This window comes from Mixophyes fleayi, chromosome 9, assembly GCF_038048845.1.
Source record: "Mixophyes fleayi isolate aMixFle1 chromosome 9, aMixFle1.hap1, whole genome shotgun sequence".
NCBI classification, from domain to species: domain Eukaryota; kingdom Metazoa; phylum Chordata; class Amphibia; order Anura; family Limnodynastidae; genus Mixophyes; species Mixophyes fleayi.
In genome coordinates, this window is record NC_134410.1 from 1370543 (window position 1) to 1442631 (window position 72089).

The 72089-nt window shown below is 45.8% G+C and overlaps 2 protein-coding genes and 1 long non-coding RNA gene across 3 annotated transcripts in view; 1 reads left to right on the forward strand and 2 right to left on the reverse strand.

The window, feature by feature from the left end:
- Positions 1–18742: 18742 nt before the first annotated feature.
- CHMP1B (charged multivesicular body protein 1B) lies at positions 18743–29093 on the reverse strand. The gene is made up of 9 exons (XM_075186203.1): positions 28985–29093; positions 23112–23209; positions 22666–22812; positions 22147–22215; positions 21964–22071; positions 21411–21454; positions 20946–21018; positions 19734–20193; positions 18743–19375 (listed from the first exon to the last, which is right to left on the reverse strand). Exons 1-8 carry the CDS (start codon positions 28998–29000, stop codon positions 20149–20151), a joined length of 600 nt encoding a protein of 199 aa, XP_075042304.1. The 5' UTR covers positions 29001–29093; the 3' UTR covers positions 18743–19375; positions 19734–20148.
- Positions 29094–36739: 7646 nt separating this feature from the next.
- Positions 36740–48882, reverse strand: LOC142101390 (uncharacterized). Its single transcript, XR_012678998.1, has 3 exons — positions 48792–48882; positions 41782–41926; positions 36740–37459 (listed from the first exon to the last, which is right to left on the reverse strand). It is a non-coding gene; the product is annotated as an uncharacterized LOC142101390 (long non-coding RNA).
- A 17306-nt stretch (positions 48883–66188) lies between these two features.
- The window catches only part of TENT5D (terminal nucleotidyltransferase 5D), a 16823-nt gene continuing 10922 nt past the window's right edge, over positions 66189–72089 (forward strand). Inside the window, exon 1 of the mRNA XM_075186204.1 lies at positions 66189–66506. The gene's annotated coding sequence lies outside the window, so the exon portion shown is untranslated. The remainder of the gene's footprint in view (positions 66507–72089) is intronic.

Consider the following 72089-nt stretch of genomic DNA (forward strand, 5'->3'; position numbering starts at 1 on the left):
CTTGAGAAAGACCCTTTTATGAGCCGAAACGCGTTGGTGCCTTAATTGGGAAAACCAACTGTTTATATTCTCCAGAAGTGCTACAAATTATTCCTGAAGCTCCATCTATCAGCACTTATTCCGGATGGGAGCTGTATGTATTTTGGATGCTTTATACCATTTTATATCTGGTACGAATATCTACATGTCTTTGTATGGAGTTGCTAAGGAAGTATATATGTTTTTATATATACCAGTTTTTAAATGTGAGTGGAGTAAATATCCATTCATTTTTTTTCATCAAATCAACAGTATTACACTATGTGTGTTTTTTCCTTTTATCTCTTATGTTTTGGATTTTTTACCCCTTTCACTCCCGTGGTGACAACTCACACATGAAGGATCAGCGTCAGTGAACTATATACCTACAAGAGAGATAAGAAACTGGTGATATTCTTGTAAGAATCTTCGTGTCCGGAACTGGCGAGAATAAGTTATATCCATAACACTGTGGACTATTTGTCCTAATCTCCCCTCCTGTCCCGGATTGGATATAGTGACAGATACCATAGATTGTAAGCCTGCGTGCAGCCTTCTCACCTCTTTGTCTGTTTTACCCAGTTTGTTTATTAGTTTACTATGTTTGTCTCCAATTGTAAAGCGCTACGGAATATGTTGGCGCTATATAAATAAATGATGATGATACCTTAGAGACATAAACTGGGCCTGATTCATTAAGGGAAGTTAAGTAAAACAATTGAGTAAGTTTTCTCTTGGTCAAAAACATGTTACAATACAAGGGGTGCAAATTAGTTTTCTATTTTGCACATAAGTTAAATACTGGCTGTTTTTTTCATGTAGCACAAATACATGATATCTTATTTGTACAGTGAAATGTAAAGTTAATCTAGGACATGTCCTACCCCAACTATACATCTGTCCTCACATTTTATATTTACCTCCCCTCCAATGTAACATGGTTTTACCTTACTTACTTTTGCTTAACTTTTCTTAATGAATCAGGGACAAGGGTCTAATTTGGTGTTGGCTAACCCAGTGGATCCCAAACTTTTTCAAGGCACCCTAAGGGTCTCCATAATTTTTTCAAGGCACCACTAAGCCAAAATTATTACCAAGTAGTCCTGCTTACCCCTGGTTCTGGCCGAGGCACCCCTGTGAGATCGCCGAGGCACCCCTGGTTCTGGCCGAGGCACCCCTGTGAGATCGCCGAGGCACCCCAGGGAGCCTAGGCGCACAGTTTGGGAACCACTAGGCTAAACTGTGACACTCCAGGTGTTGTGAAACTACAAGTCCCAGCATACCCATCCAGAAATAAGCTGCTATATATTGGCAAAGCATGCTGGGACTTGTAGTTTCACAAACACCTGGAGTGTCACAGGTTAGCCAACACTGGTCTAATTCATCAGTGCACGTATCTGCCAATTTTGAGCATATCATAAGCAAAATCACTCTGCACAGCAGTAACACAGCCCTGTCTGCTCCATCTGCAGATGCAAAGAACACTGACTACAGTCTGCAATAACAAGGAGTGAATGCGACAGGGAAAGGGGCGTTTGTCCATATTCAATGTACAGTGGGGACGTGCCCAGCTGGGGGCGCACCCAGCAATATCCGATTCAAGCTTTGGGCATCTCTCAGGTACGTGTTATTGTGTCGGATCACTTGTACCAGCTACAGGTCAGGTGTAAGTGCTGATTACTAGAGATGACGGCTGTGTATACAGCTATAACATGTGTTTGTATCAGGAGCAGCTGTAACAATGTATTTTATGTACAGTAGACATTAATAACATCCTAATAAATGTATTTCATGGGAAACAAATAATTAAAAAAGAACACTTTTTTGTTTTACTGTTATCACTAATCCCTATATTATTAACAGGTGATATTAATTAAAAAAATTCTGTACATTCTTTTGCGAATTAATATTCCACATATGTATTGGACGTATCCGGCCGTGTATTGTCTGTTAGAGAGGAGCTGATCTTCCCTCGGTTTAATCAGCGCACGTGTGTTCAGATCCACTCCTTGCACATTACGCTCAGAATACGATGCCTCTGTGAATCAGGATCGTATTAGTCACTATGCAGCTATAAGTTAGATTTGGGCTTTGAGTTTCACTAAAAAAAATTATGAAATAAATAAATAATAATAAAAAAAACAATAGATAAAAAGATTTTTTTTAAAAAAAGTTTTTAAAAACCTTTCAACATTGGAAAATGATTTATTCAAATAATAAAACCTGATTGTCTTCTGTCTCCACCATCATCATTTATGTGTAGAGCGATAAAAATCCGTAGCACCAGATATATAACACCCACCCAAACATACAATAAATTCAATTTATAGTAAGAGGACAATATATATTTTGGAGTGTTGGAGGAAACCCCAGCAAACACGGGAAGACTTACAAAATCCAGATAGGGCTCAGGCTGGGGTTGAACCCATGACCCCAGCGCTGTGAAGTAGCAATGCTAACCACCATGCCGCTCTATATGCATAATGCTGACCACAGTGCCGCTGTGCTACACATAGACATCTGTAATACATATAACACATACAATAAATACATTTGGTCGTTGTTCCTTTCATCGAACGTTTACCCTCTTCACCCCGAGTGCTTTAATTTTTAAATGACCTGGAGCCATCCGAGCAGAGGACTCGGCCGAGACAGAGCTCAGACTGAGCTGAGGAATAGACGTAACTCTAGAACCAGGAATGTAAATATTTTTTACATTATTTACAAATCATAAAGTATTTTTTAACTCTGAAATAAAAAAGTTGAAATAAGGAATGTGTACAGGGGTCTGTGCCCTGGTTTTGCCAGAGGAAACATTTAACCCACATCTACCTGAAAACCCAGCTTTCGGGTGCATCCTGGTGACATTCGCTGCAAAACTTGTTCCCCACAATAAGGCGATAGGGGACATCTAATGAAATAATCTTCCATGTCACACGGGTGTCCCTGTTCTTCGGGTGACCCCGATTGGCGATCTGCATTACGCTGATTAGTAATAACGTTTTATTTTTATTCTGCTTTATCAGTTGATATGTTATGGGGAATACTCCGAGGTGACCGCCTTATCCACAACTGGATGCAAATAGCACATTAACAATAACAACCCAGCAAACATTCTCTTTCATTTGTCTATTTTCTGTACTTGCCTCGGAGAGGAGGCTTAAAGGTCAAGTACAGGGGGGCGGAGGGGGGGTGGTAACATTGTGAATCGCATCATTAATGTCCTGCCCCACTGTGCGATCAGTGTGACGTCATGACATGATCCGGTAAGGTGGGCTACTCTCCCAGGAGTCCGGAAGAACTCCCCAAAATTCGGGAGTCTCCCAGATATTAAGGTGTACCTCTCTCCTATTCACATTTTGTGGGCTGAGTCAATGTTCAACTTACCCATTTACTAGAAACTAGTGACCTCATTGAGGCATAAGGCACCATATGCCTCACACCTCTGTAACATTGCTAGTTCCTAATGATTTGACAGGCTGAATATTGGCAGAGCTCCCACAAAACGCCTCTACTGCATGCAGATGGCAGGTAATCATTAACTAAGACTGATGACAAGTTTAGCTGGATAAGAGGGTCACAGAGAGTAAGAATGAGCCGATGGAAGCTGCGTGTTCTAGGAACCAGTAACATGTATGTTTAATGAAAATTCCTAGGGGTATTTGCACATGTGCAGGGTGCGGGATCCCTGTGCCCTGTGCGGGCATACGTGTAATGTTGATTCCCTGCCCTGTGGTTCCACATTTCCGTACATCTGTTTGTGCAATGTTAATATTTCTCTTCCATTAATAATATTTTCCCATACACTCTGTTACACACAGGGAAACTATTCTCAGGGAGCTGTCTGTGCTCTGTTATGGGGTTAATGAGCATCTTAACTTCTGTCAGCGTCTTGCAGCGATCTGACAAAGACTAGAAAACAACCATCAACATTCCCCCATTGGCTGTCAATCATCAGGCACTGAGCAGACTCCTCCCAGCTGTCAATCATCAGGCACTGAGCAGACTCCTCCCGGCTGTCAATCATCAATCACTGAGCAGACTCCTCCCGGCTGTCAATCATCAGGCACTGAGCAGACTCCTCCCAGCTGTCAATCATCAATCACTGAGCAGATTCCTCCCGGCTGTCAATCATCAATCACTGAGCAGACTCCTCCCGGCTGTCAATCATCAGGCACTGAGCAGACTCCTCCCGGCTGTCAATCATCAGGCACTGAGCAGACTCCTCCCGGCTGTCAATCATCAGGCATTGAGCAGACTCCTCCCAGCTGTCAATCATTAGGCACTGAGCAGACTCCTCCCAGCTGTCAATCATCAGGCACTGAGCAGATTCCTCCTGACTGTCAATCATCAGGCACTGAGCAGACTCCTCCCGGCTGTCAATCATCAGGCACTGAGCAGACTTCTCCCGGCTGTCAATCATCAGGCACTGAGTGCACTCCTCCCGGCTGTCAATCATCAGGCACTGAGTGCACTCCTCCCGGCTGTCAATCATCAGGCACTGAGTGCACTCCTCCCAGCTGTTAATCACCAGGCACTGAGTGCACTCCTCCCGGCTGTCAATCATCAGGCACTGAGTGCACTCCTCCCGGCTGTCAATCATCAGGCACTGAGTGCACTCCTCCCGGCTGTCAATCATCAGGCCCTGAGTGCACTACTCCCGGCTGTCAATCATCAGGCACTGAGTGCACTCCTCCCCGCTGTCAATCATCAGGCACTGAGTGCACTCCTCCCGGCTGTCAATCATCAGGCACTGAGTGCACTCCTCCCCGCTGTCAATCATCAGGCACTGAGTGCACTCCTCCCGGCTGTCAATCATCAGGCACTGAGTGCACTCCTCCCGGCTGTCAATCATCAGGCACTGAGTGCACTCCTCCCCGCTGTCAATCATCAGGCACTGAGTGCACTCCTCCCGGCTGTCAATCATCAGGCACTGAGTGCACTCCTCCCCGCTGTCAATCATCAGGCACTGAGTGCACTCCTCCCCGCTGTCAATCATCAGGCACTGAGTGCACTCCTCCCGGCTGTCAATCATCAGGCACTGAGTGCACTCCTCCCACCATCTGTGTCTGGCTGTAGTTTGTGTAAGCTGTCAGTGCTCATTACATTGTGCATTAATACATGCTGACATATGACCAGATAGAGGGAATAACTCACCAATCAGGATATCCCAGTGGGAACAGAAATACATCCCTTAGTGTTGGATCAAAATATTTATTATTTTGTTTCAGTGGGATAAAGATAAACACTCAAAAATAAACGATCCTAATGTCCAAAGTGAGAAGTTATTTATTCCCAAGAATTTATACTCAGTATATTTATTTTAAGAAAAGTATTTTTGTTGTTATAAAATTACACAATTATATTGTTCTTAGGAGCATTCGACTTAAACATTTATTTAGACAACACTTGACCATCACAATTGTCTTATCCTCAACAAAACCTTCCGTTGACCGTCCCATTCTAACTACAACACAATTTCTCTCTCCCTATTCACCTCTAAACTACTGAAGCTGCTTATTTTTATAAGCCACCAACTGTTCTCTCTTATTCCTAAATCGGTTTCCGTTCCTTTCACTCCTCCGAGACTCACTAATGTCACCAGTGATTCTCTCTCTGCTAAGTCTATAGGTAACTTCTTTACGCTCATCCTCCTGGACCTTTCTTCTAAGATTGAGAAGATCATTTTGTAAGCAGCTTCCAAATAAACTTGGACTTAGGGGTTCTTTAGCCGCTCCTCAAGGGAGGATACTGTTACAAGCTCTGAGTCTTCCGCTCCAGCTGGTTACTTGTCAAACCTGCTGCCGCTCCTGCGGTCATGTGATCCTCTTATCCTATCCCTGCACAGGGGCTTGTACCTGGTGGAGCCCTGTGATTGGCCACCAGTCATATAAATGGCAGGGAGGGCTGAGCATCTGTTCCTGCTATTTAACTGTTGTTTCAATATTAATCTTTTAAATAATATTATATACATCAATATATCATACATTAAAATATTATTAGGACGATGGCAATGGACTCACAAATTTAATAATATAAATTAAGAATAAGGAATATCAGTTTCCTTAGGAACTAGAATTTCCAGATATTTAGAGTGGTGAGTGCGTGTAAGAGTGCGCCCACGTGCAATGGGCCAGACAAAATGTGCGACCTTACAGCATGTTTCCCCACTATAATTACCCCCCCATACATATTTTAGGGTAGATTTAGGAAACGTGGAGGTGTTGCCCGTAGCAACCAGTCAGATTGTAGCTATCACTTATCTAGAATCTTATTGGTTGCTATGGGCAACACCTCCATGTTTCCTTTTTAGAATGTTTGATAAATCTACTCCCGATGTTCTAAAGTTTAAGTATATTTCAAAGTTTCCCTTTAACCCCTTAACATCAGATGACTTAAGGTAATTTTGTTGTGCCAATAAATTGAACAATATAATTAATGTGTAAATCTGGTACAAAGACGTCTGTTATCTGTGCACATAAATCTCTTTTCTGGAGTAATCGGAGCGAACGTCTCAATCACACGAATAACTCGGCACTAAATCATAACAGTTGTTTTAACTTATGTCAAATGTGTCACCCTAGAAAACAGGGAAATCTGGATCAGGCCGAGTTATTTCTTTTTGATTCCCGGAAAAGCCAAATGTTAGTGAAAAAAAAAATCCCCTCTTAGCTATAGTCAATTATAAAATCATGTGCCCAATTAAAATTGCAATGCAAATCATCCCGGCTATAATGTAATCCTCTGTAGTGGTTTTGGCCAGAGATCACAAAGTATTTCATAGTGTTTACACACGGGAAGGGGGGGGGGCTCGGGGCTTTGTTACGTCGATCAAAGTCATAAACTCTCATGAAATTGTGAAGCCTACAGGCTGCTCCTCAGGTGTCTATTTATACAACCGCTGCATAGGTGACAGCTACAGATATATTCATTGTACAGCGCTGCGGAATATGCTGGTGCTATATAAATACATGTTAATAAACGATGTTTATTGTGAAATGTAATGTACATTCTGATAATCCATTTTAGTGTTATAACCCCAATGTGTAATAAATATATTTCTAAATCACTGTAAATATGATCTGCGTGAAAGGCTCTTGTATGGTCATCAATTAGATTTTCATTAGGGATAATGACGGATGTCCCACGTCCTCATGTAAAGTTGTCACCTCTCTATTAAAGTCTCAGGACCCCTCTGGGACATTATTCCACAGTCAGTCAGTGGGCTGTGATGTCATCGGTTATAACTGAGGATTAGTGATGTCATAAGATATAGTAAGTTATAACTTTTGCATTACAGAGTATTTGGCGGATCCAATGGTCACAAAAATGTAAACTTTAGATTGCAGGGAACGTATTCGTACAGATATTGTGACTTTGTCTGCAGTGCGCCAATGATTGGATATCCCTTCATATGACCTGCAGACGTCACTGTAAAACGCAGCGACATCCGATACGGGGCATCGTTATCTATTTATTACATGTGTCACTTTATTGTGTTTTAAAATATAGGTGCACAAGGTGGATGTGAGTGTCACGTTTTGCACATTTGAAAATTAGACTTATTTGAGAAAATCAATATAATCAATTATCTGTCTATGTGTGTGTGTGTTAGGGAATTTAGACTGTAAACCCCAATGGGGCAATAACTGATGTGAGTTCTCTGTACAGCGCTGTGGAATTAGTGGTGCTATATAAATAAATGATGATGATGATGATGATGATGATCTGAGATTTCAGTCTTTGTGTAAAGCGCCCTCTGGTGGCCATTTACAAAGCTGCATGCTCCAGGATGCAATGATCCCTTATTTCTAAGTTATTTTCCAATTACAGTAACCTGGACTGTATTAAATAACTGAAGTTAAAGGTTTTTTATTCCCAGATTAATAAAACTGAGAAATCACTGGGCAGAATAAGAGCAGAGATTTCCCATGTGAAATAGATCTAGACATCGACGAATATTTAAATAGTTATTTTCTTTATTCAACAAATAATAATAATAATTCCAGAATTAGAGTTGACCCATTATTGTTTCTGGGGAGGGCTGGGGTTGTATTCCGAATCTTCCCTGGTTGATGGAGAAAAGGAGACGGGTTAAGCGCATCTGTTGTTCAGAAGGACAGCGTTATTGCAGCGTTCGGGCTGTCCTGCGGCTTCTACCGCTGTTCATCTGATCAATGGTCCAGAAACCTGCACTTTGCTCATGTCGTGTTCTGTCAAATACTTACTACTCGCGTATTAATCACCCATATAAATGAGCCCCAAGACATTGAGGCATATATTTACTAAACTGCGGGTTTGAAAAAGCTGGAGATGTTGCCTATAGCAACCAATCAGATTCTAGCTATCATTTTGTAGACCTTACTAAATAAATGATAACTAGAATCTGATTGGTTGCTGTTGGCAACATCTCCAACTTTTTCAAACCCGCAGTCTAGTAAATATACGTAAAGTATATATATGTAATTCATCTTTGTATTTTCTAGTAATTTCTTATAAGCGGGGGAGGAGGTGTATTATTGTACTAGCTCTGCCTAATATATATCATACTAGACTCCAGGAGAGTAGCGCCCCCAAGTGGACAACATTTATTGTTAGTAAAGTACAAAGTAAAAAGACAAATTATTTTTACTTTTCCAAGTGATAATTTATCAAGATGGAGCCTCTCAGACATGTGACCTGTGCTAGTTGTCAGTGAGATAGTTTTATAGACATCCAAAGAAAAAAAAGAAAAAGTCTGGTTATATATATATATATATATATATATAATATGCAGTATATAATATACATAGAATAGACAGTATATAATATACATATCACCCTCCATCATCATCAGCTATTTATATAGCGCCACTAATTCCGCAGCGCTGTACAGAGAACTCGCTCACATCCCAGCTCTGGTGATTTACAACCTGCGGCTCCCCGCCATCCCTTTCATGTCCCCAGCCTGGGTCAGGATCAGTGGGGGATGAAGGCTTTATTTGCTGCAGGTTGCTGCTGTCATTTATCTCCCCCCCACCCCCCACCAGATACCAGGACAGCGCAGACCCCAACAACTGTAATTGATTTTAAGGCAACTGTCGCTGTCGGGCAGTTTATCACCCTCCACGATTCTGCTGCTGACACGGGGAATTCAATTACACGACACCAGCAAATGTCTTCCCCAGATGCCCAACTACAGCCTCTGCAATTACTGCCAAACCCTCAGCCAACCGTGACCTCTGTTACCCTGTATCCCGGGGTACTGACTGCTGCAGAGACGCACTGTGGGCCTCATTCATGTACAGACGCAACTTATGTTTTAAAAACGAGCGCGGAGCTTGTGCGTAGTTATTATAATTATTATTATTTATTTCTATGGCGCCACAGATTCCGTAGCACCGGATACAGAAGCAAGTAACACATAGATGAGGTTATACACGTAAAACACAGATGAGTGTGAGTGAAGCTACATGGACTCGCAGAGTGCAGCAAATGACGCAGCAGGACGTACGAGGGACAGGAGACAGATGTGGGACAATAGGTAGAGAGGACCCTGCCCCCAAGAGCTTACATTCTAGTTCTGACCATATTCAAATTCAAGCCGATCTCAAGATACGTTTCCATTTGAATCTGCCTATACGTTGCGTGCCGTATGTAGACAGAACACACTGCAGGATACATACGTGTGTATGTACAATATAAAGTCCCATCAGAACACATTAAACATTTTTTAATTTTGAAATAAATGAACAACTCTTAACAATATAATATACTCATGAATAAAAATATGGATTTAAAAAAAAGTTTTTTATTCTTTTACATCAAATACATAAATTAGGATGTTCTTAATGCGTACTGTACATACAATGAGTTTATATAGTATATCTTAGATGCATACAAGTGTTCTGTGCTATCTAGCGGCACACATACGTGTAGCGTTTAATACAAAGACTATGCCGTGTCCGTCATCACTATCAGGCACTGACACCTGTCCTGCTGATGCAAGTGATACGGCTATAAGAACCGTACTTTAGAGAACCTGAATGGGCCACATCTGCGTCACCTTACTGTACGCGGCCTACGGCCATTCTGCCCCTACCCTCCCCCGTTCTGCCCTTCAACTCCTGAACATGAATTGTAATTGCGCTCATTGGTGTCAGGTCTGTTTCTGAGCACTTGTGAAGCTATTTCACGCAAATATGGCACACATTGGTGTTCCCAGTGGGATTAGGTTGTTTGGCTACAAAGTGTTAATTAGACGTTCAAAATAAGTCACAGAAAACCATATCATTGGTTAATGCATTTATTGAGATACAAATATTATGCAATATACTTATCTTCGTGGAATGTTTCAAGCATAAATTAAATCAGTCTGGTCGCCCCCCCGAGCCAGAATCACGTAGAAGGGAAACTCTCTAGACACTGCTGTAGGTTATGGTCCCGGAAGAGGCTTAAAATCTTTAATTCCCTTCCCGCCTAGGTGGTTATATAGTTATTATTACTGGGGCTGTAATACTACACATTCATTGGTGCTACAAACACATAAACAAGTTTGATAGAAAATTTCAGTGGCCTGACATCCTTCAGATATACGTGGCCTGTTCTACGTGGTCAGCAGAAAGCTTATTCTGTGCTACAATTAGTAGGACTTGAGAAACAATGATTGTAACCCTTCATTATAAACGGGACTAACGCCGCAACATGAATCAGGCCCTATATATATATATATATATATATATATATATATATATATATATTGCTATCTTATACCCAGAGTCTGTCTGGAGGCCGCTGGGTCAGTTCTGGAATCAGTATAAGAATATTGGAGAATCCGGCAACATGTAACCTTGAGATATTTGCATATCTCCGCCCACATCCCTATAGAAGCTACGATGGATTCAGTATAGTGATGCTGGAGGCTGCTCTGTCTATACAGCTTCATTGTAGCAGCATTCGGACATACAGAGTGTATAGAATACGTCACAAGAAATATAACCCACAATACAAGTCATTCTGCTATTTATTACTGGGAGCAGATTTACATAACATGTCACATCCAAAATTATTTAAATTAAAACCAGAGATTTTCCAGTGCAGTGAAAAGAATTAATTTTCTGCAACCACTTACCTGGAGGCCGATCAGAGAGAACCAGGGACCGCGAGCGACCGGAGTGTTTAATGCGCTATTTACATTCTTACATCGACCCCTTGAAACTGAGCCACAAATTTAGACTTTAATTTGGCCAATTACTCTAATTGCAACAATACGTCTCCACGAGCCCAGTTATGTCGGTCAGACGGGATTTACTGCTGGACAATATGGAGAGACGGGGTCAGATGAGGTTCCTTGTTGGAAGAATTGGAGAGGAACCAAGTGACAGAACTCGTTCACCTCACAGCAGATTATAACGTGTTACATTGTTATTATTCATGACTCTGTTCAGCAGAACAATCATAGGTGATTACAATACCTGTAATCTTATTTATAAATATTAAACATAGCGACCAATCAGAGCTCAGTGTAATTAGTTGTTGCTGAAGGAAGATTTCTGTTAGTTTGTACTAACTTCATGGATTAAAGGGGAGCCCCACGCAGACAGACAGTTGTATAATCTGATCTGCTAAGCACCTATATAAATACTACGCTAATATAGTTTTTTCACTCTTCAGGGTTGAAAAAAATATGCAGGTTCATAGAGTTTAACCTTTATCAATTCTAAATGCATTGATCCAGAAGAAAACACAACCCCCCCCCCCCCCCCCCACTGTAAAAAAAAAATTCCTGACCCACAAATGGCAGATACATTCTCTGATCAATTCCCACCAAAATGCCCTCTATTAAGTATAGCTAAGAAATGTCCTGTTAGCAAATTTTGCCATCTCCATCCCATGAATTCCACAGCATTACTGCCCTTACAGTAAAGAATCCTTCCTATGGTCATTGTGAACCATCTTTCTTCTATTCACAACTGATGGCCCCTTGCCCACTGTATGGTCCTTCACATGAAGAGTTAATTACAGATCTGTTTACATTGATATCTCAGAACGAATCTAATCACCCAGAGCTGTGCGAAAACCCAGTGTTGGAGGTTTGGGACTTAAAGGGAAAGAACCGGGTTCCTCGCCATCCGCCAGAGCCATAAGGCCCCTTAGGGGGCAACGGTCTTCAGACCCACCTTGGTCACAATGCTATGGTGGGTCCCGTTCTTCTTCCCAGAAACTAGATCTTGAGTTCCCACTTGGAAGGATTGAGCCTTCCATGACTAGGGGAGAGGGTCGCACACAAGGGCTTAAACCCAAACCCCCAAAAATTGCCACAAGCAAAGGAAAAAACATGAACAACGTATATAGTGTGGTGCGAATGTCAAATAAATAATTAAATAGTGCTAATTACGGGTTCAGCCTCTCGGCCGGGCAAATAAGAAATTGCCCTTGCCTGCCCAAAGGCTAGGGCAGAGGAAAAACTGAGCTACCTGGTACTCTACGATAATATGCCCCTTGTCAGGCGCTGCTCGGCGGTCGCCTGAACTTCCGCAAATAGCGTGTATGGTTGCCTAGCAACCAGACGCATCACTTCCGCCCCCGCTCGGCCGACAGCTACAAGTATCTAGGCTATTCATGGTGGCGCTAACATATGACAGTGCAGGTGGCACTGAATCATCATTGGCCAGCAGTAGTATTTAAACCCCTCCTGGTCCCATCATCAGTGCCAGAGTTTCCTGTCCTCCTGTCCTCCAGCGTTTCCTGTGTATTCCTGTGATATTCTATCTCCTGACCCTTTCCTGCCTCCTGATTATTGCTGTTTGCCTGTGACCCTCGTGACCCGGATTGCCTTGACCACCCCTTTGGATCTCCCTTTTGTACCTCGCTGTCAGAACGTTATCGACCCGGCTAGACTCACCACCCCTTCGGATTCTCCTTGTGTACCTGCATTGCCCGCACCATTGCTGAACCTGCCTGTCTGACATTCCTCTCGTGCTTCGCTATCTGACTCGTGGAAGGACCGCGACCTGCGTGTCCCTGCAGCGGAGTCCATACCTCCTTGCGGGGGTCCCTGGTGAACCAGGGGCACGTTAGACTCCGCACCTTCCTCCGAGTAGCGCCAACGATAGCAGGTACGTTATACTCAGTCGTGACACCCCCGTCACCATGTGGATTTTCAGGCACCCCGGGCTTGGGCTGTACCGGGGGCACCTCACACCTCAAGCTTCAGGCAGAGGACCAGGTGAGGGGCCCTACACCAAGCCCCTCTGCGTCCTTCTATACCTGACCTTAGTCAAACAGCCGAGAAGCGATAACTGAGCTGGATTTTTAGCCTTTATAATGTAACCATCTTTTCCCTTTATTAATGAGGCCTCTCCGGTTCTCCTATGTCCGTCTTACAGTGAGGTGCCCAGAACTGGCCCTATATTCAGGGCGCGGACTAAGTAGATCATTATAGATGGTAATACTTTGTTTGCATCACGTGCATTTAATCCCTCTTTTTATTTGTCCCTATATTGTATTCCCCTTTACAGCTGCTGCCTGGCTCTGTGCTGCTATTCAGCTCTGTGCTGCTATTCAGCTCTGTCACCCTGTTGTATCCAATGTGATGTGTAAGTAGCAGAGTTATTTCCCCGGTCTATGGGCATAACCTACGTCTATATAATATTATATCCTCCCGGTCACGGCCCAGATTACCCTCTGTCTCCGTCTGTCTGTAATGAGTTACTATCCCGCTGTGTAATAACCTGACTCAGCGTTTTGTTATTATCAGATACGGACGCAGCACTTTCTGGCCATCTACAAGGTCATTAATATAAAGAGAGGGACAGAGCCCAAAGCTGATCCCTGTGAGACACCACTAATATCATTATCCCAGTCTGTATAAGTTCCATGTATATCCATCCTTTGTCTCCAGTCACCCAGCGCTCTCCCCATGTATACCCCCCCCCCCCCCAGACTGAGTACGATCACCTTACTACCAGCCCGTTATATGGAACAGTATCAGTAAAATCCAAACATGACACCAATTGTACTACCAGGGCCCAGCTACCTCCTCAGGAAAACAAACATTTCTTAGGTACGACGGGTCATTCATGAAACTATGCAGACACTGCGTCATCAGATTATCTTCTATACTATATTACAGTAGCACTTCCCTGAGAATCCCCCTATACACAAGTCAAACTCACCGCTCTGTAATTTTATGGTTTAAATGTTGTCCCCTTTTTATAGATTTGTACCAAATCTGTTTTCCTCCACTCTTGTGGGAGTCCTAAAATCTAAGAAATAGGGGTCAATGAATTACTGAACTTAGTTCCTTTAGCACACATGGGTGTAAGCAATGTCTTACCCTTGTTCAGGCGTAAAGGTGCCTCCTCCTGTCTTAGATACATAATGTATTATGGAGTCTATAGACTCATTTTACACAGTTGATTTCTTGTTAGTTTTACCACCTTTGTGAATACAGATGAAAATATATTGAAACCTCATCTTTCTTTTATTTTTCCTACTTTATTGTTTAGTTGCCCAATATTATAAGTCTTATTTTCCATGAGCTCAGGAAATCATTCTTCAGATATTAGTGAACTCTGCAAGAAAAGCTGAGTACACACTGATCAATTATTGTGCCGATCACGCGATAAATGACTGTTTGGTCAGATATTATAACAGTGTGTACACTCCCCCCATTATGTTTTATCATCCAAAACACATTGCATCTGTTGATTTGGTTGTATAAACTTTCTAAAGATCAAGATCAATGATGGAACAATGTCGGGTAAATGTGGCAGTGTGCACGCACTAACGACCAGCAGTGTACGCAGATATCTGTACAGTGTACAGAGTCAGGATCTTCTCAGCAGACGGTTATGAGAGATGAAGATTACAGATCTGATGGTAAATCATGTAGGTGTGTACACATGGATCTGCTGATCATCGGGACTTTCAGCTGTTGGTGAAATCGTTACAGAAATCACATTTGAAGTAATTTTCTATAGTGTGTCCCCATCTTAACTATTACTGTAGAGTTGTCCAACACGGTCAGGATTCTTTCAGAGTTTGATGATTCAATCAGCTGCTTCAGCCCACAGGAAACTGGGTGCATCCTGAAATCCTGGCCTGTCTTTGGCTCTCAAGAAAAGAAGCTTTACTGACATATCAGCATAAGGACACTAGGGGGCAGCACAGGAGCTTAGGAGAACAAAGCTTTCTTACATCACAAGAATGATCTTCCTTGTATATTAGGTCTGTTATCCCCAAACTATCACCAGTTTCCCTCCTGATTTGTGTGGACACTCACTGCCCCAACTGTGAAACAAAGCTGTACTGAAGCAAACAGGGGCAGCAGGTGCTGCAAACAACTTGATTAGGGGCAACTTTCCCCCATAACGATAGATTTATTAATAGAATACTGTGTAAAACTGTAATCTCCCATCAGAGGCATTTTAGGAAAATGTTCCGATTCCTCTACTTCTATAGACAGCCCACAACGTGTTTGACGTGTCTGTCATTTGCCCACTGGGTGGCGCCGTTCTCCTGCATTTACTGGATACATTTTAAGTGGTGAAGTAATAAGACTGATCCTACCCAATAATATACAGAATATATTTATACAGAGACATGTGCCGCATAATGTGATAGTGTATAGAGACAGCATTAACCCCTCACAGGTATAAATCCTGTGGTATTGGGCCTTAGTGTAATATAGCGTAGAGCTTAGCCCCATAGTGGAACTGATTGATCACAGTCCAGGAGAGACGATCAGTAAAACGCAGACTGTGATGTGGATTATCTGCAATGGGGAGAATCTGGTTGAACAGCACCGGGTGATTCCTCCATAAAGGGGTGACCCAATTTAGGTCACTCACAGCACTGATCTAATGAATAACTGGTGTGCAGAGGCAGGTTGGGGGGCAAGGGGCACCCGCCCCCCCCGGGCCGGTCCTATAGTGGGCTACCTTGTGCTGGGTCACCTGCATTTTTTCCTTTAAAATGTTCCTAATAACCTTCTAACACCTGAGTTGTGTCTTGTCCCCTGGGCTAAATTTGCCAGCCCTCCACTGCTGCTGTACCAGGTGACATTACAATGCTGACCAGCAGGGGGCCCTATTGCACTCAGGGTTATAACTTATGCCCCAGTACCATGTGACCACGGGGCAACTGCCAAAATGAGAGCTGCACAATTATATATATATATATATATATATATATATATATATATATATATATATCTCCTCCACACAACCCAACTGTTCTCCAGCCACCTCTGGATCAGTCTCTCCCATTATTTGTACACAAAACATGCAGAGGAAACACCCAGAGGAGCAGTGAATGGAAGCAACGTAATGTGTCACCGAGGAAATAAAAGTGGGGCAGACAGTACAGGGCTCCGAGAGAGGGATCTACTGGGAGGAAAACCTACATCTCTCTACCAGCCCTGTTAGAGCAATATAGAGTGCTAGCAGTACGTCCACTGCACTAATATATAGGAGTGTCATACCCGAGACAGACAGCCACATTAATAGAGGGGATGACAGACAATAGGAGGGGGAGACGATCACTTTATGTCACATATTATAAATAATAATAGGTCATCACTTAGCGGAGGGTGGATAGAGGGACACACGTCTCCTTGTCTATTCCCCACCTACAATGACAAAGTTTAAAGATAAATAAAAAGTAATCAGAACAATGACCTAAACCTGCAGGTAGATATAACCAAGGAACAGGAGACGGTGCCAGTAACTACAATATATAGAATTGGATACAACCAAAATACATAAATAATCATCACGTTATCTGCTATACATGGTGTAAACCACGATCTTCCTACTGGTAAATTACATTATCCAACCAATCACCTAATATCTCAAGTCAATGATAACGTTATATACGGATATATACTGCTGCTGTCTGTGGTGCAGCCTTAGTGGATCGGGCTCCTGCTTATAGGACAATCTCTAACGATAAATTATAATACAAACATTTCATCCTCACACCGCACCCAAGAGCCCTTTGTGTTGTTGTGATGTTTGCGGGGTCCTTCTGGAGGTAAGCTGGGTACACACTTATGCAATTAATGACAGTTTTGTGTACACTCACACAATTATGTTTTATCGCACCAAAACACTTCGTATCGTTTGATTTCATTTTATAAACTTCCTACAAATCACAATCATTGATGGAACGATGGACAAATGTGGCAGTGTGTACGCACTAACCACCAGCAGTGTAGGCAGATATCTGTACAGTGTAGAGTCAGGATCTTCTCAGCAGATGGTTATCAGAGTTGAAGATCACAGATCTGACGGTAAATCGTGTAGGTGTGTACACATGGATCTACAATGATCATCGGGACTATCAGTCGTTGGTGAAATCGTTACAGAAATCCAATTTGCAAGATTACATAGGTGTGTACCCAGCATTAGAGTAGGGATTGATCCCTCATCTTCCAGCGTCTACCGACAACCCCGAGTCGGTCTGAAGGTAACGGATCCCTATTACAGACTATCTCTTCCAGAGTTGGCTGTGGTTGTAAATATAGAACTACAAATGGAGACCATTTATTTTAGCCATTCGGAATATTCTAATGACCCATTGCCGGATTACCTCACGAGGGGAGTGGCCTACGAGAAAGGGCACAACCGACATGGTGTGCGACCGGCACCTATCTTCAAACCTGCTAGCCAGATCATGGCTAATTAGGACTTGCACCTGTCAGGCTACTTGTACTAAGGCATTAGACTGGTGTGAAATGAATAGACTTCTGCATAAGACGTGCTGCTGTTTACCCCAGGAGACTATATGACAGCTGGGGTTGGATATATTAAGCAGCAAGTGAACAGTCCTTGAAGTTGATGGGCAAATTGTGATGTCTGGACACCTGGGTCAGAGCATCTCCAATACAGCCGATCTTGTGGGGTGCTCCCGCTATGCAGTGGTTAGTACCGACCAAAAGTGGTCCAAGGAAGGACAAGCGGACAATCGGAGACAGGGTCATGTACGCCCAAGGCCATTCCCGTTCTCTTGTCCTTACGTGCTCTTTATATACATGATCTGAATCTGTCACCATAATTACAGAACTGTTACAACATTTATCTCATTCCGACTACAGCAAAACAATCTATAAAACATCCCGGCAGCTCCGGGCTGAGATCATCAGTAACAACGTAACAGACACTAATCCCCAAAACTCTACATCATTGTCAGACATCTGAAAGGAAACTAAATGAGAAACCAGCGTATAATGTTCTCCTGAAATGTATTTTCCTCTTTACTTGTAAGATGGGGTCCAAGGACAGCTGCAGAATACAAGGACCCCGATACATGGACGGAGAGGGGAGATTTACTAACACGTGGTTTCTGCAAAATGCCAGTTTTCTGGCCCTATGATAAGCGGTCTGTAAACGTGGGGATCTGACTGGGATACAAACTGTCCCATTTATCGAGCAGCAGCCAAAAACTTGTGGTTTTAAGACAAGATAGCTCACTGTGCCTGTCAGAAAGGGTTAAATCAGTAACACGTCCCCCTTACAATAAAGTAAACAGATAGAGCTATGGATCCTGTCCTGTTTGCCCCCCAGGTTAGCCAGAAAGTGCCGGCACCCTCCCCGATCCGTTAACCACAACAAATCAGCTGCAGTCTGAGATTTTAGCCTCAAACCTGCAGGATAATAAGTGAGTTCTGGGACCTGAAATCCCCGGTTTGCAAAGCGCTGATTAATACATTCCCCCCATCGTCTATACACAGACACACACAGAGAGCAAATACAGTTTATTAAAAGCATCACAGACATCATTAGAAAAGTGGGAGCAGATGTATGAATGATTCTGTACAAGACACGGATCACACACTGGGGACGAATAAACATAAATACAGAATAAAGTATTATTCATCTCAGTAACACTCCAAACAGTTGAAGAAAAACGCACCCGGCAGAGAAGGCGAAGAGTGAGGACGGCAGAACCACAGAGAGATGGGCGACGACCAGCGACGCGTTCGGTCGATGTTATTGGAGCAAAAACAAAATAAACGTCCAGAAAATAAAATATCAGAAATGATAAAGATTTCTGCATCAATTCTAGAACCTCACTGAAGAGGTGACGGAACCGGGATAATACTATAACACTGTGATAAATAACCTGGAGAATAGGAGACACAGAGCTGTACAGTTATTATGTATCCCCAGTGTCCTCGTCGTTCACAGAATTCATCGGAGTGTTTTACTCATCTCCTGTCGTCGGCCTTTGAAAGACAAATTAGCTATAACCCCTCGTGTCTGTTACCTGTTGGTACCGAGAACAGTTTCTAAAGCAGCCCACAGACCATAACAGACACTGTACACACAGATACACACAGACACCCTCTGTGTACACACACACACAACATACACTGTACACACAGATACACACAGACACCCTCTGTGTACACACACACACACACACACACACAACATACACTGTACACACAGATACACACAGACACCCTCTGTGTACACACACACACACACACACACAACATACACTGTACACACAGATACACACAGACACCCTCTGTGTACACACACACACACACACAACATACACTGTACACACAGATACACACAGACACCCTCTGTGTACACACACACACACACAACATACACTGTACACACAGATACACACAGACACCCTCTGTACACACACACACACAACATACACTGTACACACAGATACACACAGACACCCTCTGTGTACACACACACACACACACACACACACACTTACCCCGATGAGGAGTGAACATTCTATATAACGATTATAATATCACCGCAGATTCAGGATCACAACATTGGGGACTCGTTTGCATAGACTTTAAATCTGGGACAAAACTATTTGAATATTACTAAAATAATTGCACATATAGAAACAAACGAATCCCTCACAATGCAGGAAAGGCTTTTGGTTGGATTCATGTTTTTAGGGAACGCCGTCCCACACAGAACATGACAAATCCTCTATAGCGATGGGGATCCCAGGATGACCCGGATCTAGGACCAGACAAGCAGTCAGCGAGCGTCTTGTATGTAGAATAATATTTATGCATGGAAACATATACAGGAGAAACAGGTCCAGGTATATAGCACATATATACAGGAAAATGCACTTATAGAAGGGTCGCTGCTCCTACACTTGATCACGTAAACGTGCGAGTCTCTGCGACAGCTCGTCCTGGAAGAGAAATGGTTTCGTTATTACCGAGCATTATATATAGTGATACAGCGATACCGGCACAGCGGTAACTATCAGATATCTCCGTTATCCCAGTATTATTTGGGGGTCGGTCACTAAGGCACATAAATACATATATGCAGGTCTACAAAAAGGGGGTTACAAGATAATGCTGGGTAGGGGCCTGAAGGAATAAATCTAAGTGATACTAGGACCCCTGTCCACCACCGATGGGGCCCTCTCTGCCGCTTTCGCCTTATGTGCGCTGGAGACCAGCAGGACCTGTAACATCCAGCGGACCGCTCCCAACTCCCCGATCCACTGACCGTGTCAGACAGGAAACTATAAATGGTTTAAACAATGGAAAAGTCGGCTACAGATGACCTGGGAGGAGTTAGCGTTGTCCTGTTATACTCTATGACTGTGCCCCCCTATAAATCCACCAATCTGGAGCCAATCATTCAGACCTATCAATCTTTAGGCTTCGGTGCGCTGGCCTCCCTCCCTCTTCCCAGTACTAAACCTGTCTGCTGTCAGCAAGTGTATGGGACAGAGAGGATGGAAACACAATCTCTGACCATTCATCTAACAGTAAATTTCACATCACCGACTCAGCACTAAGTAGATGAAAATAACCCCCCAAAATACACATTGTTACCCTGGTAACAGAGACTCGTTAGTGCCCATAGATCCAATGGAACGGAGTATTTCATCCATAATGTAACATCAGACACCGGTACATGGAGTTTTACCTGTTCTGTAGATGCTACACTGGTACCAACAGAGCCGGTCTGGCCTTGAGGTAGCTCCATATTCAAATCAAGGCTGAAATATACACAAAACACAGACATTAAAGGATATCGAGCTCAGGGAAGGGTGCGTTGAACAGACGTAAAGAAGTTACAGATGGGGAAGATAGAGCTTTAGACTCGGATGTAAATACCAAATACGCGAGTGACAACGCCTCTAAGCGGACAATCACTTTAGCGGATAAGGGCGTCTTACAGACCGGGTGTAACGATACCAGCGATCTCCCCAACGCCCTCAGACACCCCGTAAACCTACTGGTCGGTAACTGTAATGAATTATACAGATATAGGAGGGATGGTGGACGGTCACCGCTTCTATCAGCTTCATCCAGACTAAACAGTGACTGTGAGGATCACGGAGAGTTCTAGGGAACGGATAGGAGTCAGATCGTGTCCTGCGTAACTCACCCGGCTTCATCCGCCATCTCCAGTAACAGGTTGTCCACTTGGTTCTTAAATAAAAACAAAAATCAAAATATGATCCGGATATCCTATTACATATACAATATCCACCAATACTCAGATGTAGCCCCCCAGTGCCCAACGATAGGTCCCCCCATTTACTAGACAACGGGACAGCTTGCACCCGGAATTAGTCTACACCATTCCCAGCCGGATCAGGGAACGCCAGACCCCAGTAATAAGGAATATTCTGTGATTATATTATTATATATATATATTAACAGAATTCAGCTGAGTGTGGTCTATAACAGCAAGAATCTAGGAGACAGGGGGGTCCGTTCATCACAAGAGCTCACAATCTAAACAATTTAAGGTAGACGACATAGTGAAATCTTTGCTGTAGGTAGATTTAGAGTTGGGAGGGGCGTGTCCTAGCTGAACTCTAAATCACAGAGTAATAACAAAGCTGCCGGTAATTTTGCGCTACATGCGATTCGGCATCGCAGCATGGTCCATCCAGGTGTAGATCTGCTTCTAGCGCTGTCACTGCGGCACTGACCTGGGGGGTAGTTAGCGTCGTCGTGTTACTCATCGAATCTTCCATCTGTTGCGTCTGGACATCGAGGGTCTCGAACTGATGCTCAAACTTGTCCATCAGAGCCGAGATCTACAGAAAGTAACAGTGAGCGAATGAGAAATAACCCGGAGACAGAAGAGAGAGAAGCTCCGTGGTACCACCCACCTTCTCCAGGTTCATACTCTTCAACGTGGCGTCCATAGACTTCACCACGCCCGCCATCGACTTCGTCACCTGAAATGTTCAAAACAAAACTCAGATGTTGGGTTCAGGCCTTTTATTTATTAATCTAATAGAGATAAAACCTTCCACGTGGAAGGGGTAGAATAAGACACGTATCTGGAAAGAGGAACGGGCGGTGCGCCCACCGACATAGCAGGAGCCCCCTCATACAAGTGCCCTCTCCACCTCTGTAAATAAATATATTGGGTCATAGCTCCATAACGGGCAGTGTTACAGCTAAGGGACCCCGAGACTTGTTCACAGGTTAATTCCACCATTACTTGTCCCATCGTCCCGGAGCTTCCAGTCATCATAGTTATTGCCCTGGATCTATGAACATTGGCAGCATCCTGACGGTGAAAGTGGCCGGCAAAACCAATCTCACTTATTAATATCGGGTAAAGGGACCAAGGCTGGGGGATCATTTATATCAGGTGCCGGCTGAAAGGAGAAACAACCAACCTTGCCCATAGTAACTGCGGTCTGCACTCGCGCCGCCACCGCGTCCACCCTGGCGCTCATCCGCAGGAAGTTTATTCCCTGGTTCTTTTGCCGGATGGCATTCTCTGCGTGTATCCGGGCGATCTCTGTGTTCCCCTTCTGTACTGCCTGGAGAAAAGATCAATAATATTACTGATAAATACACAAACTGTATGAAGGGGTTAAAGGGAGATTCCAGCAGAACGGATGAGGTCCCCTCCAGTGAGATCACAGCCCATCATCGCTGCCTGGAGAACTGGCGATTGAGCGCTGCGATCATCCAGTCTGTTATACGGCGACATCGTCCCGTCTCCTGAATTCTCCAGACAGTGAAGCATTCTGGGAAAGGGGGAGGCTCGGTAACACAATATCCTGGGGTGGAGGCCCCCTTTATAATACAGCATGTGGTAATTGTGTCACTTTCTCACCTTCTTGATTTTGGTTTTCTCGGTTTTTTCCTCTTTCTCACATTTTTTGGCATTTCTGTTGAGCTCCTTAGCTGCAAATTTCAAGTTGAAGAGATGCTCTGATAGGCGAGTTAAGGTAGAAAGAGAACGGACTGAGCTGTTCTATTCCTCAGTCTCTAGGAATTAAATATTAAATGCCGCAGTCAGAGAGGAACAGACACACGGTGAACTCTCAGGGGCTCATTCACAGACATGGGCTGGGAAGAGGGGGCAAAACCAACGTCAATATGGCTTCCATTCTCCTTTGATGCGTTGCGCTTCTCCTAATAACATCTACTGGGCTAGCAGCGCTCGCTAACCATGAGAAATAGTTTATTAAACAAGCATTTTACATTCATCCCATTTTTTATGTGATTTTCAGTTGTTAGCAGCTAAAAACCTAGTTTAGACCCATCCAGTTGTAACGAACCTTCAACGTATTCTGGGAATGAGAAATGATTCAATGTTCCGGCATAAAATAAAACAACGGGAAAAAGGTAAATGTGTCTCCAAACACATGCTGTAATCAGCCAGAATACCACACGGTTCGTGAAATCGGAACATCTACTTTTTACCTTCAATACAGAGGTATAGGATGTATTATCAGAAATGCTCACCACTGGGGGAACCATATACCTAAAAAGCGGAATATGTGGCCCCTGAAATATGTAAATCACCCACAAATGGAGAGACAGAGGACTCTGCACGGTGGTACTCCCAGCTACAGTAATATGATTTAGCATTTAGATGTAGCTGCAATTCCCAGATCATGTTATCAGGAAGAACCTAAAGATAAATAAATGTGGCAGATTAGGGGTTACTAAAACACGACCTGAGAGAACAGAACAAGACTGTGGCCCTGCAGGGCCCCTTAGAGCCGGCTGCACTATCATTGAGATCACCCTGTCCCCATTCACAGAACGATGTGCATCACTCGCTCACCCTGTTCTGCCAGTTTCTGGCCCCCAGCCCCCCCTCCCTCCAGGTGCAGCGGTTACGTCTGACTCACGTGCTCACTGAGCCTGACTCACATGATGTAATGAGGATGGGTGCAGCCAGGAACCTCTGAGCCTGTGCTGACCAGTTACAAACCTGAATTACTGACACTGAACAAAACGGAGCCGCAGGCTGCCCCAGATTTACACCCCCAGCACCAACCCAACTCCCCCCCCAGGGGGCAACATTATTTAATGGAGTCCATCTTTGTATTTCTCTGGTCAACATGTCAGGTCCACAATCATTATATAATCCATTAAAATCAGTTATTTTATGATCATTATGAGGAAAAACAAACATTACCATAGATAAAGATATTATCAGTCACTGTGAAACCTTATTACATATCTTACAATAACTCATCACATGGATTTTATACAGAATCTGACCCTGGCACATTATTAAACCTTCACTTCCCGGTATTTATTAACTGGTTCCCGACGACAGCAACGCGGTTTTCAAATATTGTAAAGTGAATAAATGGATGAACACGTCGTATTAAAAAGAAATCCAGATGTTACCTGGACGTAATTCTTCTCTGGCAGCAGTTGAACGACGCTTTGTGCTCTCTGTAACGTAACAGTCATCTGCGGGTGGAGGACCGAAAGCACACAGGTCAGTAGCGGGGCCCCTACCCCATACTGTGTTAGCACACAGGTCAGTAGCGGGGGCCCTACCCCATACTGTGTTAGCACACAGGTCAGTAGCGGGGGCCCTACCCCATACTGTGTTAGCACACAGGTCAGTAGCGGGGGCCCTACCCCATACTGTGTTAGCACACAGGTCAGTAGCGGGGGCCCTACCCCATACTGTGTTAGCACACAGGTCAGTAGCGGGGGCCCTACCCCATACTGTGTTAGCACACAGGTCAGTAGCGGGGGCCCTACCCCATACTGTGTTAGCACACAGGTCAGTAGCGGGGGCCCTACCCCATACTGTGTTAGCACACAGGTCAGTAGCGGGGGCCCTACCCCATACTGTGTTAGCACACAGGTCAGTAGCGGGGGCCCTACCCCATACTGTGTTAGCACACAGGTCAGTAGCGGGGGCCCTACCCCATACTGTGTTAGCACACAGGTCAGTAGCAGGGGCCCTACCCCATACTGTGTTAGCACACAGGTCAGTAGCGGGGGCCCTACCCCATACTGTGTTAGCACACAGGTCAGTAGCGGGGGCCCTACCCCATACTGTGTTAGCACACAGGTCAGTAGCGGGGGCCCTACCCCATACTGTGTTAGCACACAGGTCAGTAGCGGGGGCCCTACCCCATACTGTGTTAGCACACAGGTCAGTAGCGGGGGCCCTACCCCATACTGTGTTAGCACACAGGTCAGTAGCGGGGGCCCTACCCCATACTGTGTTAGCACACAGGTCAGTAGCGGGGGCCCTACCCCATACTGTGTTAGCACACAGGTCAGTAGCGGGGGCCCTACCCCATACTGTGTTAGCACACAGGTCAGTAGCGGGGGCCCTACCCCATACTGTGTTAGCACACAGGTCAGTAGCGGGGGCCCTACCCCATACTGTGTTAGCACACAGGTCAGTAGCGGGGGCCCTACCCCATACTGTGTTAGCACACAGGTCAGTAGCGGGGGCCCTACCCCATACTGTGTTAGCACACAGGTCAGTAGCGGGGGCCCTACCCCATACTGTGTTAGCACACAGGTCAGTAGCGGGGGCCCTACCCCATACTGTGTTAGCACACAGGTCAGTAGCGGGGGCCCTACCCCATACTGTGTTAGCACACAGGTCAGTAGCGGGGCCCTATACATTTCCATCAGGCTGTTATCAGATACCACATTCCTGTTCAGGTATCACATGTGGTGATACAAGATAAAATCTAACTACCCCCCCCCCCCTCCCCCTCCTCATCTTTAGGCTGAAGCTGTGGTCAGTAATTTGCACCATCCCAAATGTGAAACTATCGCACTGATCCAGTTCACTCTACTAATTTAGGCTTCTACAGGTTGGCGAGTGGTGACCAGAGGACAAGACACTGCAGTCACGGGGATAGGGGCTGTAAGAGAGAGAGGAGGGGGGGTGGCAGTCAGAGAGGAGGGGGGGTGGCAGTCAGAGAGGAGGGGGGGGGGGCAGTCAGAGAGAAGGGGGGGGCAGTCAGAGAGAAGGGGGGGGGCAGTCAGAGAGAAGGGGGGGGCAGTCAGAGAGAGGGGGGGGCAGTCAGAGAGAGGGGGGGGCAGTCAGAGAGGAGGGGGAGGCAGTCAGAGAGGGGGGGAGGCAGTCAGAGAGAGGGGGGGCAGGGGCAGTCAGAGAGAGGGGGGGGCAGTCAGAGAGAGGGGGGGGGGCAGGGGCAGTCAGAGAGAGGGGGGGCAGTCAGAGAGAGGGGGGGGCAGTCAGAGAGAGGGGGGGGGGCAGGGGCAGTCAGAGAGAGGGGGGGGGGCAGGGGCAGTCAGAGAGAGGGGGGGGGGCAGGGGCAGTCAGAGAGAGGGGGGGGCAGGGGCAGTCAGAGAGAGGGGGGGCAGGGGCAGTCAGAGAGAGGGGGGGCAGGGGCAGTCAGAGAGAGGGGGGGGGCAGTCAGAGAGAGGGGGGGGGCAGTCAGAGAGAGGGGGGGGGCAGTCAGAGAGAGGGGGGGGGCAGGGGCAGTCAGAGAGAGGGGGGGGCAGGGGCAGTCAGAGAGAGGGGGGGGCAGGGGCAGTCAGAGAGAGGGGGGGGGCAGGGGCAGTCAGAGAGAGGGGGGGGGGCAGGGGCAGTCAGAGAGAGGGGGGGGGCAGTCAGAGAGAGGGGGGGGCAGTCAGAGAGTAGAGGGGGGGCAATCAGAGAGGAGGGGGAGGGGGGTCAGTCAGAGAGGGGGGGCAGTCAGAGAGGAGGGGGGGGGCAGTCAGAGAGGAGGGGGGGGCAGTCAGAGAGGAGGGGGGGGGGCAGTCAGAGAGCAGGGGGGGGCAGTCAGAGAGGGGGGGGCAGGGGCAGTCAGAGAGAGGAGGGGGGGGCAGTCAGAGAGAGGAGGGGGGGGCAGGGGCAGTCAGAGAGAGGAGGGGGGGGCAGGGGCAGTCAGAGAGAGGGGGGGCAGGGGCAGTCAGAGAGGAGGGGGGGGGCAGGGGCAGTCAGAGAGGAGGGGGGGGGCAGGGGCAGTCAGAGAGGAGGGGGGGGCAGTCAGAGAGGAGGGTGGGGGGGCAGTCAGAGAGGAGGGTGGGGGGGGCAGTCAGAGAGGAGGGTGGGGGGGGCAGTCAGAGAGGAGGGGGGGGGGAGTCAGAGAGGAGGGGGGGGGGAGTCAGAGAGGAGGGGGGGGCAGTCAGAGAGGAGGGTGGGGGGGGCAGTCAGAGAGGAGGGGGGGGGCAGTCAGAGAGGAGGGGGGGGGCAGTCAGAGAGGAGGGGGGGGGGCAGTCAGAGAGGAGGGGGGGGGCAGTCAGAGAGGAGGGGGGGGGCAGTCAGAGAGGAGGGGGGGGGCAGTCAGAGAGGAGGGGGGGGGGCAGTCAGAGAGGAGGGGGGGGGCAGTCAGAGAGGAGGGGGGGGCAGTCAGAGAGGAGGGGGGGGGCAGTCAGAGAGGAGGGGGGGGGCAGTCAGAGAGGAGGGGGGGGGCAGTCAGAGAGGAGGGGGGGGGCAGTCAGAGAGAGGGGGGGGCAGTCAGAGAGAGGGGGCAGGGGCAGTCAGAGAGAGGGGGGGCAGGGGCAGTCAGAGAGAGGGGGGGCAGGGGCAGTCAGAGAGAGGGGGGGCAGGGGCAGTCAGAGAGAGGGGGGGCAGGGGCAGTCAGAGAGAGGGGGGGGGCAGGGGCAGTCAGAGAGAGGGGGGGGGCAGGGGCAGTCAGAGAGAGGGGGGGGGCAGGGGCAGTCAGAGAGAGGGGGGGGGCAGGGGCAGTCAGAGAGAGGGGGGGGGCAGGGGCAGTCAGAGAGAGGGGGGGGGCAGGGGCAGTCAGAGAGAGGGGGGGGGCAGGGGCAGTCAGAGAGAGGGGGGGGGCAGGGGCAGTCAGAGAGGAGGGGGGGGGGCAGTCAGAGAGGAGAGGGGGGGGGCAGTCAGAGAGGAGAGGGGGGGCAGTCAGAGAGGAGAGGGGGGCAGTCAGAGAGGAGGGAGGGGGGGCAGTCAGAGAGGAGGGAGGGGGGGCAGTCAGAGAGGAGGGAGGGGGGGCAGTCAGAGAGGAGGGAGGGGGGGCAGTCAGAGAGGAGGGAGGGGGGGCAGTCAGAGAGGAGGGAGGGGGGGCAGTCAGAGAGGAGGGGGGGGGGCAGTCAGAGAGGAGGGGGGGCAGTCAGAGAGGAGGGGGGGGGCAGTCAGAGAGGAGGGGGGGGGGCAGTCAGAGAGGAGGGGGGGGGCAGTCAGAGAGGAAGGGGGGGGGCAGTCAGAGAGGAGGGGGGGCAGTCAGAGAGCAGGGGGCAGGGGCAGTCAGAGAGAGGGGGGGCAGGGGCAGTCAGAGAGGAGGGGGGGGCAGTCAGAAAGGAGGGGGGGCAGTCAGAGAGGAGGGGGGGGCAGTCAGAGAGGAGGGGGGGGGCAGTCAGAGAGGAGGGGGGGGCAGTCAGAGAGGAGGAGGGGGGGGGCAGTCAGAGAGGAGGAGGGGGGGGGCAGTCAGAGAGGAGGGGGGGGCAGTCAGAGAGGAGGGGGGGGCAGTCAGAGAGGAGGGGGGGGCAGTCAGAGAGGAGGGGGGGCAGTCAGAGAGGAGGGGGGGGCAGTCAGAGAGGAGGGGGGGGCAGTCAGAGAGGAGGGGGGGGGCAGTCAGAGAGGAGGGGGGGGGCAGTCAGAGAGGAGGGGGGGGGCAGTCAGAGAGGAGGGGGGGCCAGTCAGAGAGGAGGGGGGGGGCAGTCAGAGAGGAGGGGGGGGGGCAGTCAGAGAGGAGGGGGAGGGAGGCAGTGACACATCCGGGTATCACACAGACACACATCACCCGTCAGGTCTCCCCCGGGCACAGTGAAGGATACTCTCCATGTTGGACATGATTCCCGGCTCGCTCAGCTCCCCGGTGTCTCCGGTCTGTGTCACTACCTCAGAGCTCTTCCGGTTTATCGGGATCTTCCTGTTGTGTGACGTCAGCGCGCTGTCAGCCAGTAGGATTCCGCTCTGGGTATCGGGGGCGTGGTTATGACACGGTGGGAGGGGCAGATGAGGTCACTGTCTTGTGATAGGAATGGTCACGCTGGGCTAGAGGGCGGGGACTAGTGTGACACGCCCAGCACAGCGAGGCTCGGCCTGTCAGTCAGCAGCAAAAGGCGGGGAATGGGCGGGGCTGCTGGAGGTATCAGACTGAGTAACAGATACAATGTATCTGTAGGGGGAATGTATATATATATATATAGTGAGTGTATAGAGGGAGGATATATATATATATATATATATATATATATATATATATATATATATAGTGAGTGTATAGAGGGAGGATATATATATATATATATATATATATAGTGAGTGTATAGAGGGAGGATATATATATATATATATATATATATATAGTGAGTGTATAGAGGGAGGATATATATATATATGTTCAGCAATGTCAAAGAGTTCAAGGTGTCTTTGTCATGTTCCTCAGATCATTTCTGAACAATTTATGCAGGACACATTATCCTGCTAGAAGAGGCCTCTGCCATCAGGGAATATTGTTACCATGAAGGGGTGTACTTGGTCTGTAGCAATATTTAGGTAGGTGTATAAGTAACATCCACATGAATGCCAGGACCCAGCATACAATAAACTGGGCATCAAACTTTCAGTGGTGGACAGGGGTCAGTATGGGCACTCTGACAGGTCTGCAGTTACACAGCCCCATACGCAGCAAGCTGCAAGGCTCTGTGTGTTCTGACACCTTTCTATCATACCCAGAATTACATTTTTCCAGCAACTTGGCTACAGTAGCTCTTCTGTGGGATCAGACCAGACGGACTAGTCTTTAATCCCCACACGCACCAATGAGCCTTGGGCTCCCATAACACTGGTTCACTGGTTGTCTTTCCTTGGACCACTTTTGGTAGGTACTAACCACTGCATTCCGGGAACACCCTACAAGAATGGCTGTATTGGAGATGCTCTGACCCAGGAGCCCAGCTATCACAATTTGCCCATCAATTTCAAGAACTGACTCTTCACTTGCTTCCACCCCAGGCATCATTGTAATGAGATAATCAATGTTATTCACTTCACTTGTCAGTGGTTTTAATTTTGCTGCTGACCGGCCTATCTATCTATCTATCTATCTATCTATCTATCTATCTATCATCATCATCATTTATTTATATAGCGCCAACAGCTTACACTGACTTACTGAAGCCGGGCCGCTCTTTGGAAACCTTTTCAAATACACAGACTCTGCCTGGGAAATTAAAACACCTACAATAGAAACCTGGGGCATATGTATCTCCCATCAACAACTTCTCCATCGCTTCGGTGACATATCTCCTCTTCTTGTTCAGACCAGTGGGCAGAACACTTGTACAAAACATGGGACAACATATCAGCATCGGTCAGTTGGCTTCCTGGCCTATGCTCTACCAAAAACTTCAAATTGTGCCAAGCCAAGAACCACCTGATTATTCTTCTAATGGTCTCTTTATTCTCAGCCATTCAATGGAGCATGATCCCTGATCAACCTAGATTTTGCCCCAATAGGTAATACCATAGTGATTCCGATGCCCATTTAATTGCCAATGCTTCTTTTTCAACAGTGGCTTAATATCTCTCGTGTACATTCAGGTTCCTACTTAAATAAGAGGACGCTCATCACATTTAGTTTGAGACAACACTGCACCTATCCCCACATCTGACACTTATGTCTGCACAAGAAATTCAGTTTTAAAATCAGGTGTTGGGTGCACAATGCTACCTTCAAGGCCTGACAATCTCTTTTTGCCCCAGGATTCCACTTCACCATAACTGACTGTTAACCCTTGGTAAGGTCAGTCAAAGGGACAGAAACAGTGCAAAATTGGGTATAAACCTTCTCTAATACCCTGTGATCCCCAGGAAAGCTCTCACCTGTTTCATGTTTAGGGGTCGTGCCCATTTTCATATTGCCTCATTTATATTAAGATGGGGCTTTATCAAACCTCTGCCTGTGGTGTCCCCAGATACTTCACCTCCTCCATCCCTAAGTAACACTTTTTTGGGTTGCCCGTTAATCCTGCCTCACAGATGGAGACCTACACTGCTTGTACCCTGGGTAAGTGAGACTGCCAATCAAGACTATGAATGACTACATATATACATATACATTATTTAGATAGCCAGCAGCATACTATCTATGGGGCCTTAGAATTTTGTCCATCATTCTCTGAAAGGTGGCCGGTGCCCCATGAAAACCTATTGGAAACCTCTTGTATAGGAACAGACCCTCCGGTGCTCTCTTTTCTTTTACTTTGTCCGTTATCGGCACCTGCCAGTACCCATTGGTTAAGTCTAGAGCGGTTAAGTAAACTTTAATACGCTGTTCAGTTTATGGAAATCATTACAGAAGCGTAAACTCCCGTCAGGTTTGGGAACGAGTACAATGGGACTCTACCACTCACTATGTGACTCTTCAATTGTATCTCACTCCAACATTGTGGTAATTTCTGTAGACACTGATTCCCAGTGGGCTTCTGGTATTTTATAGGGCTTTAGTGGAACCCTAACCCCCAGTTCAGTGATTATGTCATGTTTTACCTGCTATATCCAAAAACAAATCTCTATTTCTTACAAGAAACTCTTTAGCCTCACACTGATGAGCAGTTGAGAGGGATTTAGCTTCTGTTACTTCTGGAACCAGAGATATAGTGGTTACCAGAGGGACCGGGGTGTCTGACAAAGCTGCTCTGTCTTTCCATGGTTTTATTAGGTAATAAATAGTCCCAATCTTTCCCATCTTTATCCACCACTTTACTTAGCAAATGGTTGAACTTCTCCACAACCCGTCAGTCTGCGGGTAATACATGGAGGTCCTCACCTTATACAGGCGGCACAGTGCTGTCATCATTCTGGACATAAATGGGGTACCCTGGTCAGTGAGGATCACCTTAGGTATCTCCACTCGGCTAAAGACATGTACTAGCTCCCCAGCGATTGTCTTTGTTGATGTATTGGTATTGGTAGTGTGATCCATATCACCAAAATATACTGATGATCCTGGACGGATGGTTCCCCCTCACCTCTCACTTGGTAAAAAAGGCTGCCCCAGCAACAAAGGGGTTAATACCAGATGCTGCTGTACCGAATGGGTTAAATCCCAGCACTAGGGGATGTAAAGATGTACTAAAGGGAATGTTTATTAAATGTATATATTTAATGTATGGGCAACGTGGCGTCAGTTAGTAACTGTCGCGCATCGATGAAAGGGTTCAGTCCTGCGCTGGGCGCTGGGAGTGTAAATGTGTTTATTTTCATATTGTTCGCATATTGATTTGTTATGAGATGATAGAGGACAATTGTTTCTGTAACTCTTCTGAGGGAAGGAAATCCTATGCTAAATAAGTCTTTTCATCTGAGAGTGACCAACACACTGTTTTAGCCTGAATACACAGCAGGGGGTCAGTTTCTTTTTATCCTGTGTATCCTGTCCTGTTAACAAGATAGGAGAACTATCTGAATAAAGCAACAGCAGGTAATTTGGGAAATCACAGATTGATGTCAATTCTGTTAAGTTTAAATTGCGTTAAATCCTGATACTAAACATTGAATGTAATATCTCAGATGTTGTGGTGCTAGATGTGGGAAGGGGGCTGGATTACCCCCCACCAACATGCGAGTCAGAAATAGTATATAAAGAGCTGTATTTTGTATTTCAAATTTTATATACCATCTGTACTTCTGGAAGATCACTAGTGTCCTTATAAACATCACTGCTTCAGGATCCTGCTTCAATGACTACTTACCTGCTGTAATTTCTGTGACCTACAGATTAGACCAATCTAATCCGTTATCCGGCTGTTCTGCGGTTTGGACCCAGCATTCAGTACCACCGCTCTGCCCGCTACCTGCAGCTCTGGCCAGTGTGATAGGCCAGAGGGAACCATCCACAGCAACCCTGATCTGAAGGAAGAGGTCAGTGGTACCATCCCAGGTGCCCAGCAAGGGGATACACTAGCAGCGGAAGTTACCCAGAAGGAATCGGTCCTAGGTGCCTGTGAAAGAGCCTAGTGATGGCAGCAGGTCCTTCCTACTGCGGTTAAAGGGGTGCAATTGGGATAAAGAAAGGGGACAGTGGTAGGGCAACACAACAGACAGGGTGGCATAGGAGGTCCATCCTGTCACAGAGGACCAATCAAATTCATAGCTATTCTTTCAAACGGCACCTTAATAAAGGGTAGTGGGACATGCAAACTTCTATAATGTGGCACTGACATATAGTGTAGTGCAGCACTTCTGTTATGGATAAAGCTGCCAGAGGAAAGTAGGGAACCCCTTATCCCTATAGTGGGTAGATATAATTGTAAAGATTCCTCGGCGCTAGGAGAGTATAATGTATAAATAGTGTCGTTTAATTAGCGTACAGCTGTACGCTAATTAAACTACACTATTTATACATTATACTCTCCTAGCGCCGAGGAATCTTTACAATTATTATCCTGCGCTCCACTGCTGCCCCCGTACATTATCCTGTGCTCCACTGCTGCCCCCGTACATTATCCTGCACTCCACTGCTGCCCCCGTACATTATCCTGCGCTCCACTGCTGCCCCCGTACATTATCCTGCACTCCACTGCTGCCCCCGTACATTATCCTGTGCTCCACTGCTGCCCCCGTACATTATCCTGCGCTCCACTGCTGCCCCCGTACATTATCCTGTGCTCCACTGCTGCCCCCGTACATTATCCTGCGCTCCACTGCTGCCCCCGTACATTATCCTGCGCTCCACTGCTGCCCCCGTACATTATCCTGTGCTCCACTGCTGCCCCCGTACATTATCCTGCGCTCCACTGCTGCCCCCGTACATTATCCTGCGCTCCACTGCTGCCCCCGTACATTATCCTGCACTCCACTGCTGCCCCCGTACATTATCCTGCGCTCCACTGCTGCCCCCGTACATTATCCTGCGCTCCACTGCTGCCCCCGTACATTATCCTGCACTCCACTGCTGCCCCCGTACATTATCCTGCGCTCCACTGCTGCCCCCGTACATTATCCTGCACTCCACTGCTGCCCCCGTACATTATCCTGCGCTCCACTGCTGCTCCCATACATTATCCTGCGCTCCACTGCTGCTCCCATACATTATCCTGCGCTCCACTGCTGCCCCCGTACATTATCCTGCACTCCACTGCTGCCCCCGTACATTATCCTGCGCTCCACTGCTGCCCCCGTACATTATCCTGCGCTCCACTGCTGCCCCCATACATTATCCTGTGCTCCACTGCTGCCCCCGTACATTATCCTGCGCTCCACTGCTGCTCCCATACATTATCCTGCGCTCCACTGCTGCCCCCGTACATTATCCTGTGCTCCACTGCTGCTCCCATACATTATCCTGCGCTCCACTGCTGCCCCCGTACATTATCCTGTGCTCCACTGCTGCCCCCATACATTATCCTGCGCTCCACTGCTGCCCCCATACATTATCCTGTGCTCCACTGCTGCTCCCATACATTATCCTGCGCTCCACTGCTGCCCCCATACATTATCCTGTGCTCCACTGCTGCCCCCATACATTATCCTGAGCTCCACTGCTGCCCCCATACATTATCCTGTGCTCCACTGCTGCTCCCATACATTATCCTGCGCTCCACTGCTGCCCCCGTACATTATCCTGTGCTCCACTGCTGCCCCCGTACATTATCCTGTGCTCCACTGCTGCCCCCGTACATTATCCTGCGCTCCACTGCTGCCCCCGTACATTATCCTGCGCTCCACTGCTGCTCCCGTACATTATCCTGCGCTCCACTGCTGCTCCCATACATTATCCTGTGCTCCACTGCTGCTCCCGTACATTATCCTGCGCTCCACTGCTGCCCCCGTACATTATCCTGTGCTCCACTGCTGCCCCCGTACATTATCCTGTGCTCCACTGCTGCCCCCGTACATTATCCTGCGCTCCACTGCTGCTCCCATACATTATCCTGTGCTCCACTGCTGCTCCCATACATTATCCTGCGCTCCACTGCTGCCCCCGTACATTATCCTGTGCTCCACTGCTGCCCCCATACATTATCCTGCGCTCCACTGCTGCCCCCATACATTATCCTGTGCTCCACTGCTGCTCCCATACATTATCCTGCGCTCCACTGCTGCCCCCATACATTATCCTGTGCTCCACTGCTGCCCCCATACATTATCCTGTGCTCCACTGCTGCCCCCATACATTATCCTGCGCTCCACTGCTGCCCCCATACATTATCCTGTGCTCCACTGCTGCTCCCATACATTATCCTGTGCTCCACTGCTGCCCCCGTACATTATCCTGCGCTCCACTGCTGCCCCCATACATTATCCTGCGCTCCACTGCTGCCCCCATACATTATCCTGCGCTCCACTGCTGCTCCCGTACATTATCCTGCGCTCCACTGCTGCCCCCATACATTATCCTGCGCTCCACTGCTGCCCCATCACTTCCTGACTCCCCAATTATACCTGGAAAAGGGAACACTTCACACTCGACGACCGCTCCCATTGCAGACGCACGCTGTTCTGAGGGCAAAGCGGCCAGTGAGTGTACAACACGTGGCAGCACGGTGGCTCAGTGGTTAGCACTTCTGCCTCACAGCGCTGGGGTCATGAGTTCAATTCCTGACCATGGCCTTATCTGTGTGGAGTTTGTATGTTCTCCCCGTGTTTGCGTGGGTTTCCTCTGGGTGCTCCGGTTTCTTCCCACACTCCAAAAACATACTGGTAGGTTAATTAGCTGCTAACAAACTGACCCTAGTCTGTCTGTCTGTCTGTGTGTGTGTGTGTGTGTGTGTGTGTGTGTGTGTGTGTGTATGTATGTGTGTGTGTGTGTTAGGGAATTTAGACTGTAAGCTCCAATGGGGCAGGGACTGATGTGAATGAGTTCTCTGTACAGCGCTGCTGAATTAGTGGTGCTATATAAATAAATGGTGATGATGATGATGATTATAATTAAGCTCGGTAAACATCACTGTGAGGAGGGCAGCACAGAACAGACACTGAGACAGGACCACGTATCACATATATAATACACGGCTGCTCAACAAACTGTCCCTGGATCATATATGTAAATATCTCCAGGAGTGTTTGTGCCATTTTACGGTGTCGTACATCAGTTGCTCTCCCTCCTATTAATATATGGTTACATTTAATTATTTGCTATTGCTGTGCACAGACTGATTCAGACAGAGTTTCCCTGATGTAGGGTGACGCTGCTTCATGTACAAAAATATATTTTTTTACAGTGTCCGTCATGCTGCAGATTGGACGTAACAATATTTCTTCTCTAAGTCATTGAGGATGGCTGGCAGGGGGCCGGCACGGTGAGTAAGAGCTCCACACTGCAGTTCATTGAAGAAACTGACAGTGACTCAGAATGAATCCAATATATCTGATTACAAGTCACATTTAATGCATTTTCAGTTCGGATTGTTGGGTTAAAATTTATTTTAAGGAGATGACTCATCACAAATTTATTAAAAACCCCCTCTCAGGGTATTGTTTCATTTATACTACAATTATAACATTATTTTTGTAAAACATGAATGATATTGAGAACAATCACTTTTATTAAAATAACTATTTAAACTTGATATTTTCTTGTCAATAAGTTGAAAGTTGATGAATTTAAAAAATATGCAGTTAATCCCTCTATAAATGTTGAATGCAGCCTATAAACAGTATATAGGGTAAATTCTCTGTATCCTAGTATGTATTTGTAGCATGTAATTGATTTATTACTTTATTAAAGTGATATAAAATATATTTGTATATTGTCCATATACTGTAGAGGAATAAACCCTTCAATGGGAGATTATACACTAATTGTCCTTCTTTGGAAATCAGGCTAAAATATGCTAAATAAGCCCCTCCCACTCTGGTGAAGAGACTTCTGGGAAGTCCCATTCATATATCAGCTCTCTCCAGGACCATCTATAACATCAGCTCTGGTTGTGATGGAGATTCAGGGTCTGAGATGTTTGTATAATGAGGAGAATGACTCATCCCTCTCAGTGACATCAGAATCTCATTCATTTATTTATGCAGCTTAGACTTTGTCATTCACAATAAACTTCAGTGAACCCGTCTGTCTTTAATGTATAAATGCAGGAACAATAACACGATATAACGTGAGGAAAACTGGAGATATAATGCGTCTCATTTACCAACATTGCACAAGGTGCACTGACTCCCAGCAACCAGTCAGCGATGAGCTTTTATCTGTCTGCAGCAAGTTAGAGAATGAAAACAACGGTCTGATTGGTCGCTGTGGTTACTGCAAATTTTGCACCTAAATACAATGTTTATTATGAAGATCCAGGATCCTGTGGATTTAAAAAAAAAAAAAAATATATATAAAATGTATTTAAATAAATTGTAAACATACATTATATTTCACAACCTGTATAAACAGATGCTTTACTCCAAAAATAATATATTTATTAATGATTTTCAGTGAGCGCTCACGTGTTTACCAGCAATGTATTCATGAATAGGACGACATTCCTCTTAGTGAAACCCAAAATTTCCACACTGTTCCTGATGGATTCATCCTGGAATTCTGATGTATGGAAATCGCCACAAAAATATCTGCCATAAAATCAGACGTCTGGGCCACTATCCAGAACAGGATTTATGTATCAGGTAATTCCTTGGTGAGTAAGTTATGACAATAAACGTAATTACTGTGTAGAACACACCCAACTGTCCAGCATCCATATAGCTCCATAAAAAGCATATTACACAGCCCTATATCCTGCATATTATACAACCATATATCCTGCATATTACACAGCCCTATATCCTGCATATTACACAGCTGTATATCCAGCATATTACACAGCCCTATATCCTGCATATTACACAGCCCTATATCCTGCATATTACACAGCTGTATATCCTGCATATTACACAGCCCTATATCCAGCATATTACACAGCCCTATATCCAGGATCTTGTGCAGCCAGTCATCCAGCATATTATACAGCCCTATATCCTGCATATTACACAGCTGTATATCCAGCATATTATACAACCATATATCCTGCATATTATACAGCCACTTATCCAACATATTATTATTATTATTATCATTTATTTGTTAGGCACCACAAGATTTCCGCAGCGCTGTACACAGTACAAACAGTAGACTATACAGGGTGAAACAGTACAGAACAATAAACAAAAGTACCAATACTTCAGAAACTCCAGGCAGGCAGATGCAATAAGCACGGAGCCGAAGAACAGGTGAGGAGACAGGAGGGGAGGGGGCCCTGCTCATGTGAGCTTACATCCTAAGGGAGGGTAGACAGAACCAGGCACAAGGGGAGCCAGAAGAGAGAAGGGAGAGTGAGTGGAGGAGATGGGGGTTAAGTGGATGGTTGGTAGGCTTTGAGGAAGAGGTGAGTTTTGAGTGCACGTTTGAAGGAGCACAGAGTAGGAGAGGCGGATGGAACGAGGGAGGTCATTTCAGTGAAGGGGGGCTGCACGGGAAAAGTCCTGGATTCTGGAATGGGAAGAGGTGATCAGAGTGGAGGAGAGGCGGCGGTCATTGGCTGAGCGCAGGGAGCGGGCAGGAGTGTGTATGGAGAGGAGGTTAGAGATGTAGGGGGCAGTAGAGTGGGAGAGAGCCTTGTAGGTGGTGGTGAGGAGTTTGAAGAGGATTCTATAGGGGAAGGGGAGCCAGTGTAAGGCAAGGCAGAGCCCTATATCCAGCATATTATACAACCATATATCCAGCATATTACACAGCCCTATATCCAGCATATTATACAACCATATATCCTGCATATTACACAGCTATTTATCCAGCATATTACACAGCCCTATATCCAGCATATTATACAACCATATATCCAGCATATTACACAGCTGTATATCCAGGATCTTGTACAGCCAGTCATCCAGCATATTACACAGCCCTATATCCAGCATATTACACAGCCATTTATCCGGCATATTACACATCTATTTATCCTGCATATTACACATCTATTTATCCTGCATATTACACAGCTATTTATCCTGGATATTACACAGCCCTATATCCGGCATATTACACAGTCGTATATCCGGCATATTACACAGTCGTATATCCAGCATATTATACAGCCATTAATCCGGCATATTACGCAGCCATTTATCCAGCATATTACACAGTCGTATATCCAGCATATTACACAGCTGTATATCCAGCATATTACACAATTTTGTCTTGGTCATTAGCAGGTTGTGTGTTTCTAACATAAGGGCCTGATCAGTTCTCTATATTATGTATATGTGGTGTGGGCTATCCTGCGGGATAAATAGGAGCCTCAAATGCCAGTTGTTAAGAACAAATCTCTCTAGTCTGTATTATATCACTTTTTTTTATTATTATTATTATTATTATTATTGTTGTTATCATTATTATTATATATACTGCACTGACACATGTTTCTGTATATAGTATATAAATATATATATACAGCCTGAAGAGATGAGCGTGGACATTGTACAATTACCAGATCTCTGTGACTCTCCATTGACAGTCCTTTGAAGCTGTAATTATACCTGTTACAAATATCAATAGGTGGCTGTTCTCTGTAATAAATGACATGGAAGGAATCTCCGGGCTGTGAGTGTATCTGCTGCATTGATCTTATGTCTTTTGTTCCAAATGTCTGAAAATAATTGGTGAGGGCTCGTACAGTGAGATGTGAGAGGAGTCTGCGGCCTGCGGAGGGGGGGTCGTTGGCTGTTTACATCACAGAGCGGGGTGCTCCAAGTCATTAGCGTCTTTAGATGCTCGTCATCAACATTCTAATTATTCCTGATCCTGAATTAAAGACCTCTAAATGAGTGTGAAAAACTGAAGCCGGCGTCTCTGCGACACTGACGGAGTAATCTATTCATCCCTCCGTGATTCATTGCAGATCAATAATGTTTAAATAATCTATGGTTGCAATTAAAGAAGCGAATGGTATTATTGTGAGTACTGTAATCTCCTGAATTACATGAAGCCTCAAGTTATTGTGTCCATACACAACGTGTGTATACAGAGCATGATTATCTCATTTACAAGAACAATGATAGAGAGGTGTCAGATCACACAGAGCATCACAGCTTCCTGCGTATGGGGCTGTGTAGCCACAGACCGGTCAGAGGGCCCATGCTGACCCCTGTCCACCACCAAAAGCACCTACAATGGGCATGTGGACGCTGGACCATGGAGCAATGGAAGGAGGTGGCCTGGTCTGATGAATCACGTTTTCTTTTACATCATGTGAACGGCCGGGTGTGTGCATCATTTACCTGGGGAAGAGATGTCACCAGGATGCACTATGGGAAGAAGGCAGCTGGCGGAGGCAGTGTGATGTTCCGGGCAATGTTCTGCTGGGAAACCTTGGGTCCTGGCATTCATGTGTTATGCCCACAGAAGTAGTGGACCTATCAGTCAGGTCTGACGAACCCCCTGGTCTTCACCAAGAACCACATACAGGGTGGGTCGTTTGGGTTTTGCTGCTGGAGGTTTGCAGGCAGCGGTCCCTCCTGACATCAAAGGAGAGGAGATGAAGAGACTGCAGTAGGATATGTAGCCAGTCGTCCACAGACGGTGCACAACCAGGCAGTTCGGCACAGAGGGAAGGTCCAATCAAACGTTAGGATAGCCGGGGTCTGGTACACTATCGGACTGCGTGGTACAAGGGAGCCAAGAGACGCTGGAGTCAGGGAGAGAAGCCGAGGTCAATCGTTGTAATGAACAGAATACACGGTACCAAAGGGGAATCCACAAATGAAGCCAGGAAGCCAGGTCATACACAGCAAGCACAAGGAACTGTATACACAGGGATCTGGCTGAACGCTGGGAACAGAGAGCTGACAGGAACTAGTGCTCTGAAACAGGTCCCGTGTCAGCACTGAACTAAATAGTAAAGAGATTTGAATTCTCCGCCTAGCTGGTCACATGATCGCACTGTCGGGCCACACACCCGGAAGTCGGATAGCGCGAGCGGCAGTGGGAGGGGAGCAGTAGCGAGGAAGCAGGTAAGTCTCTAACATCATGTGGATGTTACTTGACACTTGGCCTCCAGTTCCCCAGATCTCAATCTGATCGAGCACCTGTGGGATGTGCTGGAGACACAAGTCCGAGCCATGGAGGCCCCAGCTCATAACTTACAGGACTTAAAGGATCTGCTGCTAACGTCTTGGTGTCAGATACCACAGGACACCTTCAGGGGTCTTGTGAAGTCCAGGGCTCGATGGGTCAGAGCTGTTTTGGCGACACGAGGAAGAGCTACACTATATTAGGCAGGTGGTTTTAATACAAGGTTAATACGTTTATAAAGCAGAGTTTATAAATGTAGAATTATTCCAAGCACGGGAATTTGCATCTATATAACTGTATATAACATGATAACAATGTTTTCATTATTCTGTGAATGTGATCTGTTAACTTAATACAGACATCCTAGAACCCGTCCACCTCAGCAGCTGATGGATTGTGAGATAAAGAGATAAAGGAAGACAAGGATCCATGTGTTGGTGAAATACACAATAATTTGGTGGTAATCGCTTGAACGATTACAAGAACTCCGACACAGACAAGACGTACAATAAAAAAAACGATGTCAGCAAAAAACGATGTCAGCAATATTGAGAGACTTACCTAGAAGACGACTGTAGAGATATCCAATGGCATCAGAAGCCTGACAGAACCTCCTTCCGCCTGACCAGGTCTTCAGCATTGTGACGTCAGTGCGACCTTCATACATTTACCTGTAAGGCGGCGATGTCGGGACCCAGTAAGTAAACTGTTTAAACAAGGGTTTGACCAACTTTAGTGATTGGAAGTGAAACCTCCATCTTACTTAGTAAACTACTTACTTGTAAACCTGTTACAATGTTGCAATTGTCACTAACCAGAACATTGATTGGATAGAATAAGGCGACGCAGAGATAAAGCATAAGTTTCTATAGCTTCTCATATAGCTTCTTGGGCACATTCAAGCATTGGTTTCTGCATTATCTCTTCTTTATCCTCATATTCAGCATTATGACACATATATACTTATATACATATAGTGTTACAGACACCTAGCACTGAGCATATTTATGACCCCCCCCATATAATTATAAAGATAGATCTTCACCTTCCACCACTCTCATCCGCTCCACAGACGCAGCGACACTCACAGATAGAAGTTATCCCAGCTGCCCCCACTCAGACTTCAGAATATCCTCAAACTTCTCCTCCACACAAATAAATAATCATCTAAATTGGCCCCCACCCACTTCCTTAAGGGGTACCAGCCCAGGTGCCCAGTGAGGGGGTACACTAGCAGTGTTAGTTACCCAGAAGGAAGCGGTTCTAGGCGCGGAGGAAGGAGCCTAGTGTTGGCAGCAGGAAGCCCCTCCTACTGCGGTTAGAGGCCGCATTTGAGTTAAAGAAAGGGGGCGGGGGCAAGGCAAGCCCAGCCGGTCCCCAGCAACACAACAGACAGGGTGGCAAAGGCGGGCCTTTGTGACACCCTCAACAAGCCACAATATTACATTAATATAAACTACACAGTCATATTATTTATGTAAATGGACTTACTCTGTGTACATTTTTAAACAACCAAAAACATCTGTTATAGTGTTACTGTGACCTCTAAGAACTTGTTCTCTCAGTAGAACATAAGCTGACACAGGTGGGGTCCCTTCCTTATGTCTCCTGTCCGTCCTACGTCTCTTGTCACGTCTGTTGCTGAATATTGTGGGGGGCTCTGCTCTGTCCTGACACTGGTACCTGTAACTGTATCTGCGGATCAAGTGCTCTCTGTGCCTGACGTTACCATCATGTGTATCTGTCATTACACCTCACTGTATCCATGTATCTGTCATTATATCTAACTGTATCCATATATCTGTCATTATATCTAACTGTATCCATGTATCTGTCATTACACCTCACTGTATCCATGTATCTGTCATGATATCTAACTGTATCCATGTATCTGTCATTACACCTCACTGTATCCATGTATCTGTCATTATATCTAACTGTATCCATATATCTGTGACTATATCTAACTGTATCCATGTATCTGTCATTATATCTAACTGTATCCATGTATCTGTCATTATATCTAACTGTATCCATGTATCTGTCATTATATCTAACTGTATCCATGTATCTGTCATTACACCTCACTGTATCCATGTATCTGTTATTATATCTAACTGTATCCATATATCTGTCATTATATCTAACTGTATCCATGTATCTGTCATTATATTATACTTGAGCGGATTGTCTGCAGCCGCCTCACCAGGCACCTCTCTGACAACTCCCTCCTTGACCCTCTCCAATCCGGCTACCGCCCCCTCCACTCCACCGAAACAGCCCTGGCTAAAGTCACTAATGATCTCCTATCAGCCAAATCCAAGGGTCACTTCTCTATACTTATCCTCCTCGACCTTTCTGCGGCCTTCGACACCGTGGACCATCCCCTCCTGCTGCAAACTCTTCTCTCTCTCAGCCTCTCTGGTCCTGTCCATGCCTGGTTCACCTCATACCTTGCTAACCGCTCCTTCTCTATCCACGTCTGGTTCTTCCTCCACCCTCTCCCCTCTCCCTGTAGGAGTTCCTCAGGGCTCTGTTCTTGGCCCTTTACTCTTTTCACTGTATACTTCCTCCCTTGGGGCTCTCATCTCCTCATTCGGTCTTCAGTATCACCTATATGCTGATGATATTCAACTCTACATCTCTTCTCCTAATCTTTCCTCCTCCCTCCTCTCTCGTGTAACTGACTGCCTCTCAGCCATCTCATCCTGGATGTCCTCACGCTTTCTTAAAATTAACATCTCTAAAACTGAACTCATTGTCTTTCCCCCACCCAGATTCCCTTCCCACCACGACCTCTCCATTGTTGTTAACAACTCCACTATCTCCTCTGTCACCCAACTCCGCTGCCTGGGAGTCACTCTTGACTCCTCTCTCTCTTTTGCCCCCCACATCCAATCCCTCGCCCAAGTCTGTCGCTTCCAACTCCGTAACATTGCCCGCATCCGTCCCTTCCTCTCTCAAGAGGCCACCAAATCTATCATCCATGCTCTCATCATCTCCCGCCTCGACTACTGCAACCTCCTCCTAACTGGCCTCCCCTGTTCCCACCTCGCCCCCCTCCGCTCTATACTTAATGCGGCTACGAGACTTATCTTCCTCTCACGCCGCTCCTCCTCTGCCTCCCCTCTCTGTCTTGCCTTACACTGGCTCCCCTTCCCCTATAGAATCCTTTTCAAACTCCTCACCACCACCTACAAGGCTCTCTCTCAGTCTACTGCCCCTTATATCTCCAACCTCCTCTCCATTCACACTCCCGCCCGCTCCCTGCGCTCAGCCAATGATCGCCGCCTCTCCTCCACTCTGATCACCTCTTCCCACTCTAGAATCCAAGACTTCTCCCGTGCTGCCCCCCTTCACTGGAACGACCTCCCTCTCTCCATCCGTCTCTCACCCAATCTGTGCTCCTTCAAGCGGGCACTTAAAACTCACCTGTTCCTTAAGGCCTACCAACCATCCACTTAACCTCTCACCTCTTCTGGTTCTCCCCTGCCCCCTTTCTCTCTCTCCGTTGCTTCACTGGCTCCCTTATGTACCTGATTCTGTTTACCCTCCCTTAGGATGTAAGCTCGTATGAGCAGGGCCCTTATTCCTCCTGTCTCCATACCTGTTCTTCCGCTCCGTCTCTACTGTATCTACCTGCCTGGAGTTTACGAAGTATTGGTATTTTATGTTTAATGTTCTGTACTGTTTTGCCCTGTATGGTCTACTGTTTGTACCATGTACGGCGCTGCGGAAACCATGTGGCACCTAACAAATAAACGATAATAATAATAATAATAATTATATCTAACTGTATCCATATATCTGTCATTATATCTAACTGTATCCATGTATCTGTCATTATATCTAACTGTATCCATGTATCTGTCATTATATCTAACTATATCCATGTATCTGTCATTATATCTAACTGTATCCATATATCTGTCATTATACCTCACTGTATCCATATATCTGTCATTATATCTAACTGTATCCATATATCTGTCATTATATCTAACTGTATCCATATATCTGTCATTATATCTAACTATATCCATATATCTGTCATTATATCTAACTGTATCCATGTATCTGTCATTATATCTAACTGTATCCATGTATCTGTCATTATATCTAACTGTATCCATGTATCTGTCATTACACCTCACTGTATCCATGAATGTTTTCTCTGTATGTCTGTCTGGTGCCTTATAAATAAACACTGATGATGATATGTTAATGCTCAGAACGTAGGGATTTGTACAATAAAACAGGGAAGCTGAACGCAGGAGCAGAGTCTTTAGCCCACAGTCCAGTATCGTTACTTTACACTTCAGTCTTCATAACCTCTGTCAGACAAACACAGCAGAATCTCCCACTTAATGTTCGCAGTAATTAATGAGGCAGATATATCACTGTCCTGATGCAGAAGAGCGTCATATATTAACGTTACTTCTCCACTTCCATGAACCTTCAGTGATTGCTTTTTGGTTAAAGTTTACGCCTGGAACAGAACTGAGACAATTACATCCTCAATATCTTCATCCGTAGAAGAGTCTAAAATATTCATGAGAGCAGATGGCTGTGAGCGCGATAACTTCTGATCAGCAATAGGAACACGTTACGCGGTAAGTGTCAGTTCTTAGGGATGTAAAGACTTCTGCAGCTGTAACATCACCCAGAGACGCACAATTATAAGTGTAACCTATATTCATCATTTACATTTCATTACTTGAAGCTGAAAGCTTAAGACACATTAACAAATAGTACGCCTACGGGAGCAGAGAATCTCTAAACCTTAAAATGTCAGAGCCCAATTTTATTCCCACATACTAAAAAACACCAGTATATGTATGTGTATCATGATCAGTTATTTATATAGCGCCACTAATTCTGCAGCGCTGTACAGAGAACTCACATCAGTCCCTGCCCCATTGGAGCTTACAGTCTAAATCTCCTAATTTACACACAGACTAAGGGCAATTTAATAGCAGTCAATTAACCTACAAGTATGTTTTTGGAGTGTGGGAGGAAACCGGAGCACCCGGAGGAAACCCACGCAGAGACGGGGAGAACATACAAACTCCACACAGATAAGGCCATGGTCGGGAATTTAACTCATGACCCCAGTGCTGTGAGGCAGAATTACTAACCACTGAGCCACTGTGCTGCCCATATATATGTGTGTGTGCATGTATGTGTCTATGTATGTATGTATGTATGTATCTATCTATCTGTGTGTAAGTATGTGTGTATCTAAGTGTGTATGTATGTATGTATGTATGTATGTGTGTGTATGTATGTGTGTAAGTATTTGTGTATGTATGTGTGTGTGTATGTATGTCATACTTGCCAACTCTCCCGGAATGTCCGGGAGACTCCCGCATTTTGCGAGTGTGGCAATCTCCCGAATTCTGCCCACTTCCTAGTGAAGTGGGCAGAATTAGATCCCAAACGCCGCGATTCCCGATGACGTCACAGGGGGCGGGGCCAAAATGACGCGATTATGGCCGCCCCGCCCCCTCACCCCCCCCTCCACTGGCTGGCTCCCGGAAGGGAGCTGAAGAAAGTAGGTAAGTATGATGTATGTGTGTATGTATGTGTGTAAGTATTTGTGTATGTATGTGTGTGTGTATGTATGTCATACTTGCCAACTCTCCCGGAATGTCCGGGAGACTCCCGCATTTTGCGAGTGTGGCAATCTCCCGAATTCTGCCCACTTCCTAGTGAAGTGGGCAGAATTAGATCCCAAACGCCGCGATTCCCGATGACGTCACAGGGGGCGGGGCCAAAATGACGCGATTATGGCCGCCCCGCCCCCTCACACCCCCCTCCACTGGCTGGCTCCCGGAAGGGAGCTGAAGAAAGTAGGTAAGTATGATGTATGTGTGTATGTATGTGTGTATGTATGTATGTATGTGTGCGTGCATGTATGTGTGTGTGTATTTATGTATGTGTGTATATATATATCATAATTGCCAACCTTTTAAAGTTCTTTCCGGGAGATCCCAGGCAGGGGGGCATGGTTGGAGGACGGGAGGGGCGGGGCGCAGTGAATCGCGTCATTTTGTAGCGTCATGCTGTTTTTGTAGCGGGGGCGGGGCCAAAATGACGTGATTCACTGCGAATTTGGGTCATTTTGACAGCGAGAGGCCGTTTGCGGAATATTTGCCTGCTCTCCCGGTTGTCCGGGAGATCTACCCGAATTTCGGGTGTCTGGGAGAGTTGGCAAGTATGATATATATGTGTATATGCATGTATGTGTGTATGTATGTATGTAAGTGTGTGTGTATCAGGAGTCTGTTTGATGTGCTGCACTTCAAGAAATTTTCTTGTAAGCATACACCCTACGGGGGCCCCTCACGTGGTTATCCAATATTTGGCCACCTTGATTACACTTGGAAGAGGGATCACCTTTGAAGACACCTTAGAGATCCCCATTCATTTGTTGGGACTTTACTGCTCGATGTCTATTTTGTTTGTGTTACAGTTATCTATTTATGATGCATCTCTGTTTGTGTGACCCTTATAGCGCTGTAAGTTACCATTTTCTGTTTGAGGAGCAGGTTGCTCCTTTTATGGTGACTTAGGCTGCTTTTTGGTATATATTAGCGCTCATTCTTGATTATATTGTTTTACTATACATTTAATGCGCTACCACCAGCGTTAACCCTTTATATCGCAGTATAAAACAAGCATTTTTGCCAAGAGTAGGGCAGTTCGCCCTTTGATACATATGCCCACTAGTCTCCATCTGACGATTCATCTTTAATATTGAGAAGTCGGAGGAATGTCGCCAGCATCCAGCCGGTGGATTAATCCTTGACCAGGACATAACTGCGACTATCAGAAAATTAGGTTCTGTGGTGACGTCAAACGTCTGCAATTTATGTTGTGTTTCTGTCACATAACTCTGGACATAACTGATGAGTGACAGGACACAATTTCAAAGAGGAACCATCAATTCCCTCCACAGGAATGACGTTGACGTGTTAGGGTGAGATAAATGGCAGCATCTAGAAAATGTCTTTAAGCTGTGGAATGTATCCGACCCAGCACGAGTTGTGGATAAGGTTACGGCCGTAGAAGGTCTTCGATCTCTGTGGAAAACTAGGGGGATTGTAGTCATTGGAGACCCAGCGCACCCCACATCCAAATCACATATGTAAATTATCTCTCGTTACACACACATTACACCCGCCAGGGAGGAGAACATTCTAGCAGGACAGAAACTGGCACAGACAAGCTATTGTTCCCTGGTATCAGTCAGTTTGGGCTGAGGGTTGACTGACTGTATTATCCCTCAGTGGGATTACTGACAGGAAGTCTTCTGTGCTTAGGAAATTTACCCCCCCCCCCCCCTAACATTATCTCAAATATTTTCTGCTCTGATAAACTCCTGAAACACAATTATATTATATTATATTATGGGGCACATTTATCAATGTTCTCAAAAAGTGAAAAATAGTTTTCAATCGTTATCGCATTGATAAGAATTGAACTATTTCTCAAATTTACGAAGAACCCAACACAGAAACAGCAGTTCAGATAAACTGTTGATTCTGTGATAAATAAAACATACTTACCACGTCCTCTTCGTAATGCGCTGTCTCCGGATCTCTTCCTTGTCCTCTTCGTTCCTCTTCATACTGCAACTGCGCATGTGCACAAACATCTCCGCTCTCTCTCTGGAACTATAGTTGCTGAGCAAGCGGTGAGTGACAGGGAGGGATCATGTGATCAGTGACAGGGAGGGATCATGTGATCCCTCCACACATGCGCTGTCCAGTTCTGCTCTTCGGAGCAGAGCTGACAGCACTGAAATTTTTCAATTATGACAATGTACGGCAGCTTCAGCTGACATATACATTAGCATAACAAGTTACCAAAAAAAACTTTTTTCGAAACTTGTCAGATTGCGGTAGGGAGCAGTCGCCATACTGTTGAATGGTGACTGCTCCCAAAAATGCAACAGAATGCAAAGCACCATTCATAATTCTGCAGGACACTACAAGTGGCGTTTACATAACGGTAAGTGTGTGAAAGTTTATTACCACTACTTGCTATATATATTATCTGTGAGTGCTGCTGGTCCGGCTTTTACTTGAGTTAATTTGCATTTAAGGTTTAGCGCTTCTTTAAGTTCCGAACCAAAAAGGGCTCAGTGTAGAACATGAGTTTCCATGGGAATATTTAGCATAATAAACATTTTCAGGTGTCACGGACAGAATGGTTTCCACGAGCATTTTCCCAGCGTGTTGCAGAGACGATCAATCACTTTGCTGCCACGAGGAGAAGCAGTTATCAGCCTAACATGGTAATGTGGAGAAACAACCGATAAACCTCACAAATGTCAATCCAGCTTTTGGCCGTTCTCTGCCTCCGAGAATAATATTATCTTTGGGGGGAAATGAATGATTTCCGCTTAATGTGTTTGGAGGGTGATGGTTCGGATCTGGGCGCTATATTTGGAAGCTGTGATCTGATATTTCATCTGGATTGTTGGGAATGAACGTTTAAAGTCTCAGAGCTTTGCAGCCGTCAGTTCCGCAGTTCAAATTGCAATCGCAGTGGTGACAAATGAGTTGAGACGCGGCTAATCTCTAGAGCTTGTTAATTGTCTGACATTCCTCATCTTATAACGAAACGTAATTAACGGAGAGGGAAAGTGTATGTTAGCACCTCAATATTTCAGTATGGCGTGTAACCTAATTAACATTAATATAAGGAGACGTGCGACGTGCTCTGCTGCTAGCAGCTGCCAATCACATGATAAACAACTGTTCGGTCTGATATAGCATTAGAGTGTAAGCTCCCATGGTCATGTTTTATCATACCAAAGCTCATCGTATCGTATGAACTGATTTTAGAAACAGACTAAGGGGCACATTTATCAATATTCGCATAAAGTGAAAAATAGTTTTCAATCCTTATCGATAAGGATTGAATTAATATTATCTACACAGCACTGCATTAAATGGACTGATTGCACCCCTCCTCCTCCTGAACTATAGGAAATTGACTGCTAGGAGCTGCCCCAGGGGCTCAGGGTAGGGTTGGGAGAAGCTTGATAATGTCGCATTAATGTGCGCGGCGTCACAGTTATATGTCCTGAATCCGGCACATTACACTAACGCACAACATTACTGATTACATACATCTATGTATTGTGCAGTCAAAGATATACTCATAGATGTGTGGGTGTGAGATCAGAAACATTGCTAGTAATTAATTATAGTAAGAGTAGCAAAGGAATTAGTTGCAATTAATTAGTGACTAACTGTTGTGATCTTTAGGCTGTAAAATTAATTATTAACCTGGAATCACCTTTGCTGTATTTAAAGCAGAAATCAGAAATAGCAAGTTATGTACCGTTCAAGCAAGCTATCCTTCAAATCATTATCTCCTTTTCAAAATCTCTCTGGTTGAAAAATAAAAATGGTTGCCAGACCCAGTTAGTCTGCTACACAGACACAGGCTCACAGCTCTCAGCAGGTCATGTGACAGCAGAGAGGGAGAAGGAGAATGTCACATCACAGGCAGAGTTTAGAGGGATGTTCCAAAGTCTCTCTGCTCACTACATCATGTGTCATTTGACTGTGGTTGCCATGGTAGTCCAGAATCATAAATCATTAATAGCAGCCTGATTAAAAAAAGGACAATGGCAATCATTATTCTTATAACTGCCCATAATGATTTATGTATTAAAAAAACAGTTAATTTTTTTTTTTTTTTTTATGTCATCACTTCTTAAAGTGTTTTCACAGGATTATGTGTATGTTGTACAGTAACTCTTGCTTCACCCTTTCTGTCTGTTCATACACACACCATACTGGCTTGTCCCCTGCTTATATGTGTCTGGGGAGTCAGACCGGGGTAAGCTGAGCTGCAGTGACCCCTATTTTTGGGGTACTGTTGGCAGCATGGTGGCTCAGTGGTTAGCACTTCTGCCTCACAGCACTGGCGTCATGAGTTCAATTCCCGACCATGTCCTTATCTATGAGGAGTTTGTTTGTTCTCCCTGTGTTTGCGTGGGTTTCCTCCGGGTGCTCCGGTTTCCTCCCACACTCCAAAAACATACTAGTAGGTTAATTGGCTGCTATCACATTGACCCTAGTCTGTCTGTGTGTGTGTGTGTGTGTGTGTTAGGGAATTTAGACTGTAAGCTCCAATGGGGCAGGGACTGATGTGAGTGAGTTCTCTGTACAGCGCTGCGAAATTAGTGGCGCTATATATAAATAAATGGTGATGATGATGATCTTCTGTGATCTAATGTGTGTCTATTTCTCGATTCAGAACATATTCTTGTAAATTAGCGATGGAGCCGACCATCACAACCTATTGCTGGTCTAATTTCCTGTTCAGACTCAGGATTTCCTGATCAATACCTTCCTTGATTCCTAATCACACTCGTCTCATCAGAAATACACCCAGATGACTCTTGGGGTTGTGGGACTTTGTAGAACAAGAACTTACTGGAAAAAACAACGATTTATCCAGTGAATCACTGAAACGATTAATTGAATTCTGAATATTTTGGTGATTTTTGCTAAATCGCTCATCTACCTAATATTGAGCTTTTCGCTCATCTCCATCCGCATTGGGTCTAAACTACAGTCTAATAATCGTGTATCACACTTTACTGTAATAGGTCATAGTGCAAAATGTCCCTAATGAAATATCTCCTATATGTGTACTGAGCAGTCACCTTCACTACAGACAATTGAGCCATTTTATTACCTACAGAAAGACATTTTTAGCTGGAAACATGGAAGGTAGACGCCAATGTGAACCGCTCAGCTTGGTCATTTATCTTTCAATTCCTGAAATATTTCATCAGTTTCCGCTCAGTGTTACAGCGGAGACTGAAATCAATCACAGTTTGTAATCTGAGCAGTCGGGATAATATCACAGTGACCGCGCAGTGTATAGGAGGATGGGAAGCACACACAACGGTCTCACAGGTTAGATGGGGACGGACCTGTTATTTTGTATCCCAGGAATTATACATCTGGGAGAAAAGGTCTTTTCTGAACAGTAAGAGGGACAATTAGTCTTTGCTAGAGTCTGATTCCACCTTTCTGCAGTTTTGGCAGCCAGAAAGGTCATATAATTATGGAACAATTTGATTTTAGTAGTTGTAAAATATCTAAACGGGTTCGGAGTCGAGGTCAAAGCACCTGCGGAAACGGCCTTCAGCCCTAGTGTGTAAATGGCTCCAATTACCCATGACTAAAAGCCATTATCTCCTAGCTTGTTACCCATTAGACGACGGTGTCGTCTATAACCAGCTCACACCTAATCTGTTACTATAGGGGGTAGGAATACCGCTCGATGGGAGAAAAGTATCAATCTAAAATTGCTACAAATTGCTGGTGATTTACGTCTTCACTCCGCCAGATGTATTATCCAGCGCTTTGGCGATTTCTGCCAGTTTCACACTATCTAACCCTCTGACGGTTTAGCCAAAATCATCAGAAAAATCGCCATTTTTTCATAGCTGCTTCTTGTAGGCGTAATAGCTCAGAGAAGAGGACCCGACTTATTAATTATGGGCCAAGAATTATTTACTGATTAAGGGGCAAAAATAATTTATAATTAAATTAAGGGACAATATTATTTTATTTCTAATGGGGAATTAATAAATTATGATTTTGACACAATTTTATTTCATGATAGGGGCACCAATTATACTGCACATCTGTGGAACTACAAGTACCAGCATGCACGTGTGCACTTGTAGTAGTAAGTGTTGCCCCATCATAAAAATGTATTATGTCTCTTTTAGTAATCAAATATTATGATTCAGTAATGTAATTATAACAAGCGTCACTCACCCCTACCATTGCTTTCACATTTATGTCTTGAAATGAAATTCCTTTGTATAATGCAACGTGTGGTATTTGGATGACGCCAACGGAAGACGAGCTGCGAGTGAGGACAGCCGGGAACATACATAGATATATATTTATTTCTCTCTCTTCAGATTACTAAAGTTTATTGGTTTGTATAAGTCCTAGGCAGCACGGTGGCTCAGTGGTTAGCACTGGGGTCATGAGTTCGATTCCCGACCATGGCCTTATCTGTGTGGAGTTTGTATGTTCTCCCCGTGTTTGTGTGGGTTTCCTCCGGGTGCTCCAGTTTCCCCCCACATTCTAAAAACATACTGGTAGGTTAATTGACTGCTATTAAAATGACCCTAGTCTGTCTGTGTGTGTCTGTGTGTGTGTGTATGTTAGGGAATTTAGATTGTAAGCTCCTATGGGGCAGGGACTGATGTAAGTGAGTTTTCTGTACAGCGCTGCAGAATTTGTAGCGCTATATAAATAGCTGATGATGATGATGCTAAACACATTGATTGACCATTTAGCTTCTGTCTGTGCTTTTCATCCTTGCATTTACACCATAAGGCAAAGTTGTTTCTATGCTTTACCAGCTCTGCTCTCCTCTCTGCATGAGATATAACGGCATCCGCAGAAGGATTGTGTTGGCGAATCAGACATCATCTCTGCCTGGTGATTAACGACTTGGCTGAATAGCACAGAATGGAGCCAGCCAGAGATGGCTTTAGTGACGGCTGCAGATATGTACAAGGCAATAAATGAAAGTTATATGGAGGCAGAATACCCCTGTAACTTCCTAAATCTAATATAGGTGACATTACATTCCCCTGACCTACATGGTTTTTCCCTACACAGATATAATGATACATCTGAGGCTCTTATCGCTCCCTAATAACGTCTCTCCCAATGAATATGCGCAGAGCAGATATAATGCAGGGAGCCAGGAGCATGAATCATCATGAAACGACATCTCGGTTCTGCTTTACTGGGAGAGGACAGAAGAGAACCACAATTACAGCCGCCTCTGTTCTCTCCACTAAACTCTCACAAGACTCCGCTCTTCCTAATCCGTCTCCCGTACAATCCCCGGGGGTGTCGCTGTTTCTATTTACTTTCATTACCGACATGTCAGTCTTTTCAGGGAGCAAAATAATGTTTAAACCGTGAAAACAAACAAGTCTGGATAAAACAAATGATTTATATCCCGCTTTATATGTCCACATTGGTGCACGTTGTCAGCCAGATACTGGCTAACCAGCGTCAGAGGACATAAAACAGCATTTTAGAATTAATTTTGTATTGAAGAAAGTTCTGCTGTGACAGAATTATGAGATCCGGGTAAATATCGTCAGTAATAACCTCTCACGTTCCGGCAGTCTGGACGGAGCGGGATTGATCCGTGGGATCAGTTTTATGGCGGTTTCTGTTCTGTAAATTGGTCTTTTCCTGGTCACAGATAGAATTTGAAGCCTTTGGGTGGTCTGGATGATATTAGATCTGTCTTTATAATGTTGTTTGGATCCTTCGGAGGAAAACTGGGATTTTGCTGAAGGTTAATGATGTTTGTAACTGATGTAACTCATTATATCCATCTTCATTGTTGAGTTGAATTTCTTCCTTCAGGACAGTCTTAGGCTGCTGGTAGTTCTACAGCTCTTATAGGATAAAGCCACTCAGAAATGTTTTGCCTAATTAAAGTAATCATTCTGGATACTATATCTTACCTGATCAACTCCTGATAATTTAAACAGGACTTCTGCCTGAAATTACCTATTGAAAACTCAAAAAACACTCTGGACCTCAAACTCGTTGTGCAGATAAAAACATGCTAATTATTCCCCAATCCCTGGACATCCCAAAATATTACATTCCTATCAGACAGAGATATGATGGATCCCTCCCAGAGTTTAACGATTTACAAGAACATTTTAATTTGTACAAAAACTGCTACAAATAATTTTTTTTTATCAATCAAACGATTCTCTTTATCATAGTTCCCCGCGTTATAATGATTCTGTAAAAATGTGACTTCTACAGTTAATTAGACATAAAATACTCTGAAACAATCTCCACACTTATTAATCAGATTTTGAAGTCTACAAACTTAATCTTTGTTTTTAATTGTAAGAAGGTGAAGCCTCCATCTGTATTAAGGGTGATGAATAAAACTTGACAGACATTCTAGTTTCCCCAGCGAGACTTATAGTAAATTTACTGATATATGGTCCCCTAAGCTCTCACAATATGAGACCAATGCTTAAATATTACCATTATTATATTAAAAATAATTCAGTGAAATCTTTTCTGATTCTTTGGACTTGATTCTGGTAACGGGAGGAAGCGACAGGAAGTGTAAAAGGGGTGTGGCTATTGATGAGGCGGGGTCTATAGCGCCACAGGTTGTGTCCAATGATGTAAATCTGCTCCTTTAGTGCCTAGAAATCCTTTCAGAGCTCTGACAGCAGAATTAAGATTATTACCAAATCCATATAGTTACAATGTATCAGTTTTCTGTACAGCAAAGAGACACAGGGCAAAATGAAAGCACAAAAAGCCCAAACGCAGGCGAAACCGGGATACCGTCCCTGAGCGTATTTACCAACGTGATACCGGTTCTGTCTATTGTCTATCAGGAAAGTCATAGACAACATCACACAACACCTGCAAAGAAATACAAAGTTACACATTCCAAAGATACATTATTACGTTTATAAATAACTGAATATAATTATGATACACTTTATTTGTTGCAAAAGTTGCAGACAGATTTAGAGTTGGAAGAGGGTGTGTCCTAGCTCATCTCTAAATCTCAGCGTGAAAACAAAGCTGTCCGTTATTTGTGTTCTACATGACGACGCTATTATCCCTACATTTACAGTCCTTACATCGCAGCATGATTGGCCCTGGGGCCCGTTTAGCTGCAGACTGTATATCCGCTGTATAAGACTCACAGTAATACAGGGTTCCACGCGTGTGCTGCTATGTAGCGTGTGTTTGTCAGTACAGCGCTACCTTCGCTGTGTCGTCATTTACAGTGTTATTAATAAATGCAATAGTGCCATTTTCCTTATAAAATCTAATGAAATACAAACATCCGTCATTTACTGCTCCATAAATGCTATGGGGACCTTCTTTCCTGCAGTAGCCCAAATAGAAATGACAAATAAATAATGAGAATTAATAGCATCAAATTATTTATAAGTCACAAATTCCCAAAATAATACCACCGCAGCGATTATCATTGAAGCGGACGGGTCAATACGCCATCAGCCAATCAGAAGCAGCCATTATCGTACTGAAATTACGCTTGACCGCCTTGGTTCTACCTTGTCAGACGTAAAGGGGGCAGAAGACTAAAATATGCAACAATCTAGATAAAGACGTTAGTGTCCATGTGCAGGACGGTAATATACAGTATATCACTTATATTACCCCACACAAATCGATGTTCACCCAACTCTATCAGAGGCTCTGTATCTAAATCTAGTAGCACTATTTACCCTCCCAGCTCCTGTGGTTGGAGAGTAGCAGTGAAACACTGAACGAATGTAGTTTATACACTTGTGGCACTACAAGTGCCAGCATTCACCGACAGCCCATGACTGTTTTTGCATGCCGGTGCTTGCAGAACTACAAGTGCCAGCATGTATATAGGTCCCAGTGCATACTGTGACTTGTAGTACCACAAGGGTACAGTATAAGAGTTCACCCAGTAAAAAATGCACAAAGTCCCATTAATGATATAAAGTAATAATACCGCTCTGTAATTATAATTATAACACATAGTGTCCCCTTCAATTCATAAATGTATATAATTATTGCACGGCTAAGAGACAGATAATACAGTATTTGGGCAAATATTATATTTCAGAAGAGAAACATCCGACAGACCAGAACGGAGGTAACAGCTCATTGCTTTGTACTTAGTGAAACAGTTTGTTTTATTATTACAGTTTAGACTAATATTACACAACAGGGAATTGAATATGGACAATTCTCAGTATATATAGAATAAAGTATAATCTTATAGAATCATTATAATTATAACCACAGAGGAATTTTCTGACAATACATAAATATAACTTAATTTGCAATATATATAATTACATCCTGCAGGGGGTCATTTAATCCATATAAAGCTGTAATATGAGTCATATATTCAATATATGAGTAAGATATATGATTTGTAAGAGTTATATCTGCTGGAATCCCAACTATATATTACAATTCAATGAAATCACACATGTTATTTATTTAATGCAACATAAAACTTTTCAGTGACATCCACCATGTACATAAGGAGGACTGAGAAGAGCAGAGAGAGGGACTGAGAGGAGCAGAGAGAGGGACTGAAAAGAGCAGAGAGTGGGACTGAGAAGAGCAGAGCGTCGGACAGAGAGGAGCTTAGAGTGGGACTGAGAAGAGCTGAGAGTGGGACTGAGAGGAGCAGAGAGTGGGACAGAGAAGAGCAGAGAGTGGGACAGAGAAGAGCAGAGAGTGGGACTGAGAAGAGCAGAGAGTGGGACTGAGAGGAGCAGAGAGAGGGACTGAGAGGAGCTTAGAGTGGGACTGAGAGGAGCTTAGAGTGGGACTGAGAAGAGCAGAGAGAGGGACTGAGAGGAGCTGAGAGTGGGACTGAGAGGAGCAGAGAGTGGGACTGAGAGGAGCAGAGAGAGGGACTGAGAGGAGCTTAGAGTGGGACTGAGAGGAGCAGAGAGTGGGAATGAGAGGAGTAGAGAGTGGGACTGAGAGGAGTAGAGAGTGGGACTGAGAAGAACAGAGAGAGGGACTGAGAGTGGGACTGAGAGGAGCAGAGAGAGGGACTGAGAAGAGCTGAGAGTAGAACTGAGAGGAGCAGAGAGAGGGACTGAGAGGAGCTTAGAGTGGGACTGAGAGGAGCAGAGAGAGGGACAGAGAACAGCAGAGAGAGGGACTGAGAACAGCAGAGAGAGGGACTGAGAGGAGCTGAGAGTGGGACTGAGAGGAGCAGAGAGAGGGACTGAGAGGAGCTTAGAGTGGGACTGAGAGGAGCAGAGAGTGGGACAGAGAAGAGCAGAGAGAGGGGCTGAGAGTGGGACTGAGAGAGGGACTGAGAAGAGCTGAGAGTGGGACTGAGAGGAGCAGAGAGAGGGACTGAGAAGAGCAGAGAGAGGGACTGAGAAGAGCTGAGAGTGGGACTGAGAAGAGCTGAGAGAGGGACTGAGAAGAGCTGAGAGTGGGACTGAGAGGAGCAGAGAGAGGGACTGAGAGGAGCTTAGAGTGGGACTGAGAGGAGTAGAGAGTGGGACAGAGAAGAGCAGAGAGAGGGACTGAGAACAGCAGAGAGAGGGACTGAGAGGAGCAGAGAGTGGGACTGAGAGGAGCAGAGAGAGGGACTGAGAGGAGCTTAGAGTGGGACTGAGTGGAGCAGAGAGAGGGACTGAGAGGAGCTTAGAGTGGGACTGAGAGGAGCAGAGAGTGGGACTGAGAGGAGCAGAGAGTGGGACAGAGAAGAGCAGAGAGAGGGACTGAGAGGAGCTGAGAGTGGGACTGAGTGGAGCAGAGAGAGGGACTGAGAGGAGCTTAGAGTAGGACTGAGAGGAGCAGAGAGTGGGACAGAGAAGAGCAGAGAGAGGGACTGAGAACAGCAGAGACAGGGACTGGGAGGAGCTGAGAGTGGGACTGAGAGGAGCAGAGGAGCAGAGAGAGGGACTGAGAGGAGCTTAGAGTGGGACTGAGAGGAGCAGAGAGTGGGACAGAGAAGAGCAGAGAGAGGGACTGAGAGGAGCTTAGAGTGGGACTGAGAGGAGCAGAGAGTGGGACAGAGAAGAGCAGAGAGAGGGGCTGAGAGGAGCAGAGAGTGGGACTGAGAGGAGTAGAGAGTGGGACTGAGAGGAGCAGAGAGTGGGAGTGAGAGGAGCAGAGAGAGGGACTGATAGGAGCTGAGAGTGTGAGTGAGAGGAGCAGAGAGAGGGACTGAGAGGAGCAGAGAGTTGTGTCCCGTAGTGTTTTGGGGCCTCAGTGATTGCCAAGTTTTCCTCCCCCCTAAGCTACAATATGATCTGTATTATGTTCTTCTTTCAATACAAAACATACCCTTGAGAATACCGCTTGTAGGATTAGATAGAAAAATGTCAGAGTGGTGGATTCTGTGTGATTTATGTGCTGTGATTTTACTCTTTAGATTATATTAGATGCACAGCAATAACTTTGATCATATTTTCCATATTTATATCTTGTCTCTTAATAAATGAAATTTTCTGTTCAACTTCATTGTATCCTTTTTAACATATTATTGTCAGAATTTTTTAAAACATTCATTTACATCTGAGCCCAGAGCCTGCGCTCCCAGCTACAGACATGAGAGAAGTATTTTATGCAGATAATGAAGCAATCACATTACTTGGAGTAATAAAACAGACGTCTCTACTACAGGCTCGGATCTGAGCAGCTCTCCAGGTCTCGTAGAGAGGGGGGGGGGGGGGGGGGTCTCACTATCGCAGGTATTATTATTATTATTTTATTATTATCTTTGACTTATAAGGCGCCACAAAGGGTCAGCAGCGCCGTACATTACATATACAGAAAACAGAACCAAGACACAACATGATGCACAAATATATACAAACACAGGTGACAGGGTAAAGCAAATCGGATTATATCTGACAGATAGTGGAAGGGATGGTAGAAATCAGCAAGAAGAAGGCCGAAGATTAATTAAACGGGTAAATCAGGGCTAGGGAAGCAGCCAAGAGGTACAGAGGGTGAAGGAACAGTAGAAGGAGCACACAAGGAAAGAGGGCCCTGATCCTGAGAGCTTACATCCTAAAGGGAAGGGGGAGACACATAAAGGGTGGTACTAACTAGGTATCCTACAGATTGTAGCTTCTTATGATTTAAATTATTTATGCTGTTGCTTTTTTGTACCGCAAGTAGCAAAAGTGACGAATAGGAATATGTATCAAAGGGTGATAATGTGTTATATTCAGTGATGCGCCTACTTATCACTTTGCCCTATGTATCGAGGGGATACTGGTGGCGATAGTTACATAGTTGGGGTAATATAGAGAAAGACTTCAGTCCATACGTTGTAATGTTCTCTAAAGCGGCCAATTCAATCTCCCTGATGAGGCCCCTTGTAGGGAATTGCGCAATTGGGAGAATTTTTCGTTAATCTCACAGGATTTCAATTTGTCACCTTTACTTTCCTGGGTGTTTACATGTTAATTAAGTTACTTTTAAGACACCCTCCCCAGATTACATAACCCCAAAGATGTACATTATAATGTAGCCTGTGTCAAGTTCTCCCTTACAATGCGGTCCCGATTTGTTGGTTTATTGACAGACATATTTATACCCAAATAAAAAATCTTAAATGCACCCTTTTTCCCACACTTTTCTCTCTTCAATAGAATATATTCTCAGTCGGGACAAATTCAGCTTATTAAAATGCATAAAATACACTGAAGATATGAAAGATTTCCTAACAGATTAATCATGTTCTCGAACTTAGAAGAATGTGAAAAACACCGGAAACGTCCCCTCGGCTGCGTAGGAATAACTAAATATGGTCAACATCAATGGCCAGACACAGATATGGGGACCATCCAGAACTGCACCATTCACTAGCAAACCTACCAACTCCTACATAATCCATGTGTTTAAATCGTTTCACTCTGTGCAGGCATTTAAATTGTATTTTATAAGGTAGACACCATAATACAGGCAGGGAAGAAAAGTCAAATTCCTGCCCCTACCCCTATCCCTACCTCTACCCCTATCCCTATCCCTACCCCTACCCCTATCCCTACCCCTACACCAACTCCTACCCCTACCCCTATCCCTATTCCTATCCCTACCCCTACCCTTACCCCTACCCTATCCCTATCACTATCCCTACCCCTACCCTTACACCTACCCTATCCCTATCACTATCCCTACCCCTATCCCTACACCTACCCCTATCACTACCCCTACCCCTATCCCTATCCCTACCCCTATCCCTACACCTACCCCTATCACTACCCCTACCTCTACCCCTATCCCTATCCCTACCTCTACCCCTATCCCTATCCCTACCCCTACCCCTATCCCTATTCCTATTCCTATCCCTACCCCTACCTCTACCCTATCCCTATCCCTACCTCTATCCTTACCTCTACCCTATCCCTATCCCTACCTCTACCCCTATCCCTATCCCTACCACTATCCCTACCTCTACCCCTATCCCTATTCCTATCCCTACCCCTACCCTTACCCCTACCCTATCCCTATCACTATCCCTACCCCTACCCTTACCCCTACCCTATCCCTATCCCTATCCCTACCCCTACCCCTATCCCTATCATTATCCCTATCACTATCCCTATCTCTATCCCTACCTCTACCCCTATCCCTATCACTATCCCTATCCCTATCCCTATCCCTACCTCTGCCCCTATCCCTATCCCTACCCCTATCCCTATCCCTACCCCTACCCTTACCTCTACCCTATCCCTATCACTATCCCTATCCCTACCTCTACCCCTATCCCTATCCCTACCCCTACCCTTACCTCTACCCTATCCCTATCACTATCCCTATCCCTACCTCTACCCATATCCCTATGCCTACCCCTACACCAACTCCTACCCCTACCCCTATCCCTATTCCTATCCCTACCCCTACCCTTACCCCTACCCTATCCCTATCACTATCCCTACCCCTACCCTTACCCCTACCCTATCCCTATCACTATCCCTACCCCTACCCCTATCCCTACACCTACCCCTATCACTACCCCTACCCTTATCCCTATCCCTACCCCTATCCCTACACCTACCCCTAGCCACTACCCCAACCTCTACCCCTATCCCTATCCCTACCCCTATCACTATCCCTACCTCTACCCCTATCCCTATCCCTACCTCTACCCCTATCCCTACACCTACACCAACTCCTACCCCTACCCCTATCCCTACCCCTATCGCTACCCTTATCCCTATCCCTACCCCTATCCCTATCCCTACCCCTACCCTTACCTCTACCCTATCACTATCCCTATCCCTATCCCTACCTCTACCCCTATCCCTATCCCTACACCTACCCCTATCACTACCCCTATCACTACCCCTACCCCTACCCCTATCACTATCCCTATCCCTACCCCTATCGCTCCCCCTACCCCTACCCCTATTCCTATCCCTATCACTATCCCTATCACTATCCCTACCCCATCCCTATCCCTATCCCTACCCCTACCCCTATCCCTATCCCTACCCCTATCCCTATCCCTACCCCTACACCTATCACTATCCCTACCCCTATCGCTACCCCTACCCCTAACCCTACCCCTATTCCTATCCCTACCCCTATCCCTATTCCTATCCCTACCCCTACCCTATCCCTACCGCTTCCCCTACCCTATCCCTACCCCTATCCCTACCCTATCCCTATCCCTACCCCTACCCCTACCCCTACTCCTAACCCTACCCCTATTCCTATCCCGATCCCTATCCCTACCCCTATCCCTACCCCTACCCTATCCCTACCGCTTCCCCTACCCTATCCCTATCCCTATGCCTACCCCTACACCCACCCCTACCCCTACCCCTATCAGTGGCGGATCCAGGGAGGGGGGGGGGGGGGGGCGATCGGGGCGATCACCCCCCCTAGCAGGGGCTTGCTGCCGGCGGCTGCACACTATGTGCAGGTCCGTTTGCAGTGACAGGCAGGGACAGTGTGCTGCCCGGCTGCTCTGATTGTGTTTTAAACACACTGTCCCTGCCTGTCACTGCCTAACGGACCTGCACATAGTATGCAGCCGCCGGGAGCCTCAGATGTCAAAAAGGGGGCGTGGCCTAAATCACCCCCTACATCGCCCCGTGTACATATATTCTCTAGATCCGCCCCTGACCCCTATCCCTACCCCTACCCCTATCCCTATCCCTATCCCTATCCCTACCCCTACACCAACTCCTATCCCTATCCCTATCCCTACCCCTATTCCTATCCCTACCCCTATCCCTATCCCTACCTCTACCCCTATCCCTATCCCTACCCCTACCCTATCCCTATCCCTACACCTACCCCTATCGCTACCCCTATCCCTATCCCTACACCTACCCCTATCCCTACCCCTACCCTACACCTACCCTACCCCTATCCCTATCCCTACACCTACCCCTATCCCTAACCTACCCCTATCCCTACCCCTACCCTACCCCTATCCCTATCCCTATCCCTACACCTACCCCTATCCCTACACCTACCCCTATCCCTACCCCTATCCCTATCCCTACCCCTACCCTACCCCTATCCCTATCCCTACACCTACCCCTATCCCTATCCCTACACCTACCGCTATCCCTACACCTACCCCTATCCCTACCCCTACCCTACCCCTATCCCTACCCCTACCCTACCCCTATTCCTATCCCTACACCTACCCCTATCGCTACCCCTATCCCTATCACTATCCCTATCCCTATCACTACCCCTACACCAACTCCTACCCCTATACCTATCCCTATCCCTATCCCTACCCCTATCCCCTATACCCACCCTATCCCTATCCCTACCCCTATCCCTATCCCTACCCCTACCCCTATCCCTACCCCTATCCCCTATACCCACCCTATCCCTATCCCTATCCCCTATACCCACCCTATCCCTACCCTACCCCTATCCCTATCCCTACCCCTACACCCACCCCTACCCCTGACCATATAATACTGTCAACTACATTCATTTTGTCAACTTTGAATGTCAACCATCTACCACGTATCCAGAAAATAAATATGTGTCGTAAATCCATCATATCTGAGCTACATGAAGTCCAGTTTCTTGGTCTTCTAATCACTGAGATGGATTCCTAGATGGAGAGATGAGGATGATGCTAATGGTGATAGAGTGTAAGCCTGCGGGCAGCGCCCTCCTCCCTCTCTGTATTACCCAGTACTGTTTTATTGCTGTTTGTTCCCAATTGTAAAGCGCTACGGAATCTGCTGGCGCTATATATATATAAATGTTGATGATGACGATGATGAATTGTTAGGCTCTATGACATGATGGAAGATGCACCCTATTATTAACTGCGTGCTCTCCAACATTTTACTATATATAACTGTCTCAGTCACCCAGGTTTTATTAGTGTCTATGAAGCGCCTGAGGTCTGTACACAGGGACGCAGTGTTGTGACTGTTCCGTTGCCTTTTCTACTTATTATTGTGTTTATTCCACGTTCCTTTCTTCCTCAGATACAACTAAAATAACAGAGAGTATAACCTGGTGTCTACTGTACTACAGCCGACTTCTCATCTGTACAAAGCTTTACAACAGCACAAAAAGCTGACTGAAGAGTGGTCATGTGCAGAACCTGCAGCAGGTGGATATTCATGATCTCTTAACCGTCCAGCCTCCGTGCACTATGGGATTATTGCTGCTTAGACTTTGTTACACATACCACTCTCACATCTAATCCTTCTATCTCTCCCCTCTATCTCCCCTCTCTCTCCCTCCTCTATTGCTCCTCTATCTCCACTCTCTCGCTCCTCTATCTCCAATCCCTCTCTCACTAAACCCCCTCTCTTTCCCTCCTCTATCCCCCTCTCTCTCTTCCTCCTCTACCCCCCTCTCTCCCTCTTCTATCCCTCCTCTATCCCCCCCATCTCCTCCTCTCTCCCTCCTCTACCTCTCATCTCTCTCACTCTACTATCTCCCACCTCCCACTTCTATCCCACTCTCCCTTCTCTATCCCTCTCTCTCTCCCTCCTCTATTCCCCTCTCCCTGCTTCCTTTATCCCCCTCTCCCTCTATCCCCCTTTCCCTCCTTCCTCTTTCCCCCTCTCCCTCCTCTATCTCTCTCCCCCTCTTCTATCTCCCTCTATCTCCCTCATTTCTCCCCCTCTCTCTCCCTCCTCTATCCCCCTCTCCCCCTCCTCTATCTCTCTCTCTCCCCCTCCTCTATCTCCCTCTGTCTCTCTCCTTTCTCCCCATCTCTCTCCATCCTATCCCCCTCTCCCGTCTCTATCTTCCTCTCCCACTTCGATCCCCCTTTCCCTTCTCTATCTCCCCCTCTCACCCTCCTATCCCTCTCTCTCTCCCTCCTCTCACCCCCCTCTCTCCCACCTCTATGCCCCCCTTTCTCCCTCCTCTATATCCCCCCTCTCTCTCTTTTATCTCCCATCTCTCTCCCTCCTCTTACCTCTGTATACTGCATCCACACTTCTCTCGCTCCTATCCCCCCTCTCCCTCCTCTATCTCCCCTCTCTCTTCCTCCTATCCCCCTTTCCCTTCCCTCTCCCCTCCCTCTATCACCCGTTCTCTCTCTACTCTAACCCCCCTCTATCCTCCTCCCCCCCCCTATATCCCCCTCTCTCTCCCCTCTTTTCCCCTTATCCCCCTCTCCCTTCTATATCTCCCCTCTCTTTCCCTCCTGTCCCTGGCTCTCTCTTCTGTCCCTGTCTTTCCCTCCTGTCCCTGCCTCTCTCTTCTGTCCCTGTCTTTCCCTCCTGTCCCTGCCTCTCTCTTCTGTCCCTGTCTTTCCCTCCTGTCCCTGGCTCTCTCTTCTGTCCCTGTCTTTCCCTCCTGTCACTCTCTTCTGTCCCTGTCTTTCCCTCCTGTCCCTGCCTCTCTCTTCTGTCCCTGTCTTTCCTGTCCCTGCCTCTCTCTTCTGTCCCTGTCTTTCCCTCCTGTCCCTGCCTCTCTCTTCTGTCCCTGTCTTTCCCTCCTGTCCCTGCCTCTCTCTTCTGTCCCTGCTTTCCCTCCTGTCCCTGCCTCTCTCTTCTGTCCCTGTCTTTCCCTCCTGTCCCTGTCTCTCTCTTCTGTCCCTGTCTTTCCCTCCTGTCCCTGTCTCTCTCTTCTGTCCCTGCCTCTCTCTTCTGTCCCTGCCTCTCTCTTCTGTCCCTGCTTTCCCTCCTGTCCCTGCCTCTCTCTTCTGTCCCTGTCTTTCCCTCCTGTCCCTGCCTCTCTCTTCTGTCCCTGTCTTTCCCTCCTGTCCCTGCCTCTCTCTTCTGTCCCTGTCTTTCCCTCCTGTCCCTGGCTCTCTCTTCTGTCCCTGTCTTTCCCTCCTGTCCCTGCCTCTCTCTTCTGTCCCTGCTTTCCCTCCTGTCCCTGGCTCTCTCTTCTGTCCCTGTCTTTCCCTCCTGTCCCTGGCTCTCTCTTCTGTCCCTGCTTTCCCTCCTGTCCCTGGCTCTCTCTTCTGTCCCTGTCTTTCCCTCCTGTCCCTGCCTCTCTCTTCTGTCCCTGTCTTTCCCTCCTGTCCCTGCCTCTCTCTTCTGTCCCTGTCTTTGTCTCTGTGACGTCCGCTGCTGTCTCTGTAACTCTGGCTTGAGCCACCTTAAGAGTGTGACGTCACGTCGCCATGGAGACCGGCTTACGCTACAAGGGGAATGAGGTAGGAGCTGGGCGGCCGCTAGTTCAGCACCACACTCCGCGCGGACAGAGCTCTACTGCGGCCGCTGCGATCTCAGTCCGACAGCGCTGTGCTGTGTGCGACAGGTGAGTGTCCGCGCTGCGCTTACACTGCGTGCGCTCTGTCTATATACCTCTATGTGCTGTGTACAGCTCTTATTATACCTAGTAATGCATAATGGTTATTACTGTGTGCTATACAGTGTGTGTGTGTATATATATATATGCATTACTAGGTATACACAGTATACCTAGTAATGCATGGTGTTCACTACTGTGTGCTATAAAATGTATCTATTACCTATTACCTGTGACCCTGTTACGATCTAATTACAACTTGTATAAACATGTTCCGAGCTGATGTGACTATGTAGGATTATAATGGTTTATGTTCATTGAACTGTGAGTACGACAGCTGCCTTGGTTATATTTCGTATCTTGCTGATAGAATCAGATACACACGTTGAAGTTATTCTGTGGCCTGAATTGGTTACAGAATGTATCTGGTGACACCAGGATCAACGCTTTGCATAAAAGTCTGGTGGATGTTGTGTTAGCTGAAAGGGTTAAATCTCCCCACAGGCTGTAAGAGAGCCCGGGGTGGCCGGTGCCCGACTCTGAGTGGGTGAGATGCCTCAGTCTACAACATGTGGGCTGTCACTTGGTAATACATCAAGGATTCATGTTACTGTTGAGTCGGAGAAGGCTGAGAGTCCTGTCTACATACTGTATCCACACACCTCTGTATACTGCATCCACATACCTCTGTATACTGCCTCCACACACCTCTATATACTGCATCCACACACCTCTGTATACTGCATCCACACACCTCTGTATACTGCATCCACATACCTCTGTATACTGCCTCCACACACCTCTATATACTGCATCCACACACCTCTGTATCCTGCATCCACACACCTCTGTATACTGCATCCACATACCTCTGTATACTGCCTCCACACACCTCTATATACTGCATCCACACACCTCTGTATACTGTATCCACACACCTCTGTATACTGCATCCACATACCTCTGTATACTGCCTCCACACACCTCTATATACTGCATCCACACACCTCTGTATACTGCATCCACACACCTCTGTATACTGCATCCACACACCTCTGTATACTGCATCCACATACCTCTGTATACTGCCTCCACACACCTCTGTATACTGCCTCCACACACCTCTGTATACTGCATCCACACACCTCTGTATACTGCCTCCACACACCTCTGTATACTGCCTCTACACACCTCTGTATACTGCATCCACACACCTCTGTATACTGCCTCCACATACCTCTGTATACTGCCTCCACACACCACTATATCCACAGACCTGTATATATTGTATCCACACCCCACTTTATATTGTATTCACACTGCTCTATATACTGTGTCCACACACTGCTGTATATTGGATTCACTGCCCAGCTCCGCTGTTATGCCATCGCTCAGACGTTTGGCAGTGCAGGGGTTAAGGGGAGGAGCAGAATTGGGGATTCCCCAGCACACCACTTAAGGTATTTCTCAGATATTACATTTAAGGAGTGATATTGGTTTCTCTGCACAGTCATTCAGTAACGTGTCTATGTGACACATCTGGTAGTAAGAAGCTTCCGCTGTAACATATTATAGAACGTCGATGGATACAATGTATCCGGCAGTATGACTGCGGGCTGTGTGATGTCTTCAGGGTCCTAGAACCACAAGGATCAGCTCAGGCTCCGTGATTGTCTGACCTGTTATTGTTTCTGGGTGACTAGTGTAATAATGTTGTGTACTCTGGATATATACATATAAAGGCATTATTAACTTTAATTGCCAGAAACTGGGGATACAGTATTTTATCACCCCCAGCAACAGTGAGATACCTCCTACTGATTTTCACACTTGTTTTCCAAAAGCAATTACCTGAGTTAATTGTCTGCACATAGTTATAGAATTCAAACCAGGATAATGCAATTGGAAAATGAACATGAAGAGTAGAAACAAATGATAATCTGACTGTGCTAGAATGTACCTGTTTAATAATGTACAGTTTATCTATCACCTATGGTAGAAGCTACAAATATAAGGGGTAAGAGTGCTTATAGAAGCAGGGGGATGTGCTGCAGGGGTGACAATCCTCCTGCATGAAGGGGGCTGTTTTCACTGCTTGGCTCTTATGAGAAATATGGCGCCCCCCAAAAACAATGAAAAATATATACATAAGTGGAGATGACAACATGAGGGAGACATGATTTATTTCAGTTTTAGGTTTGAATAACATTAGACTGACAGTAATTAACTAATGTGAATGACGTTTTTGATATTAATCAGTTGAGTCCAGGTGACTTCAGCCCAAAAATTCTTGGAAAATCCCAAACCAGACAAATATTTCTCTCATGAAATGGGACCTGTTGTGTCTGCAGAAGAGCAAATATCACAATGTAAACACATAACAATACTTATCAGACCTGTTTCTAAGCAGCCTGGACAGGATTTTAGACATGGTTACTAACTCACCTGTGTACAAGCAGGGACATCCTAACTAACCTGTATACAAGCAGGGACCTCCTAACTCACCTGTGTACAAGCAGGGACCTCTTGACTTCTGATATGACACCTTCCCTAGGGGCCCAGATATGGTTGTTGACCAATGTCTACACAGATTGATTGAAATATGACTTATTTGAAAAGCAGTAATAATATGTTTTGTAGAGATCTTCTTGATGTGTAGAATAGGGAGATACTTGGCTGAAATGTTAATACAGTACAAACCTATGTGCAGTCTACCAATGTGTTTGATAATTTGTACACTAGGGGGCGGTGTTCTACAGATTTGCAGAGTAACCTCCGAGCTACATGGCAGATTTACAGGCAAATAAAGTGGATATAGAAGTTTGTATATAAATAGTTGTTTTTCCTGTAAACTCTTCCTGGTGACACAGTTATTGCACTGACATTGAGACTGAGCATCTCGAGAAACGGACGGCTCTGCAGTTCGGCGCAAATACGCTATTTTGCATCCGCCTTTTCCTCAAGAGTAATTTGTGTCTATTTTGTGACCAACTTTGTATCAGCCCCTTAATGTATTTTGTATGTAAACTTCACTGACACCAATCTGGTCCCTTTCCTATATTGGATTATATCACTTTACCTATAAATATTATTTGATGGAGGACGTGAGAGACTTTCTGAGTCATTAAAGAAAGTACGGCAAAAAAAGGAGAACGTTTTCTCTGGGACAAAGCAAGTTAGAATGCAAGGGGAGCAAATTAATTTATTATTTTGCACATAAGTTAAACACTGGTTGTTTTTTCATATAGCTCACAAATACTTGATAGCTTTATTCTTACACTGAAATTTAATGTTGATCTAGGACATGTCCTACCCAAACTATACATCTGTCCTCACATTTTAAATTTACCTCCCACTCCAAAGTAACATGGTTTTGCCCTGGTGCAGAGTTACTCCTTTTTCATGCTTTGCTCCTTAATGACTCTGTGTTTTCTCGGCGAGTACATTGATTCCCGGCTGGTCTTGTAGCACATTGATTACATCTGCTCCACCAGTTAATGATGACAAATGTTGTCAGATTGTGCTGCTCACTATGTAAATGTGACTCTAGTTATTGTATCAACAGAGGAATGTTTCCAAATAACGTTGGCTTTGTTACATGAAGCAAACTGGCGGCAGGATAGAGAGAGGAATAATCCCAGTAGCTCTGTCTCCTGGCTGCCATCTGATGGTGACAGTGAGCACCGGGCTGTACAATGATCAGTGCCCTCGTAGCATCGCTCTCTACCGGGACACTGGCCTCTCTAACCAGCACCCTCTGCAGCTTCTGGATACCGACTCTGATTCATGTCCGAGTGTTACTATGTAGTATCACATCAACTTCTTTATTGCTTTTCAGTTGTCATTCCTAATAAGGATAATCAATTCACACAAACGGGAGTTGAATTAAAGCTGGTTATATAATAGTAATGGGACACATAAGAGTTAACGAGCTACAGCGCATATATTTACACATTAAGTTGTTTTTCTGCTTCTTAGACGATGTTGCTCAAGGTATATGGGGAAACATGTCTATAATATATTATATAGCGTAACTTATCTGAAATCTGCCCTCAATTGTTCATGATGGAAAACGGGGAAGTTGTGGTACAGTAAAGTCTACACCAGATAAGATGTGGAGAGGTCTAGTTGGATTTATGCCTATATCTGGGGGATGGGGAGTGATGTTGAGTGGTCCTGTCATATGCAGCGATATGATTGGTTAAAGTCTTATATGATGCTTTATCTACGTATTAGTTTGTGGTATTAGGGCATACAATGCTTGTAAAGTTAATATGTAATCAACATTATTCTGATAGAGTTGAATGGTCTGTGTTGCACATACAAGAATAAACTGAGCGTATTCTGAAGAGACTTCCATAACAATTCCAGTAATGAGCCGTACCCTTATTTCTCGTATCAGTAATTATAAGTTATAATTCTAGAGGTAGAAGATCTTTGGGAAAGGTCATGTATTTGCCCCCAGCGAAGGTCAACTGACTTTTTTGCTCTGCTGACAAGTAAAACGTAGCCAGGGCTATCCCAGACTGATATCTCTGAGATGTAATTAGAATATGGTGATGCACCGGCAGATCTGGCCCTTTGGTTCTACCGTACATAGACCTACATGGCCAACTCTAAAATACCTGATAGATCGCTTGTATGGAGGTCGGACAATGACCACTTCTACTCCAGGAGGTATATTTACTAAACTGCCGGTTTGAAAAAGTGGAGATTTTACCTACAGCAACCAATCAGATTCTATTAGTCATTTATTTAGTACATTCTATAAATTGACAGCTAGAATCTGTTGCTATAGGCAACATCTCCACTTTTTCAAACCCGCAGTTTAGTACATATACCTCTAGGTCTCATTTGATTTCCAAACAGATTTAGCGCAGGTTGGCAGACATTTTGCGCTCATACCCACGATGGTTGGCGGCCAGTTGCTCTGAAACAACTTAATTGAGCGTCCAGATCTCAGTTGCGGAATTAGTGGCGCTATATAAATAAATGGTGATGATGATGATATCACTGGATAGAGATAGATGGTTTCACTTTATAACAACCTCCAGTGTTATACAGCTCTAGGGAAGAATAACATCAGTATTTAGGCCACATCACAACTTGTTCTATTTCTGTCATCAGAAACGTCTTTGTTGCCAGTTAATTAACAGTAACGTTCGTTATGTCCATCGTGAGACGGAGGAAATGCCCCCAGGTAACGTTACACTTCACTTTGTTGCTGACACTGTTTGTCTTGTTTTGCCCCCTGTAATGACTGTCATTGCCCCCAGTTGATGTTCTCACGCCCGTGTCATCCTCGTGACTGAGCAACTCGTCATAAACATGGGAACTGTCGTAATCCTACAGCGTGTACATGACATCACTGTGTCGCAGAACGCTTCCACTGGCGTGATGTCAGGTATTCCCGTAGACAGGGCCGGCAAGAGAAATTTCTGGGTTTGGACCCCTTCCATAGCCACCAAAGGGGGCAGGGCCACACCAGATTGATGACTCCTCCCACTATTCAGGGGGGCCAGGGCCCCCAAGCAGGCCCAGGTTTACAGCAGTTCTGAGCAATGTCACGCACATGCCTGGCGCTCACATATG

Bases quoted from the DNA above. Each gene is read 5' to 3' on its own strand.
- CHMP1B (XM_075186203.1), bottom strand. The intron at 22,813-23,111 runs GTGAGAAAGTGA...TCTTTTCTCCAG, and splicing joins AGAAAACCAAAATCAAGAAG to GCAGTACAGAAGGGGAACAC. The intron at 21,019-21,410 runs GTGAGTTACGCA...TGTATATTTCAG, and splicing joins GAGATGGCGGATGAAGCCGG to CCTTGATTTGAATATGGAGC.